The sequence below is a fragment of the Prosopis cineraria genome, unplaced genomic scaffold (genome assembly GCF_029017545.1).
Source record: "Prosopis cineraria cultivar Desert tree isolate PC_DT_omini unplaced genomic scaffold, ASM2901754v1 PC2, whole genome shotgun sequence".
In the NCBI taxonomy this organism is placed as follows: Eukaryota; Viridiplantae; Streptophyta; class Magnoliopsida; order Fabales; family Fabaceae; genus Prosopis; species Prosopis cineraria.
Window position 1 is genome coordinate 2,425,927 of NW_026555333.1, and position 72,089 is coordinate 2,498,015.

General features: G+C 32.5%; 4 protein-coding genes and 1 pseudogene across 6 annotated transcripts; 2 read left to right on the forward strand and 3 right to left on the reverse strand.

The window, feature by feature from the left end:
• The first annotated feature begins 21,208 nt into the window (after positions 1-21,208).
• Positions 21,209-24,021, forward strand: LOC129303918 (bidirectional sugar transporter SWEET1-like). 2 transcript variants are annotated; one of them, XM_054943500.1, is made up of 6 exons: positions 21,209-21,504; positions 21,591-21,670; positions 21,837-21,932; positions 22,379-22,658; positions 22,743-22,862; positions 22,962-24,021. In XM_054943500.1, exons 2-6 carry the CDS (start codon positions 21,594-21,596, stop codon positions 23,139-23,141), a joined length of 753 nt encoding a protein of 250 aa, XP_054799475.1. In that variant the 5' UTR covers positions 21,209-21,504; positions 21,591-21,593; the 3' UTR covers positions 23,142-24,021. The 2 variants fall into 2 exon arrangements, with proteins under 2 accessions (XP_054799475.1, XP_054799476.1); XM_054943501.1 differs by having other exon boundaries at positions 21,218-21,504; positions 21,591-21,627.
• A 4,955-nt stretch (positions 24,022-28,976) lies between these two features.
• On the reverse strand, positions 28,977-29,965 carry LOC129301938 (uncharacterized). The gene is made up of 3 exons (XM_054940568.1): positions 29,482-29,965; positions 29,334-29,396; positions 28,977-29,124 (listed from the first exon to the last, which is right to left on the reverse strand). The coding sequence occupies exons 1-3, from the start codon at positions 29,662-29,664 to the stop codon at positions 29,053-29,055; spliced, it is 318 nt and encodes a 105-aa protein (XP_054796543.1). The 5' UTR covers positions 29,665-29,965; the 3' UTR covers positions 28,977-29,052.
• A 5,727-nt stretch (positions 29,966-35,692) lies between these two features.
• Positions 35,693-39,183, reverse strand: LOC129302117 (uncharacterized). Its single transcript, XM_054940793.1, has 5 exons — positions 39,000-39,183; positions 38,226-38,355; positions 37,949-38,149; positions 37,358-37,525; positions 35,693-36,462 (listed from the first exon to the last, which is right to left on the reverse strand). Exons 1-5 carry the CDS (start codon positions 39,131-39,133, stop codon positions 36,019-36,021), a joined length of 1,077 nt encoding a protein of 358 aa, XP_054796768.1. The 5' UTR covers positions 39,134-39,183; the 3' UTR covers positions 35,693-36,018.
• A 2,233-nt stretch (positions 39,184-41,416) lies between these two features.
• Positions 41,417-45,605, reverse strand: LOC129303289 (scarecrow-like protein 1; annotated as a pseudogene).
• Positions 45,606-57,404: 11,799 nt separating this feature from the next.
• LOC129304027 (myb-related protein 308-like) lies at positions 57,405-58,936 on the forward strand. Of its 2 annotated transcripts, none has more exons than XM_054943647.1 (2): positions 57,405-57,761; positions 58,017-58,936. In XM_054943647.1, exons 1-2 carry the CDS (start codon positions 57,590-57,592, stop codon positions 58,784-58,786), a joined length of 942 nt encoding a protein of 313 aa, XP_054799622.1. In that variant the 5' UTR covers positions 57,405-57,589; the 3' UTR covers positions 58,787-58,936. The 2 variants fall into 2 exon arrangements, with proteins under 2 accessions (XP_054799622.1, XP_054799623.1); XM_054943648.1 differs by having other exon boundaries at positions 58,020-58,936.
• Positions 58,937-72,089: the final 13,153 nt, after the last annotated feature.

The following is a 72,089-nucleotide window of genomic DNA, read 5'->3' on the forward strand; positions in this document are numbered from 1 at the left end:
CGGATCGAGCCAGGACATTCTTTATCACGGCTTTTATTTCGGGAGAATGAAACGAAAGGACGACGAACGGAACTGATTATTTTAAATGATTATAAAATTTTAAAATATGACAGACGCATACTGCTCACGGACCGCAGTATAAATTATTTTATAAAAGTTTTGCTTCATCTTAGAGTAATTAATGAAAATATTTTGAATAAATCAAATATTATATTTATTATACTAAAAAATAAAAAAAAGCAATTTTTTTTAGAAAATGTGAAGTCATAAATTATCAGTTGCAAATCCTGACAGATTTTTGTTAAAAAAAAATCCTGAAAGATTAAATATGTGAATTTTTATTTATTTTTCTATCCTTGGCTGAAAGGCTTCATGCGGGCTTTTCCCTTGGTCCCAAAAGCTGGCTTAATTCCTATTGTAGAAACCATATAGATTTGGGCCTCATCATGGCTGCAATTCATGTTTCGCTCTTATGTCAGGCGCGATAATTGAATTTTGGTCCCGTTTGGTTTTTACATTTATCATTTTAAAAGTCCTTTCAAAATGTGATTTAAAAATAAATGTTATTTGATTTTATTTTTAATAACTTTGAAAGTAATTTTAACAAATTTAATTAGTAGTTTTGAAAGTCCTTTTTTTGAATGTAACTATGGCTTGCTTTTGCTTTTTCACGTTTCAAGTGCATTTACCAAGTAAAAGACATTTTTAACTATCCATTTTCTCCATAATTCCCTAATATGCATGGTTGCATTATTTACATTTATATTTTTATTATATTTATATTATCTAATATTTATGTTAGATATCAAAATAAGCATTATAAGTTAAATAATTAATCATATTAATATTTAGTATTAATTTATATTGAATTATCATATATATCTTATTTGAATTATGTTAATTTTCAAAATTAATGTATGTTGAACTATTTAATATATAATTTTTTTTCATTATATCAAAGTTTTTATTTTTATTTTTATTATTTTACACATCAAAATTTATATTATTTAAAATTTTTTATATTTTTTAATCATTTGAATATATTATATTTGTATAACAAAAATTATAAATCATCATAAATCAATATTCTTTATGGTAATTGTATATTCAAAAGCACGTTTTACTATCACAATTCAAATAAATTTTTATTTAATAGACTAACTTTTGAAAAAAATATATCAAAATACAAATTTTGTTATAACAACCGACTTTCACTAAACTGATTTTTGCTAAATAAATTTTTAACAAATGAATTTTTAATAAATTAAAAACTAAACACATACTTTATATGATTTTGCAGCTATAATTATTCATCGATACATTTAGAGAAGAATCAAACCTTCATAGTAGGAATGAGCAAACAACTTACAACCTTAGATCCACTCATAGTTGTGCAAAACGGGTGGGCTAAAACCCGCCCCTTATAACAAGAAGAGGTGCGGGCTAATCTAATAGCCTAGCTTGTGTTCATCATAAACAGGGTGGGATGGGCTATGACTTGTCACTTGGGTTGCTCATCCCAGCCTAGATACAAGTTGATTAATATATTTAAAAAAATTGTTTAAAGCCGAAGGTTTGGCACTACGCGCCGTTGCACAGGTTAGACAACACATGCATTGCTGACATCAGTTCTTTTTCACCTCTTCTCCGGTCTTCACTCTTGAGAAAGTCAAAACCCTTGCTTTGTCGTCTCTTGCTCATCACCATCGCCATTATTGCTTGCCTCCATCGCCCACAGATCAGGTTTTCCTATCGGCCACCCACATATCTGGTTTTCTTGTCAGCGTTCAGGTAGAGGTTTTTGTTTTCGAATTTTCGACTATAGATTTGCTACTCTAATGTGTGTAGAGTTTACGCACATTTTTCTGTGTCTCATGATTTGCTTCTTCGACAAAATCATGTAAATATGTTGGCTCTCAATTCTTTCATTTTTTTTTTTGAACAAATGTGCTAGAAAAATAGGCTAGTCCGAACTCATTCTAACCCACCCAATTTAGCTCAACCCATTTTTGAATTGGTCAAAATGAGTTTGCTATAGGTATAGGTTAGCTTTTACCCAATTTGCCTTATATGAGTGAGTTATGGGCAATCCTTCAAGTTAGCCTATCCCACGCGTTGCTTGGCCTTACTTTATAGTGTAGTTTATTTGGAGTTCTAAATAAAGACATAGACGTACATCTAGATTATAGATGTTTATTTTCAATATATTTCTACATGACAAAATGATAGAGGATAAATTTTAAAATGACTTATAGGTAACATGCATAAATTATGAAATAATTAATTTTTAGAGAGGAAATCAATATTTCGCATTTTCAACCCTATGTGGCGCAAAGCTTTTGTTTGTCGCAAATTATTCGTCGTGTTTAAACAATACGATTATTAGTTTTGGCTTTCTCTGGAAAATACCAGTCTAGGCTTTGTCAAGGACTAACACTAGTCTGAGCTTTCTTTAAAGGCTTTCACAGGGATCAACGCTACTACAGTTGCTACTACAGTTGCCAGTCTATCTATGATGTATTTTTCCCTTTGACTCGGGTCTATCTACGCAGAGGAGTGTTTTGTCATTGGCTAATGGCTGCATGCTCTATTTGTTTTGGCATGTGTTATTCAGAGCTTCACCATGAGGCCGTCCATAAAGTTTGAACTTAAGAATTATTTTTTCATACCTTGTATTTTTAAGAGTCAAACTTAAGAAAATAAAAAATTTAGTATAAAAAGACTTTTAAGTCTTATTTTTACAAGTCTTGCAAAAACAAGTTTGAGCTAACCCTTAAGTCTTCATAAATTTTTTGTAACTTTATTTATATAATTTACTTAATGTTTTGAATTAATACATGAGAATAACAAAATTTATTAAATATTTATTTTAGGTAACAAAAATAAAGTTATTGAGGCTATTGAAATAGTACCGCCTAAAAATAAACCTCCTTTGAACGGTATAATGTTTATTTTTGAATAAAAATTTATAATAATAATAATTAAAGAATATTTACATTTTTGATATTTTATTAAAGTACTTTGTAATTTACATATGTACTAGTATAATTAAAATTTTTAATTTTGAAAAAACTAAAAAAGTCACATGAATTTTTAGATTTGACCTTGAATATTGTCAATTAGGATCGAACTTGAAAAAGGTATTGATTTTAAAATAAAAGAGTTTATCAATTTGAATTTTTTAACAACTAGACTTTAATTTATCGTGATTTGGGAGTGTAAATCAGTAAATGTACTCCCCTATATGCAGCCCTTTATTATTCTTTCAATTCGGTCACTGAAAAAGCCGAGTTTGTGTTCATCTTTTAGGGAAATGAGCAAGAAAATAAGTTCCATTAATGCTTTCCTCTCATCTTTCACGGAAACCAGCAATTTCTCATCCTATAAGTCATGCTCGTCATGGGATACTAGAAATATAAAGCTCCAACAGCACCCATTTACAATGATTATGCTGAGGCAATTAATCTTATTATAACGGAAGTTGCCAACAGCACCCATTTAATATTTCAACTTTTGAATTTATGCATAGAGATTGTAATATATCTATTATTTTAGTCTTTAGAGATATCAATTTTTTGCTGACCTTCTTGCCAAGAAAGGTCATAATCATAGTTCTGTTTGTGAAATCTTTGATCATTCTCCAACTTTTGTTACTCCTTGAGATGGAGGATGATGAAAGGTCACTTTTGCTTTGTTTTGTAAGCTTTGTTATCTCTCTGTCTTCGTTTTCACAGTAGATATTCAGTTTTTCATTCAAAAAAAAGAAGCAGCAGTAGCTCCAATCTCCTCGGCACGGGCCCCTCAGCGGAAAAGCAAGAGCCTCTTTTCTTTTCTTTCAGATGCTCAAATCCCTTTTTTCTCTTTTTAAAAAAGAAATCTAATTCGGCATTTGGTAGTGGAAGCAAATTAAAGGCTAGCATTGTAATATCCAGTTAACAGGTTAGGAATCAACAACCACGACATAATATGGGAATTGCAGGTAACTCGATTGAAATTCAGCTGATGTGATGTAAGTAGAGCACATCGCCATAATGGCACGGGTCGTGGAACCCATGACTAGATGTCGATAATGTTCTGATATCTGATTTTTGGAACTTCTATCTCGATCGAGGCAGTAGTAATTCTTTTGCAGGCGGCAACCCTTTTGAAGCACAGGTTGCCTTCGAAACAGCATCCGCAGGAACATAGCCAAAAAATTCCAGAAACGTAAAGAGGGCATTAGCATAGTCATGACTCATGTGAAACAAGTTAACAGTTCTCTGTTTCCATTATAGAGTGCGTAGGCCTCTGTCTGGTAGAATGCTGCTCTATCTGGCAATTATGTCTGTTTGCGGCCCAACCTTCCCTTACGTAGGCTTCAGACTCTGAGCTGGAAGCTCTAGGAATAACGTCAAAAGCTTAATAATGGATAGCAGTTAGTATATCAGTGTTAGGTACTGACAGAGATGTCAGCTTGTGCGAGTCACAGACTGCCTGAAAAAACATAGATCATTGCACTTGCTTTCACAAGCAGCTCATTCGAAAAATAAAAAGGCACAAGACAAATGTGGGTCAGAATGATGTATGCATGGAACTAATAATGATGCTTGTGATACTTATTTGCAGATCCGTGATAGTTACGTTGTGTAATGAGATGAAGTGCATGTTTGGATTAACTTGTACAGGGAGAATTTTCATTTAGGATACGAAAAGAAATATATTTTTAGTGGGTTCTTAAAGATTTTAAAACTTCAGTTCAATTTTAGGAATTAAATTGAAAATAAGTTAAATGTAAAAAAGATAAAAATACTCTCAATTTAAATATTAAAAAAATTATTAGCTACCGTCGTCGAGGCGCCACCGCTAGGGACTTGAGCCTTGTCAGTGATAGCAGCACTGAACCTCTATCATTGAAGCTTTGGCCACGGCTAGAACATAGTCGGCAATGGCTGGAGAATTAGATTCTCTAAAGGTTGCCTAGGGACGTGTAGAATCTATGACTTCTTGGCTCATCAAAAAATTTTGGACCACCAAACCATTCAATCCATTCAATCATATAATGCACACACACGCACACGCACACGCACACACACGCGCGCACACGCACACACATGATTATTACGTTATTTGTTAATCACGTAACTTTACTTATTAATATCCTAACAGTATTTGTTAATTACTTTACTTTCTTTGTTAATTCTATCACTCTTGCAACAGTACTAAATTACTTATTAATTGCATAACTATACTTATTAATATCTTAACTGGACTTTTCAGTTGCTTAACTTTCCTTATTAAGTTTGTGATTCCACAACAAAACTATCGCGTAACTGTACTTGTTAATACTTTAATAGGACTTGTTAATTACTTAAATTTACTTGTCAAATCCATGACTTTTTCAACTGAACTGCATTACTTGTTAATCATATAACTTTACTTGTTAATTACATAAAAATACCTGTTAATTGCATAGCTTGATTTGTTAATATCATAACAAACTTGTTTAACTGTTGTTTCAAAAAAGTAACTAAATTACTTGTTAATTGTATAACTTTACTTGTTAATTTCTCAATGATGTTTGTTAATTTTCTATTGTCACTTGTTAAATGAACATATAATTTACATAAAAAATTGAGTTTGTTAGATAACAAAAGTGATAACAATTAGGTCTCCCTTATCAGTATTCATCAAACTAGATACTCAATTATATGAGCATATATATGTATATGGGGAGAGAGGGAGAGAGAGAGCAATACCCTAAAAAATAAATATAATATTAACAATTGAAATTGAAGAAATGACAAGCTATATTAAGCTTTTAACAAGTATACTTTTTGTCATAATACTCAAGAGGTTTGAAAATAAGATTTATTATACAAATGATTTTGAAGGAGTAATGGAATTAACAAGTCAAGATGCACAATTAACAAGTATTGTTGCGTAATTAATAAATAAAGTTACATGATTAATATGTTATGTAGTTCAGTTGAAGAGTCATGGATTTGACAAGTAAATTCAAGTAATTAACAAGTCTTGTTAAGGTATTAACAAGTACAGTTACATAATTAACAAGTGATATAGTTCTGTTGTAGGAGTCATGGATTTAACAAGGAAAGTTAAGTAATTGATAAGTTCTGTTAAGGTATTAACAAGTATAATTATGCAATTAACAAGTAATTTAGTTCTGTTACAGGAGTCATGGGGTTAACAAGAAAAGTTAAGTAATTAACAAGTAAAGTTACGCGATTAACAAGTAATGTAATAATTAAGTGATTTGAAAAAAAGGCTTATTATATATATATATATATATATATATATAATTTTATGTATTATATGATTGAATGGATTAGTGGTCCAAAATCTTTTGATAAGCCAAAGGGACATGGGTTCTACACCCATTCTGGCCACTTTTGAAAAATTTAATTCTCCATAATTCTCTAACCACTGCTGGCGATGGTCCAGCGACTGCTAGAGCTTCGATGATGGAGGTCCAGTTATTGCCGCTGCCAATGAGGCTCCAATCACTAACAGTGATGGTTGGTGGTTTTTTTTTCAATATTGAAATTGAGAGTATTTTTATCTTTTCTACATTCAACTTATTTTCAAGTTAATCCCTAAAAAATGAATTGAAGTTTTAGAATTTTTAAGGGCCCACCAAAAAATATGCGTCTTCCTAAGTCCTTAAATGAAATTGTCCCTAACTTTTAAGTTCTAACCTTAGTTACAATGGGCTAAACTAAGGCTAGGATATAAAAGCTTATTTTGTTTTGCTTGGATTAGCAAAAATTTTCAACCTCAGTTAGCTGTAAACAAGCATTTTTTTGAAAGCCCTTAGACTTGGCCTTTACCTCAGTGTTAACATTACTAGCCTTTGGAAGCATTAATTACATTTTAAATTTTATACTTTCTCTCTCTTCTCATCTCTACCCATGAGGCTCTGCTTTTTTAACCTTGTTGTATGTTGTTCTTTGTTCCTCTCATGACCTCTCGAGCTCTACCCTTAGATGCTTCACCTTTCATTACTTATAGGTGACGCCGTCTAGTAGTTAACTTCTACCATGTTGAAGAACCAAGATCTCCACCATGTTAAAGCACCAAGATCTTACCTTTTGTTCTTGCGTCCAATGTGTCCCTGCTCTAAAGTGGTTTTTCTCCTTATTGCCTCTCGATCTCTATCATATCCACCAAATCTACAGTTCTACTCCCCGTCAAATGTCCTTGCCAAGTAAAGTTCTTTTTATCTCCTTCCTTGTCTTCCTTGATGTCGTGCTTTTCTACTCTTTGTGTCGTCTCTGATGCTCTGTCATGCTTTTCTTCATTTTTTTTTTCTTGACTGAGCTTGGTGATGATCCTCGGTGGGAGTTTTGATGATCCTTGGATAAATGAGAAATAAAGATATCATCCAACCTTTACCTTTATCTTGTTGATTGAAGGCTTATTTTAACTTTACGTTCATCTTGGTATACAACTTTTTTCTCTTCTTTTGTGCAATTTGTTCTTATGTAATTCAAATTTTTTTAGCTTGTTTTGTTACTGCTACGCAGTCCTCAAATTCTTATACTTGTCCTTTCCTGGAACTCGAGTTTGTTTGTGCTTGAATTCTTTTTTGAAATACAGATAACATAAATAAAAATGCCTATAGAGTTTTTTAGTTTTGTAATTTTGGACATTCTTGAGAAACTTTAGTTCATTTATTTTGGATGAAGAATCAAAACTAGGATCTGATCGTTATTTCCTTGCTTTTCTTTGGATGTATCTTATGCTTGAACTCTAAGTTAAATCCATGCATAGTCCTTGATTATAATACAATTCCCTTAGTTTTTTTTGCCAATGATATGTTATTTATAGTTTTATGATTTTCTCCTTCTTTCCTGTTGATTTAAATTTTAAATTTTAAATTTTCCATAGCAAGTCTAAGAGTGTAGTAAACATTCGTCATTTATTTTCTGTGGCATAAACTTCCAATGAGATTCATATGATTCATACTTTTTTTTGTATACATAGATCATTGTCTGTAAATTTTGTGCTAAAATAACAGAGTGTTTAGTCTGATTGCTCTATAGGATTCAATTGTGCGTCCATCTATAAATGAACAGAATGTGTGTTTCCTATTTTAAGTATGATAATAAATCTCTAATTTATTTTTTTGACTCCTCTTCTTCTATCAAGGTGAAAAAGTTTAAGGTGTAAATCTCTTGGTAAGATTTCCTATACGCAAGATCCTTCTTGTCTTGCGCAAGTTAGAAAACTGGGATACTTATAATTCTATAAAACATTGGCAATGTAGGTAGTTCCTTTCTCATTTTAGGATTATTATTTTCTTTTAGTTTCTTTGTGACTCTAGGTTGACATAGTAAAGGTAAATTGATACATGTATGTAGGTATCTTTATTGATTTTGTATGTTTGTGATGGTTGGCTAGTTTATAGAAAAATGAATAGTGACAAAGGAAAAGTTATGTGGAATTCAACCTTGACAAAACTTTCATTAAGGAATGCTTGGAACAAGCTACAAGAAACAAAGAAAAGGAACTACTTTCAACAAAAATAGTTAACAAGCAATAATAGAAGAGTTTAAGAGAAAAATAAGAAAAAAGGATGAGTGAAAGCAACTGAAAAATAAGCTGGACAACATAAAAGAAAGAAGGGAACACATGGTATAAGTTATTTTCTAGTGATATCGACTTAGGATGGGACAGTGTCAAGAATATTATCGATGCTCTGGATGAGTAGTGGGAGCAAAAAATTTTGGTATGTATTAGTTATTAAGCATTTTTTTATATTAGAATTTAATTTGAGAATCTTAATTATTGGTTACTTGAGTGCTTGCAGGAAAATCCCTTATATGAAAAATTTAGATATAAAGGGCTGAGATGTGTAAGGGAATTGACCTTGGCATTTTGGGATGTCCTGGCAACTAGGGAGACACTTTTTGTACCATTTACTACCAGAACCAAATAGAGGATGATGATGATGATGAAGATGCATATCATCCTACCATTGACTATCAAGAAGGATCTAGTGATAGTGAAGAGGAGTTGAATTTATCTTACACTGCAGCACGTACGAGGGTCACTAATGAGTTATTGGGATTGAATGTGACCACAAATACTAGTAAAACTAGTGGTGACAGAAGTCAGGGTAAAAGAAAGAGGGTTGGAGGAGTTGGTAAGAGGAAAAAGTAGAAAGTCCTTGCCTCAATGAAAATAGCATATGCTATGAGTGAAATAGCTAAGGAAAATAAAGCTAGAACAGAGACAATGAACAAGATTTTGACAAATGACATAGGAGTTTTTGAGGTTCTGGCTCACCTAAATAGACTTCCAGAAGTTTTGGTAATAAAGATTTACATTGGAGATGTGTCAATCTTGTTTTGTATAAGCCTATATGGGATGCTTATCATTCTGATCACTTGGTCAATTGGTTAAGGCATCAAATCCACAATCTATCAGATTTTATTTTAAAGAATATATCTAGATGAATATTTATATTGGCTTATGATGACTTGACTTGTCTTTGACTTATAGTTTTCTATGTTTATGATGACTTGGTTTGTAGTGAATATTTAACTCTTATCTAATTTTTTATTTTTTTATGTTGTTAAATGATATTTATATACTATTTATTTTATATTCGTATGAATGATATTTACATATTATTTATTTTATATTACATATGAATGATATTTACATATAATTTTACCTCAGGTTGAAAAATCATGGAAGATTCAAATGGATATATGTTAGCTTGGACTGAAGGTTGGGATGTTGATGTGGTGTATCAACTACTTCCTTTATTACAACAAGATATAACTGAGCAAGAAGAAATATGTTAATTAGTTAGTGAATATGTGATGCCATATGTTTGTAAAAAGCCATGGAGAACTAGTAGGCAAATAGGGCAAATGTGGGTTAATGAGATTTTGCAAGGTCATCCAGATTATTGTTACGAAATGTTTTTGAATGGAAAACATTTGTTTAGGAAATTGTACATGATACTAGTTGATCTTGGTCTAAAAAAATCTAAAAAAATGAGAGTTGAAGAATGGTTGGAATGTTTTTAAATACTGTTGGATATAGAGTTGATAATAGGATGATACAGAAATAATTCAACATTTAGGAAAAACTATCCATAAAAATTTTCATAAAGTATTAGCTGCACGCCTTAACCTAGCCAAGGCAAATATAAAGCCACTTTATCCTTTGTTTTAGTGATGTCATTTAAAAATTCAAAATGATTCACGATATTGGCTATTCTTTAAGGATACTATAGGAGCAATTGATGGCACTCATGTGCCATGTGTGGTTAGTATTACTGATCAAATTAAATTTATTGAAAGAAAGGGATATGCAATATAGAATGTTATAGTTGTATGTGATTGAGACATGTGTTTTACTTGTGATTGTGGGATGGGAATGTATGACTCATGATGGCCGAGTATTTGATAATGCCATATCAACTCCTTCAATGAATTTTTCACATCCACTTCCAAGTATATTTTATTAAAGTCTCTATAATTATTATTACAGTGATTTAATGTTAGTCAACTTTACAATACTTCCTTTTATTTAATAGGTAAATATTATTTAGTTGATTCTGGTTATCCAACACTAAACAGGTATCTTGGTCCATATCGTTGTGAACATTATCATTTTCTAGACTTCAAGTGAGTTATAGGATTTACAAAAAATAATGAGGTCTTCAATTATTATCATTCAAGTTTGAGATATACTATAAAAAGAACCTTTGAAGTGTGCAAGAATAGGTTTTGAATTATATGAAAAATGCCCAAATTTAAATATAAAACACAAGTTCAAATTATTTGTGCAACAATGACAATACATAACTTTTATGAGGAAAAATTCAATTACTGATGAGCATTCATACAAGCTAAAGATGAAATGTAGATGTCCATGAGGAAGATGTCGATATTGGTGAGCCATCCTTGTCAAATTTACTTGGATCGTCAAGACAGATGCAGTGTGTTTGTGATATAATTAGAGATCAATTTGTAAATCATATCATTGATATGAATGTATTTTAGTTGTTCATATGATTGAATATTTAATATATTCTACTTATTAATTATAATTTTAAGTTTAATATTTTTTACTTATTAGTTAGTCAAAAATATATGTAAAAAATTCATGCTTATTTTTGCTATTAAATATCTTAACTGGCTTTTGAATCAAATCATCCAAACAAATTTTAATTTATTTAATTGACTTTTTTTTAAAAAAATTATCCAAATATAAATCATGTTACATTAACTAACTTTTTTTCCAACCACAGTTGAATCCTAACCTTCGTTGCAAATTTTTTAATCCAAATTGGATTACCTCTAATTGAGGTTTAGGGGATCCAAAACCTTAATTGCAAATAAAAACACTCATTATGAGATTTAAAATTTTGTTTGGATATCAAAAAAAAAAAATTAAACCAATGTTGAAAGCAAAACAAGGGTTGATGTTAAAGCCAAATGGGGGAGCTTTTTAAAGTGCATTAACAACTTTGGTTTGGCATTTATTATCATATTCCTCTCTCCTTATCGTCTCACCTCACCCGATCTCATAGTCTTCACTTCAATAAGCACCAGTCGTTGCTTTTAGCATTGTCATCCTTGATCACACTTGTGCTCATCACCATCGCTGTCCGTGGAGGTTAATGGTCACCATGTCTGCTTCTTTTTGGTTGCTTTTCTTCATCTGTTGAGGTAGAGAGAGAGAGAGATGAAGGATGTGCTATTGGGGGGAGGGAGAAGAAGGAGGGAAGGGGCAGAGAAGATTATTTGCTGTGATGAGAGGGAGATGACAAGGTGTATGAATAAGAACAAGTAGCTTCCTTTTCTTTGAATTCAGTAAAGTTCAGTCAAAAAAATTAATTGAGCAGAGTGAGGGGGCTTAGCATGACATGGAAGAGAGTGTAGATGTAAAAGGGAAGATGATAGTTTTTTATTATTTCATATTTAATTATAATTATCAATATTAATTATACATATCAATAAAATTTATTAAACAAATTTTATAATTTTATTCTCTTAAAAAAATACCCTCCATTTAATATAACCTTGCTTATTTATAAAGCACTAAAAAGAGAGAAAAAATACAATAAGAAGAGAAGGTTAATATTAAAACAATCATAAATGATAAAAAAACCAGGTTAGAATGAACTAAGATCAAATTGTAGAACATATGAATTAAATATTTTATAATTTATGAATTTATTTTAACTTGTCATAGTTGAATATTTAAATTTTATCACTTAATTCTATTGTTTTAAAAATTAAGATTTGTTACTTAGCAACGTATTTTATATTATAATCTAATTTTTTTAAAAAATATAATTGTAAGTTTAATATTTTTCTAAAATATCAAATTAGTCACAAAAATATAATTCATGTTCATTTTTGTCATTATACATCTTAACTAGCCTTTGAATTAAATCATTTAAATAAATTTTAATTTATCTAAGTCACTTCTGAAAAAAAGTATTCAAACATAAATTATATTACAATAATAGACTTTTCTCCTAATATTAATTTGCTAATCTTAGTTGATTTTTAAGTTCAGTTGCAGACTTTTTAATCCAAACACACAAAATACTTGACTAGTTAAAAAGCCAAAGAGAGTGAAACCCGTGGAAAGAACGACCGTATGTGAATCAGAATCTGCCTTCAAATCAGTTGGTGTAATACATCGATATGTATATGGTGCCGTGTAAACGGAAGGAAGCGTGTTGATGGGAAAAGCTCACTTTCGGTGGAGACGTGAAGAAGCCAAGAAGGTGATAAAAAAGGAACGCAAGAATGTTGTTGCTGGGGAAGGTTGGCAATGCTGTCTTGTTCATTAGTACTTGCGGCCAATTTGAGTAATCCACAAGTAGCGTCCCGTCGAGTATGAATCACGTCTTGATGTGTTCCTTGATTATCGGCCGGTTTGATAGAGTCTTTATATAATTAACACAAAAGGAGACCATAAGTGACTCCAAACCCAAAATCGAATGATTTAAGCTCATCTCTGCAGGATATATGACGTTGTTGGAGCAGTGTGGAAACAGAAACTAAGGGCTGCTATTGGATTTACACGGAAAAGAAGGGATAGCGACTTGTAGGCAATTAATGCTGGTCATTAAAAGTTGGGCAATTCTTTCCTCATTACTTGTATTTTACTGCCAATGGAATCTTTGTGATGAGGTGGGAACGATACTCACTTCATGCGCTGTGCTTCTATAGCTCCACCCTATGATTTCAATTCATTACAGCCTAATACCTTCATTCAACTAACCAATCCCTGCATCATTACATGATCGACTAATTATATTCGTCAGGAAATTTTCCATGGGATATATACAAGTATTTTCAAACGTCACTTTCCATATTTTCATTATAGCCACTTGATTGAAACTTGTTTTACTTTTTTTTTTTAAGGATTCATATCTTTTTGTTTAGACAATTCAGGATTAAAAAAAGGTACCATATTGCACGTGGGAGTGAAGGAGAACAGGTGACTGTCGTGAAACTGGGTGTTCCAATCCGGATCTACCCACTGCGTCGCAACCCTAAAAGGTTTTGTGGGTCCCGACTTTTCATGTCTCTCTGTTCGGCTTTCATATTATTATTGGCAAAAATCGGTTGAAATCTTTTATATTATTATTATTGATGGATCTCGACTATTTGTATTTTGCACATTTTGTTTAGTCAATAGATTCACAAAATTTATATTATTATTAATGACATTAACATTAACCTATTTTATTTATTAAATAGAGCTCAGCAAATTTAATAATATTAAATATAATTTTATGAATATTTACATATTAAAAATAATATTCTTTATAATAATTTGTACATCTAAAATTAATTTTAATTAAATCATCCAAACATCTTTAATTTTATCAAAATCAATCATAAAAAATATAATCTAAACATCATCAAGTTATAACATAATTAATTATAATTAGAATCAATTATATTAACTAATTTTTTTATAATTAATTTTATTCAATTGAAATTCAAACACACCCAAAGTCATGCAGATAGCAAAAGGTTACCAGAAACGAACACAAATATACCTTTTTTCTTTTTATACTAAAATGTACAAATATATTTTTATAATGAAAAGCCAAATTATACGCAATATTATTCTTTTTTATTTATTAAGGAAAGACAAATATATTATAGATAAACGATTACAAGACATAAAAGAGCATTTCCCTGCCCCAACAAAAATTACACAAGTACAGGAAACAAATAGAAAATGAATAAACAAGACAACTAATTGCCCTTTTGGTAATAAGGAATTGAGAGGATGGAAATGGAAGTGGAAGTGAAATCCACAAATTAGTGTGTTTGCTGTGCATGAACTAGATTACCTAAAAAAATGAGTTCCATTAAATTTGATGAAATTGAGTTCTTGGATAGACCATGGAATTGAGTTCTCATAACATCCCAAAATTTAATTTAAGAATTAATCAAATTAATTGAGAAAATAAGAGTACTTAAGTATTTAAGTGTGTTTAAGGATTTAACAAAGGAGATATGTATATTGAGAATTTAATTTAAAAATTTTGTGAATTGGAGAAGTTAATTGAGAAATCAAGTATGGTTGAGTCAATTAATTGTTTAGGCACTTATTTGTAGTTAAAATTAGGCCTAGATCATGTGTAAGAGTTATTTAGGGTCCAAATCAGGTATTGTATAACATCCTGGAGAATTTAACCCCAAATTAGTTGAGTAAATGAGATTAATTAAGTGAATTGATGTGGTATATAGTTACAAAGAGTTAATGAATGTTTTAGGTGGTAATTTCAGCCCTTGGATTAAGTTCGGAGCAAAGTTAGGCTACCCAAATATCAAAACAATGAGGAAGACAAAGGGGAAGGGCTTTATGTAACATGCTACGGTGCACAAGCCACCAGAAAGTAAGGAACAGTTCTCTGTATCACATGCTGTAGCATGTGATGCAAGTGTCACAGCGTGTGGTCGCGTTTTAGAGAAATAAGAGCATAAAACATATAGAACATAGAAGAGAAGCAAAAGAGGAAACAAGGAGCTCATGAAAACCTCTACTAGGACTTGAGATTTAAAAGCTTTAGGAGCATTTTGAAACTTCTACATACTATAGATAAGTTCTCTATACTTAAATCTCTCTTCTTCTTGCATTTTCTTGATGTTGATAGTTAGGGTCTGTTTGAAAAGGATGATCTTTGGTTCATAGAGGCTATATGTCTGAAACCATTGACTTAAATAGAGTTAAGGGCAATTGTTTAAGGCATTTAAGTCCTCTAAAGATCAATAAATGTGTCTTGGCAGTTGGGGGATCATTAATACCTGAAATTGCCATAAATGAGAGTAGTTGGAGGTGTTTGATGGCTATTAATGGTGGTATAGTGATTTATTAGTGATAATGGGAGTCAAAGGAAACTAATAAACCCTATAGGTACTTTTATATCTACAGAGAGTGAATTTTGAGAGTGTTGAAATGTTAAATTAAATGTTAAAAATTATCCTAAATGAGGAAATTGACAATTGTGATATGATTTATTGTATACTAATTACCTATTGACACCATTCAAGTTTTATGAAGCTTTGGTGGTGTGAATTTGAGAGGTAAATCTTCAACCCCTTAAAGCTTTGAAGTAATCAGAGATAAATATTTCTTGTGCTTTTGTGTGTTTTAATTGATTTATTGATTTAAATGTTATAATTAAAGTATGTGAAATTATTTGAAATGCAATTGTGGCAAAAAATATTTAAAAATTAAAAATTATGTTTTTATGGAGTTTAATGACTTGATTCATGTGAAGTTCAATGAAATATTGTTTGCGAAGTTCAATGACATGCTTTATGTGAAGTTCTATGAAATAAAATTTATAGAGTTCAATGATATGTTGTTTGAGGAGTTTAATGAATGTGTATAGTGAAGAGCTTGATAATAAAAAGTAAAGTAAAGTAAAGTTCAATGACTTGATTATGTGTGTTTATGTATTGTTCATTTATGACTCGAGTATAATAATGATATTATGTATACCTGTACATTGAGTATTTACATGCCATGAAATATTACATCTTTATGCATCTCATGGTCATGAGAGGTAGAAATTTGCCTAAGAAGAAGAGTAGTAGTTTTAAAATTTACATCATAAGACTACCATTAGAGCTTGATAGTTTTTCTAGATTTATTTATATTTATCATCCTACTTGTTCGATGAGGGATTACCCAATTGTGTAAGAAAAGACTTGAACCTACTCTAGTTTTTACTTGTTTGATGAGGAAGCCAATTTAAGCAGAACGACACCCTATTATGTGAGATTTCAGAGAAACAGTGACTCACGAGTGAGTTAAGTAACTTTAACCAAGTAACTTCTCATGTGTGAATAGTTAGGGTAGTTTTGTCACATGAATGATCCTAATGAGTAATAGCTCACGATTTTATGTCAGAGGCATAAGGAGAATATAAGAAAAGTGTGATCATGCACATTGTGATAAAAAGGGCATGTGGTTGTCTATATTGTTATTCTAGTGATAAAAATCATGTGATTAGCTTTATATCCATGTCAAATTGAATTATCACGTTGTTATCTCATGAATATATGCTAATATGGATGTGAAATGTGAATGTGTTTTGAACATGTTAAAATGATGTGAATATGATAATAGATTTTCACTGGTATTTAAATTGATTGACGTTCATTAGCATAAGTTGAGATAGACCTTGATTACTGAGTGGATTGTGCTCACTCTCTTTATTCAATATTAAAGGAGCTAGCTTATCGGGTTAAGATTGGGGGAAACAATGTGAGGCATATATAGGATTACTATCCTATCTGTAGGCCTCATTTTCATTTTGATTATTATGTGTATAATTTGCTTGATATTGACTATTAAGAAAGCATATGCTATTGGTTTACTTGCACTATATGATTGTGGAATTTAGTTGTGTATTTTGGATTCTAAATGTATATGTATTAATTGTGAATTCCATAAAAGGGCTAAAATACTAGTTCCAATAAGGAGTGAGAAAAATGTGATTGTTGTGAAATGATTATAATGATTATGAATTAGAGGCTTCCCCTTCTTTTTTTTTATGATTAAGGAGTTGAGTATTGAAAATATATTTTATGTGTTAAATTTGTGACATGGTAGATTGCATAAGTCCGTTATTGTCTATTGCATTGTACCGTTAACGTGGGGCTTGTCACGATGAATAATGATTATGGTCATGGTGAGTTTGTAAGAGAGGGTTGGCTGTGGTGAGTAGGGTCGTAGGCCACTGCAAGTTGGCATTTGTGCCTTATGCCCTGATGAGTGAGTCAGTGTGTAGTTGGCCACAGTGAAAGTACCCTTGGTTGTGGTGAATATAGTGCAATTATTCTAAAATGACTATTCTATTCTTCTTGTCCCTTTTCTCAATGTTAAGTAGAGTATTCCATTTTTTCATATTACATTTCACTCTGATTCATGAAAGATAGAAAGGTTATTATTATCAAGTTATGTTATTTCATGTTAAATGATAATGGGATCCCAACTTCTAGATCTTCTTTTTGAATTAAAAATATTAGTTAGCCAAGATTGATCCTTATTGATTAAGTGTGGTCTAGTTTAATTGTAATTAATCTAAGTTAATGATGAAAGTCATTACAGTTCTTGTCTCATTTCAACTCTCATTTTATCACTTTTACCCTTTGCCTGTCTCCCATCATGTTCTGGCTTTCAATGAATGACTCACTCCTCCCTCTCCTCCCGAACAATGTGATGCCCACCTTTGTTCTAACTTTTACCGCACTTACACCTTTGTCACCAAGCTTGATCTCTCTGATTTTAGTATTATCAATCCATTCCCCAATCCCATTCTTTACAATCTCGCTTACATCGCATCTGTGCAAATATAATATTATGTTATGTTTAGATAGCTATGAATTTAGATTTGGATTATTTAAGCCAAATCTTTTGTTTGGGCATTTAAAAATATGTGGATTTGGATTTCGATCAAATCCAAATCAAATTTTATCATAATTCCCTCATTATTTGAAATCTCTTCTAAACCCACGTTATTTCAAATTTCTCTTGCATGTTCTCTATCCAATCATTGCTCAACCTAGCAAAATTTTAGATGACATTCCCCACTAATTATCTACCATGCAAGTGATAGCGCAGTATGTTAAAGCAATGACTCGTCCATATTTCAGGTTTGCAATGTATGTATGTAGGTATAATTGCACACGTCTCCCTTTGTGTGTGTATTAATTTGATTTATAATGCAAATATCTTTCTTATTTGTGCACTGAAATGAAAATCTACTAGGCTTGATGCAAAGATTATATTCCTTTGGGTAAAGTCTAGCGTGGCATATCAATGACCCTTTCATTTTCTGTTTTTCTTTTTTTTCTTTTTTCTTTTCTGCTCTCTCAAAAATGAATAATATTACTCCTTCTAGTCTTATATATAAAGGGGAGGGAGAATGGTATGGGTCTTATTTACAAGTCCCAAAGAATTTCGGAGTAACTGTTTTACTTTGTGGTACTTTTCTATTATTTGTTCAATAAGATTCATTTTATCATTTCCTTGGAAAAATATATACCAAATATTATTATTTTTTCATTTTAAAATTTTTATTGGCCTATAGGTAAATATAAACAATAAAAAATTAAAAAGAGAATTTGATTATGGTAATTTGAAATTTAAAGAATTTTAATATTAGAATTTTAAAATTTTTTAAACTATCCAAATAAAGCAATTGAAATACAAGGATTTGAAATATAAGATTTAAAATGTGAAATTTTAAATCCAAACACTACCCTAAATAAAATTAGTGGAGGCGTGAATCTTCATTGGGGAGGAACGCCGCGGCAACAGAGTGCATGTGTGCTATTTTCCTTGTAGATGTTATTGTTGAAGATCTCATATATTTGTAAATCTAGTTATTGCTCTAAGGGTATATATGGGTGTGTAAAATTTGGGCATGAAGGGCCCAGAAGCTGAGGGTTATCAATGGAAAGGAAGCTTTGGTGTCGATAGTAGATGCTTCTTGCGGGTCGACGGAGGGCCTGCGTGGTGAATGGGTGGTGGTGACGCTTGCTTTGCTTCAATCGTCTTTTAATATTTCTAAGTCTTTTCAAAATATAAATATATCTATTGAATAAAATTTATAACTCACATTCATATGCATACTAGACTTTCATTTTATCTCACTTTTTCACTTTTAATTCCACTTCCATTTTTATTTCTATCAAAAGCTTTTCCATATTACCAAATCAGGCGTAACGAAGAATAAGTTGAAGGAGCACACATTTGATGTGCTAATTTAAATGCCCATACAAAGCACACAAGAGACCAGAAATCAAGACATTTAAAAGTTTAAGCTATGTGCATATAATATTCATGGCATTTAAAATTTTAGAGCGAACCCTCTTAATTTTTACATGCGTGCAAATAGTTCTCATATATCATATCATTTAATTTATCTGTTATTTTAGTAAAATAATAGAATAGTATGATAGAATATTTATTTGCATATAAATAAAGTACAAGGGATTGTCTACAAATAGCTCAGAGTGTATGGGATTGTTTGGGAAAATAAAACATTAATTTAAGTTGTATTTGTTATTGGGTTAAAAGGCGAAATTGTTCAGAAAGTTCTCTAAAAGAAACATTATGTACCCTTAACTTTTCATTAAAGTAATATCATCCCAAAACTTAAAAAAAGGTGTAATTTTACTCTGCCATCAAGGTTGATCGTTTGACACCTGGCATTTAAAAAAAAAAACCGAAACAGCTCTTCTTCTTCCACAACAAAGCCAGCTGTCCTTCAAGTCAGGCACTGACCATTCTTGTTTTGAATTATCCTGCGTCCTTGAACAACCAATCTCATAAGCAATGGCCTCTTCCGAGAATGATACTCTTCCTCAGAAATACATTTCACATGAAGAAACTCCTATAACCAGAAATACACAAATGGGTATCTAATTCAAGATCTGACCCACTGCATAAAGAAGTTTGAGTCTAAACACCTAAAATATAATATTTAATCATTCAACCGCTTTTTAATCAATTAATATTTGAAATTGTTAAAAATTCAAATAATATACACGGTTCATTATCATTGAAAATAATTAAAATCTCTCTATTCTTTAATTTTATAACCTATGATCAAGTATGCTTATCCATGACATATTTTTAAATTAACTCTTAGTGAATAAAATATTATTATGTTAAAATTTTATTTCATCTGCTGTATGATTTTTTACCTACTCTTAACATAAATGTTTGACATTTTATTTATTATAATTAATCTTGTAATCTGAATTGATTGGTACTTGAATTAATACATTATGGATGATCTAGCAGATGATTCAAGTTATACTTTTTTTTCTGTTAATTCTTATTAAAATAAAAATTGATATATATATATATCTAAACAAAACTTTATTTTGTCCAATAAGACAACATTATTTTTTTTAAATTAAAATTTTTTAGAAGTTATTACCTCTATTACTTCTTTTGATTTTCTTAAATTAAACCTGATCAACGCACGGGATCTAATCTAGTTCAAATAATGACCTAGCTAAAATCAAAATATAAAAATATATAGTTAGTCTAAATATCTCATTTTATTTAATATAATACTTCAAAATATAATAAAATCCTAGATACTAAATTCCAAATATAATCGATTTTCTGAGTTAAAAGTTTGGAAGAGTTTTGTTTAATTCAGTATAATCAATATATATAGATATATAATAAATTTAAGAATACTGGAACGAAATGAAAAAGGTCTTAGATTAGGGCAAATTGGCCCTAGATGAATTAAATGGCCAACATTTAATGGGAGATATGATATTTTGATCATATATTCATAGGTGAAAAGTCGGGTCTTTTCTCTTTTGGGACCCTTATGCAGTTGGCGAGGATCGAATCGGGAGGCTGATACTGATACTGATACAGATGCTCGAGCCCTCTGCATTGATTTCGTTTTGCGTGATTGAGATATGATATTTTGATCATACATTTTTTTGCCATCCATCCTCTTTTTCACTTTTACAACACATATTCCTCCCCCATCCAAATCTCTCAGCTTGTTATAATAAATAACTAGATTGATATACTTATTTGAGTTGCCTCGTCACTCAATTAACTTCACATAAATAGATCTATAATATCCAGGCAGAAAAATCTTGTGCAAACAGATCTCAATCCAAAAGAAAAATTAGCTGTCATTCCTGCTAAAAACATTGTGACCTACCCATACCCATACCCACCCGTCCATTTGTTGCCCAGAGCGTCTACAGGAAACGATTCTCGTTATCGAATTCCGCGGATAAGATCAAACACCACTCTGATCTACTACCATTTGCACCCACCAAGTATCCTCTCGTGATTCCTTCTTTTCCTATATATATAAGCGCACCCTCTTACTCTAATCTCCTCCCGTTTCCAAACAAGCAAGCATTCTTTCTTCGCCTTCACCCCTTTTTCAAAACACGAGGTCCAGGATCATGAATATTGCACATTTCTTGTTCGGCATATTTGGTGGGTTTTTCCTCATTTACTCTTTTCCGATTTTTACTTCCCTCTCGCTTCTCCTCTCATTCTTCTTGTTTGATTATTTGTTCCAGGAAATGCTTCTGCACTTTTCCTCTTCTTGGCTCCAGTGTAGGCATCCCACGACTCTCCTTCTCCCTCCCTCTCTATACATGTGTGTGTGTGTCCCTGCTACCATGTGAAGCTTTTCCGTTCTTTAATTATGCGTCTGAACACAACTGGCGATGTTTATATTCTCTTCTTTCTGCTTTCTTTCTGTGGATGTACATAAAATTACCATTTGTGGGTGAAAGTTTAGTGAGAAATCTTGGTTTTCTCAGGATTACATTCAAGAGAATCGTAAAGAACAAATCCACGGAGAAGTTCTCGGGAATTCCTTACGTCATGACTCTGTTGAACAACCTACTTTCTGCTTGGTAACCTTCTCGCTCCTTCTACTGCTTCCTTCCTTTCTTTCTCCTTTCCAGCCCCAAAATCCCCACTTAAATTAAATCACGCGTACTCTCTTTAATCTTTAAGATGGCATTATCGTCAATTTGGCATTATCGTCAATTTGCCTTCGTTCACGGAGACTAATTAACTTGTTAAAAGTCGAGATACGATATCAATCTTGTCATTAAGAAGTAATGACACGAAGTTTGAAAGTAGTTGATCTCTCTCTTTATCTCTCTGTCTATTTCTCAATCTTGGCCAACAAAACAAACATCCTTATCTTTTCTCGTGCATCTTTTCTATATCTTTTCAACCAGATGAAAAGCGGGAAAAAAGAAAGAAAATGGGTTGACTCTTGCTATAAGCCTACAAGCTAAAGTTAGAATTTTGAAGTTCTTTAACCCCTGCTGATACGCTCACAAAATCTCAGGTATGGCCTACCGTTTGTGTCGCCTCACAACATACTGGTCACAACCATCAACGGCACCGGGGCCGTGATAGAAAGCACATACGTTTTGATCTTCATCATTTTCGCACCCAAGAAAGAGAAGGCTAAGATTCTTGGGCTATTCGCGCTGGTCCTCGCAGTCTTTTCTGCCGTGGTGTTCGTCTCCCTCTTTGCCCTTCACGGCGGCCCCAGAAAGCTGTTTTGCGGCTTAGCCGCCACCATATTTTCCATTATCATGTACGGATCACCCCTCTCCATCATGGTAAGCTAATTAATAAGCTCTTTAATTTCCGGATGGAATCAAATTGAACCCCACGTGACAGTTGCTCAGTGGCATTGAATGCAGAGGCTAGTGATCAGAACAAAGAGCGTGGAGTTCATGCCTTTCTTCTTGTCGTTGTTTGTGTTCCTGTGCGGCACTTCCTGGTTCACCTACGGGCTGCTGGGCCGAGACCCATTTGTGGCGGTAAGTATCAATGACAGTGTAATTTTTATAATGGCTAAGAGACAAAGCAACTTTCACAGGGGAGATAGGGGCAGAGACTCAGAGATTTGTTGTTTGCAGGTACCGAACGGTGTGGGTTCGGCGCTGGGGGCCACGCAGCTGGTACTGTACATGATCTACCGTGACAGGAAAAGCAGCTCCAAGAAGGACACCACAGCGATTGAAGATGAGAACGAATCTATGGAGATGGGCGCCGCAAAACCCCCTCCTACTACTGAAGAAGCAATTATTGCTCAATAATAATAATGGACCTTAACAAGGGCACGTGTTCACCTGGGACGCGTGTTAGCTCTACGTACGCAGTCTCTTCTTATAGTTGCTGTAGTTTCATTCTAAATGTTGGCTATCGTAATGTAGTTTACTGGACCCCTGAGGGTGAATTCTCGTTTACTTCTTTATTCCTCGCTGTGGTTGAAACGCCATGAGAAAGGATGTTCCCTTGACTGATGACTGCCAAAGTCACTGAAAGTGTAATGCCATCCGTAATCATAATTAAATTCTGCAAAAAGGTAAGGAGAAAAAGGCGTCCTCTGCTACTAGCTATTTGCATAATATAATCTGGGTGGACAGAGTTTTAGGGGGTCCATAATGAGGGGGGAAAATGCTTTCTCAATTTACATCACGTAGCATTTGTACGTTATATATGGGACGTGGATTGTTTACGTTAGATGGCAAGTACAGCATATCCGAGTTTGGAAACATAACGAAATTATTAATTATATAACACAGGGTATCAATTAAACCAGCTTTCTGCCGGTCTGCGATGCCTTTTCACAGACGCTGATGCTTCCATTGGTTCTCCTGTTTACCCCGTTGATCTTTTCATTTGGTGGAGTGGCAAGGGCATGGATCAAGGAGCAAAACAGAATTTTGTTTAAAGGAAATATTAATCCATCGGTCATTTTGGTATTTGATTAGGGATCGTGAGCTCTGCAACTTTTTCTATATCTATCATATATGCCAAACTCCAAGTTGAAAATTTAGCAGCTACATCTCTAATTAGTAGGGTCATTTTGGTTTTATTTATTTTCATTGCTTTCCTTATTTCATTTACATGTATGCACTAAACATTAATTATTTGGAGATCAGGTAAATACCAAACAACGTTGCTTAGTACCTATTCCCATTCCGTTCCTTTTTTCCTTTTTTATTTCACTTTCCATTATATATCCCTTTAACAATGTTTTCAAACAATTCTTTAATCTTTGTTAGCCAAGTATTATTGAAACTTTTGGTTGAAAGGCTGATGTTTTGACTTGATCGATCACTTTCCTTAAGGGACCAAAATATGTTTTTACGTGTATTACATAGTATAAAATTAGTTGTACTTTGTGTTTTTAGGAAAAATGTAACTTTAAATTTCTACACTTTACTTAGAGCTGGAAAAACGAGCTGAGCCTGTCGGGCTAGCCCGTTTAAGCTCGTATAAGAGTAGGATTGGGCTTGAAAATAAGACTCAAAATGATAAATCGGGCTTAAAAGAGCTGGCCCGTTTAATCTAGGGCTTAAAAGGGCCAGCCTGCAGGGCCGAGGGCCAACCCGTTTAAGCCCGTATATGCATTTGTTTTAATTAATTCTCATAATTTTTACTCTTTTTAGATTTGAAAAAAAATTAAACTAAATCTTACTCCACATCACATATTAGCTCATATTTACTGAGGATGGAAGGCAAAAAAAAAAGAAGAAAAAATAGCAATGAAGAATCACTGATCAAAAATTATATCAGTCAAGGATTACTTGTTGTCAAAATTTGAGTAGACACTAGTGAATTCGAGTTAGCCTTTATCAATAAGTATTCATTTAGGTTTTAATAACAACTCATTTTAAATTAATAATAGTTTATTGTAGCTTGTTTTTCATTCAGGTTTTGACAACAATTGATTATTAATTGATATAAATTTCATACAGAAATTCTTGGCTACTATTTTCTAAAAAAAAATACAATCTTAAATTCCCTAATTCATCTAGATTCATGATAATGATTCATTCAATTCAACATTAATTCTTTTAATTTTGATTGGGTGTTTGTCGGCTTAGCCGATCCATTACTTATTGTATTACTATTATTTTATTTGTGTTTTTAGTTCATTTAGATGTTATTTAGTTAGTTTTTTTGTACCTTTCTTGATTAAGTATTATATTAGCATGAAGTAATTTTTTATTTGATTAAAAAATTTAAAAAAATTAAAAATAGTTAAAAGGGCCTAAAGCCCGCAGGGCCGGCCTTGAACTCGCTATGTCAAGGACCGAGCTTCAAATATCAGGGTCCTAAAGAAAACTTGGGCTTAAAAGGGCTGGCTCTTTTAGGCCTAAGCTCTTGAAGGGTCGGCCCTACAGGGCCGGGCCAGCCTTTTTACCAGCTCTAACTTTACTTTTTTGATATATGTCCATGTTTTTTTTTTTTGATATTTTAGATCCTCCTATAATACCTGCACTTCCCTTCATGAGCTGTGTTATAGGACCTAAGGTGTAGATAAAAAAAATTAGGGACTTGAAACATTGAAAAATTAAAAAGTAACTTATAGTAAAATTTGAGCAAAATGCAATAACCTAAAATTGTGTTTTCTCGTATATTCATATAAGGAGTGAGATTTTTCACTCTTTTCACCATGTAAATTTTGTGATAATAAATACTTCCTCCATTAAAAAATAGAAGGTATTTTTTAAAAAGTTGAATGTTAAAAAATAAGGCATTTTAAGTTTTTTATGTATAATCATTACTTTTTTTTTAAATTGCACATATTAAATAAATAGGATGTAGATGCCAAGACAAGAGCAATGGTCGGATGGATTTTCTTTTCGAGCCATGGTATCTTGTTTGTTCTGCATATTTGGGTCGTTGTCAATAGACACGCGATTAATGATAGATCTTTTAAAGATTTGGTTCGGAGCATAAATAGGCGTCTCTTCTTTCATGTATGTGTGTATGTCTAATTAAAGTGGGCTCGTTATTTCTTATTTATCCAGCGGTTTATGCCTTCTTTTTTTTTTTTTTTTTTTTTTTGACAAAAAGGGATGGTTTGTGCATTTTTCATTCAACATTCCAGTGATCCATAACGAAATTTAACAACTCCAAATATATACATCATGCAAAATATGGGAGAGTCCAAAACTGCTGCTAACTCGTGCCTCTGCCCTTCTCGCATCTGTTACATTTTCTCAAATTTCAACGTTTCGGTCATTTAACGGAAGGAATTTTGGAATCGGTGCAGAATGAAAATTAAATTTTGAAATGGTGTGAGTCGCCGTATAATTAAACTGAGAAGTTAGAAGATAGAAAGAAATGCGATAGGAGGCGGCATTGAAGATTTCATCCCTTAAAATGACATTAGAAAGATCAGAAATGAAAATTGAGGATGAAATAGAAAGAGGCGGAAGCGCTGTGTCGACGAGCGTAGAGCGTGAGAAAGCAGTATATTTGGTTGCGTTGGACATGCAAAGGGTGTCTCGCTGCTCGAATTAAAACATTCTGGTAATTAATACTAGAAGATCAAGTGCATGCATAGATAAGTACTTTATAATAACGCAGACGCTGATCAATTTGATGAATCTAGACTAATTGTTTTTCCATGACCCAGACACGGGCGCTTCATTTTTCCTGTGCTTTGGCCATTTCAACGGCAGCCTCGGCAAGTAGCTTCACTCCATACTCTGGATCTGCTCCCTCCACCCGTTCCTGTGAAACCAAATATTCCCATTCTCGAGTTTAACAATATTTCATTCAATTCTTCATTACCAACTTTTGTCCCTAATCGTCATTCTGCGCGTTTGCTCTATTGTACACCCTATTGCTTAATTACGTACGTACCATGGAGTGCTCGCTGGGCTTTTCCTCGTCATTGATGTATACTCTTGCAGCTGCGGCCTGCCTATATAGACAGATATATAAAATAAGTAGCGCGCGCGCACATTTAGATATAAGCATAACGTAGAATGAAAGCTATATGAGCCAGATCATAATATATATATATATATATATATGAGATGAACATGACGACAAGCAAACCCTTAGCGTGTCGAGCTTCTCCTGGGTGATGGTTCTAGCGCTGGATTGCAATGAATGACGGCTTTGAAACCTTGCCTGTCGCCTGCTGAGCGCCATGAGATTTTTCTCAACACGGGAAAGGCAGAAGGACGACGTCTTTAACCAGAAAGTTATTCGAGTCGGGAAGAGGAAGCCAACAGGCAACAGTACTAGACAAGAGTGCGAGGAATGTGGATGCAAGTATATAGAGATAAGAGTAGATGTAGTATGTAAATCTGGGTACATTGGGAAAGAACTTGAGTTTGTGTGAATTGCTGACTCTAAAGTGCAACCTTGTTGAAGCTGGAGGACCCGGCACACAACATGCACGTGAAGCGGCCGGCTTTGGATATGATAAAAATTGTGAGCATGAGAATTGATACGGAAGAGGAAGGAATAGCGCAAAGGAACTGAAATGTAACGGTGGAGAATACTGGTGTAGTGAAGGAATCAAAGGATGCCTCACGTTGCTGGCACGCTCACCTGCCCGCCTTCGATTCCTACACAGACAGAAACTTTCGACTTTTGTAGGTCCCGCTCATCTGCTCTCTTTCCCCTAATTCCTGTCCCTTTGTACTCTCCTCCTATATATGTACGTTTCTTCATCATTCTGAACCCAAACTCCCAGTGCTCCCCTCGCGCTTTCCACCACCAGGCACATCATCTCTATATCTATTATATGCTTCATCAATTCTTATCTGTCCGCTTATTCATTAATCTTGCCTTTTAAAAAACTCACAAAATTAGTGCCGTCTCGTATAGTATCAGAAGGCTAATTAAGCATTAGCACTGTGTTAGATTTAATTTCCTTTTAATTTCTTCATAGCATGCATATACATGACTAGTTTTAAAAGCAGATTTTATGGAGTTTGCTGTTTTGTATTGGATTGATTTCCATGCCTGGCCATATTTTTAGTGGAAACTAATTCATCGGTCACTCCTACGTTTTTAATATTGATCCTCTGACTCACCCTCACCCCCGCCCATTCTATCCTTTTAAACTCATCACCCTTCATCCTCCGCCGCCTATATATGATTCATTTTTATTCCTTCTCATTGTATCATCATCTTCCCATTTCATGCGAACAACAACTACACGTCCGTCTCCTGAGACCTTGTTTGTCACAATCCAATAACCTCAAAATTGATGATAGCATTCCATATATTTATGAATATTTAATTTACCTTATAGAAATATACCACCAGCGACAATTTGATTCAACGAGTCATCGTAAATCATGTACAAGGTGGTGACAACTGAAAATACATGTTTAGCAAGGCAGTTACTCGACAACATTTTTTTTGGCCATCCTAGTCAACAATATTGATACCAACACATTGGACACTATTAAAAATATACTATTATTTACTTTCACACAAATTTTATAAAATAATTTATAAGTAAAAATATTAAAATAATTTTTATTTATAATTCACTTCCAACATATTTTACTAGACTCAAGAAAAATTTTAAAACTAATTAACTCCATCTAAAATTCAATAAATTCTTAATTTTATCTTTATTAAATATACACATATTTTAATAATATATTTTCTCTCGCCAAAATTTATTAGAAGTGTAATAATATGATTTATAAATAAAATTAAAAAAAATCTTCTTTATCCACTCTGTTCAGGCTGGATGGAATATAAAATAATCACAACTCACAAGTCAACATTCTTGAGTTTGGACGCTGGTTAGACTACAGGAGCGTCTTTCTCGGAAATGTTAATTTATGATTAACGTATTGTCAGAAAAGAATTTGAGAAATGTTTTCCAAGTAGGCGCTGCGCCCAGAGCACCTTCAATTAATTACATTTATAGTGCTCGTCGAAGTCAAGGAAGAGAAGATACGTCAACACATTTTATTTTCAATTAAGCAAACGAGGATGGGATTTGTAAATGAGCAGCAAGGATGTAGGTCATGTTAAAAGTAAACACAGGTTCAACAACAACATTCAACAGTTGCAGGTCCTACTGATGGACTGTTTCATATAAAATATGGGGCAAAAAAGCCAGTTCGATTAAAACACCCACACACACACAAACGCGCGCCCACTGAACGAGCTTGTTGTATTTGTAATCCCTCACGTTCACGCTGCCCAGCAATCTGATCCAACCCAATTCTAAGATTCATCGCCGTCGGACGCGACAACATCCTCCTCCGCTTGCTTCGGGATTTTAACGGGGACCAAACCCTACAACCAACAGGCATTATCTGATAAGTGCGTGAACATTTCATAAATTGACCGAGAAATAATTAATGAGATTTCGTTGTGGTTCATGCTTGGGACAATATGGGAGACGCTGCGTGAAAGTGTCATGTTGGAAAATGGCCAAAGCAGTAGATCTGGTAGCGGAGAAAGAGGGAGGCATTGGGATGAAGAATAAAAGACAGAGTAATTACCGCGAGGAATATTTTGAGGGCCTCCTCTCTGCTGTGAGTAGTCATGATTTTGAGAGCCGCCTCCTGCGAGAAGGAGAGAGACAAGTGAAGGACAAGCAAAGGGAAAAGAAAAGAAGGAAGGAAGGAGGGGGGGGGGAGAGAGAGAGACCCTGGCAAGCTTCATTTCATGGTGGAGCAAGGTCTTGGGTTCGGAATCAATGGAAGGCTTCCTTTCGAGAGGGGGCTGGGGGAAGGAAGGGGCGTCCATGAGAAAGATGATGGGGAGAGTGGAAGGAGCTGAATTGATGGGCAGAGAAATTAAATAGAGGGAGGGACGGAGGGACGGAGGCATCTTTGACTCTCATAATGAGGAGGGAACAGCTGTGCTTTCAACTCAACAGTGAACGTGGCAGCCATGGCGGAGAAGAAACAGAAGCTCTCATACAAATGGCAGTCCAACAGATCAATACTTTCCCCTCTCTTCTTCTACAACCTTAACGCATGCGCCCCTTCTTTTCCTTCTTATTTTCACACCCTTTCTTCTATCGATTTGCGTGACTCCCATTTTACGAGTTCTAAAAATGAGATGCACGTTTCATGATTCGTGAATTCTATAATTTGTATGATTTTTCATATTTTACGTATATCCTTGTGTTATTGTATGCTCTTAGACTCGATTTAACGTAAAAAATTTCACATCAATTAAAATCAAGTTTAATATATTAAGACTTTCAATTAAAACACTCCCATCCAAAATATAAGCAATTTTAATATAATTTGTAAAAATAGTGACTTGTTTTTATTAACTTTAATAAATAAGGGAAAAAGATTTATCAAAATCTATTAAAGAATAAAATAATAACAGAGAGTAAAATAGTTGTAACACCTCACAAGCTAAAGAATGTATTTCACACATGTGCTGCTTAGACAAGAGATCATTGAAGGACAAGTCCCAAGAGGCTGGCTGTGGATGTCAACAACTTGATCATTTGAGTGGATGGGAAGCAAATGGATGATGTCAACTGGAAACTTACCGTGAACAAGATGATGATCCAACTCGTCAACTAGATATGCTTAGTGCTCTCATGAAAAGTAAGATTGGAAGCACTATGAAGAGTAGATTGATTATCATAGAAGATTAGTACAGGAGAAAGATAAAAGATATAAAGGTCATGTAACAAAAATAGAAACTATCATAACTCACAAGTCACATAACCAAAGCTTGATATTCAGCCTCAAAAGAGAAATGAAAAATGGTGGATTGTTTCTTCGAGCGTTAAGAAACCAAAGCTTTGTCAAGAAAAACACAAAAGCCAATAATGTAGTGGCAAGAATCAACACAACCACCCAATTATAGTCAGAGAAAGCCTTCAATTTAAGATCAACATGAAAAAATAAGCTCTTACCTAATGAAGACTTAAAATAACAAAGAACATGATAAGTAGCTTGCAGATGAATACTACGTGAATCAGACATAAACGAAGACAACTATTGGACAACAAAAGCAATGCCGAGGCAAGTAGTTGTCAACTAGAGGAGACGACTAATAAGACACTGATGAGCAAATGGATCATTAATAGGAGTATCATTATCTTTAGAGAGCTTGACAAACCTGTCCATAGGAGTATAAGCTAATTTACAAGCAAGATAACCATAGTCAAAAAGAATGTTTAAAGCAAATTTTCTAGGCAAAAAAATATACTAGATGATAAGCAAACCCAAATCCTTAATTCTAAAAGACTAATCAAGAAGACCTCTAATATTGACAATTTCAACAAAATCATTACTAGCCAAGATAATGTTGTCAATATACACCAATAACACTATAAATGAGAAGAATCAATCTTATTGATAAATAAAGAATAATCTGCTTCAGACTGGAGATAATCATATGAGTAAGAGCAATTGTAAGCTTAGCAAATTATTAGCAGCTAGCTTGCTTCAAACTATAAAAAGACTGCTGAAGTTTACAAACAATGTTGGGTGATCGAGAATTAAAACCAGGAGGAAGAATCATATAGACCTTTTCATCCAAATCACAATGAAGGAAAGCGTTATTGATATCTAACTGCTTTAAAAGCTAAGAGTTGGCAGTTGCCAAAGCCAAAACTAAGCAAATTGTGGTTATTTTAGCTACAAGGCAAAAAGTATTAAAGCAATCAGTTCCCTCAATTTATGTATAACCTTTAGTGACCAAATGAGCTTTTATAACTGTCAAAAGAACCATTAACCTTAAACTTCTTTTTAAATACACATTTACAACCAATAGGACATTTGCCTACAGAAAGTTCAACCAGGATCCATGTATTAGTTTGCTCAAGAGTAGAAATTTTAGCTTGCATAACTTCCCTCTATTCAGGATATTTCACTACCTAATTATATGTCTTAGGCTTAAAGGAAGCAGAAACAGAGAGAATAAAGTGGTTGTGGGAAGGAGAAAGATGATTATAAGAAAGAACAGGAGATAAAAAATAATAGACACTTAGACTAAAGGAAGAAGATGATGTTGAGGTGAGGAGTGAACAATGATAATGATCCTCAAATCCTGAACCGATCTTACCTAGGATCGTAAATTCCATGTTTATCTATGAAGAGTGGATCCAATTAGATTAGTGTCTATAATTGTTTTCTTTTCTATAACACTAATCAATAGGGCCTTATTGGTAAGTGCTACAAGATCTCATCATGGCACCATTAATTAGTTGTGTTGAGTTAAAAAAAATCAAAAATAAAATATTTTTCTACATTAAATTTTTAGGAAAAAATAGCATACCAATAAAATTCTCATTCTCATAAAAATATTTTTTTTTATTTTTTACCCTTAAATCTAATTATCAATGCACTTTATGATAAGTGAGAGACAATTTTACACAAATATCTAGGTTAATAAATATAAAGGATACAACAACAAACACAACAAGCCTTTATCCCACTAAGTGGGGTTGGCTACATGGATTGCAAGACGTCATTGTGCTCTATCATTTATCAAGCTTTTAGGAATATTATTAATTAAGAGATCGCGTTCAACAACTTCCAAAAGTGTTCTCTTAGGCCTTCCTCTACCCCTCTTAATCGGACTCAAAGTTATATGTTCCACTCTTCTCACTGGTGCCTCCCTTAGTCTTCTTTGTACATGCCCAAACCATCTCAACCGATTTTCTACCATTTTTTTCTCAATAGGTGCTACCCTCACTTTTTCACGTACATGCTCATTTTGAATTTTATCTTTTGTGTATGTCCGCACATCCATCGTAACATTCTCATCTCTGCTACTCCAACTTTATGCTCTTGCTGTCTCGTTAGAGCCCAGCATTCACTACTATATAACATTACCGGTCTGATAGCAGTGTGATAAAACTTTTCTTTAAGTTTATTAGACACCTTACGGTCGCAAATAACTCCTTTAGCTTTTTTCCAATTAAACCACCCAACTTGAATCTTATGTGAAATATCTCCACTGATTTCGCCATCATTTTGAATAATGGCTCCCAAATATTTAAACTTTTTCACTTGAGGTATAATTTGATCTCCCAATTTCACTTCCAAATTATTGTCGAATAGTCTCTTACCAAATTTATAATATAAATATTCTGTCTTACTCCTACTCAGATGGAAACCTTTCGACTCCAATGTCCTCCTCCATAACTCAAGTTTGCAATTAACCTCTTCTCTTGTCTCTGCTATAAGAATTATATCATCTGCGAAGAGCATACATTTAGAAATTTCCCCTTGAATATGTTCCGTCAAAACATTTAAGATCAAGTTGAACAGATAAGGACTCAGAGATGATCCCTGATGTATCCAATCTTTATAGGAAAATTCTTTGTTCGATCACTAGGTGTTCTTATACTAGTTTTTGCCCCCTCATACATATCTTGTATGGCTTTAATATAAGCAATCCGTACTCTCTTTTTTCCAACACTTTCCAAAGCACTTCTCTTGGTATACGGTCATAAGCTTTTTTCAAATCAATAAAAACTATGTGTAAATCTTTATTTTTACAACGATACTTTTCCATTAATCCCCTCAGTAGATAAATTACCTCTGTAGTTGATCTACCTGACATAAAACCAAACTGATTCTCAGAAATACTTGTCTCCAATCTCAACCTGTGCTCAATTACTTTCTCTCACAATTTCATTGTGTGGCTCATGAGTTTAATCCCTCTATAGTTAGTACAATTTTGAATATCTCCTTTATTTTTATAAATAGGAATTAATGTACTTCTCCACTCATTAGGCATTTTCTTAGACCATAAGATCACATTAAATAACTTAGTTAACCATCTCACCCCTTCTTCACCTAAACATTTCCACGCTTCAATAGATATACAATCTGGTCCGTTGGCTCTACCATTTGTCATTTTCTTAAGAGCTTCCTTTATCTCCTTATCACGTATTATTCGATAGAATGATAAATTTTGTTCTCCTTCACCAATTACTAAATCCTCCAAGTTACTAGATGAACCCTCTCCATCATTGAAAAGTTTGGAAAAGTAAGTCTCCCATCTATTTTTAATTTCATCATTTGTAACTAAAATTCTTCCCTCTTCATCCTTAATACACCTTACCTGTTCTAGATCTCTTGATTTTCTTTCTCTACTCTTGGCAATCTTATAAATGTTTCGTTCTCCTTCCTTCGTTTCAAGGCTCTTATAAAATTCTTCAAAAGCTTTAGAACAAGCTTCACCCACAGCTCTCTTAGTTTTCTTCTTAGCCATACGGTACTTCTCCCAATTTTTCTCATTGTTACACAAATGTATGGCTTTAAAACAGTTCTTTTTATACTTGATTTTGTCCTGTACACTATTATTCCACCACCAAGACTCTTTATCTCTCAAATCAGAACCTTTTGATTCTCCCAAAACTACTTTTGCAACCTCCCGTATTTTTTTAGCTTACATTTTAAACTAAAAAAAAATGCTTATATTTTAAACTGGAGGAGTATGGTGCTGGATTTCAATATCTTTCACTCTTGTATTATCTCGTTTTAGTCCACTCAGTTTCCTTTCCTTACAATTTGTTTATCTCTTGATTCTCCTCACATCTATTGTTTTGTTGGAAGGAGTGGATTGACTCTTCAGTTAATTATTTTTTTCATATTATTGGGCTATCTTTTTGGATGCAAATTGCGTTATCTAACTAAATGGTTTGGGATTTGAACAGTGCTTTTAATAATAGGAAGAATGACAAAGAGATTTCAAAAAAATTAATTAATTTAAATTAGGCCTCAAATGTTAAATTTTAAAAATTTACAACTCAATCTCTCAATTTTGCAACCATATTGTGATGAATTTGTAACTTATTTTTTTAAATTTTAATATAATTAGAGAATTAAAAAAATTGTTAAAATTTAAAATACAAATTATAAATTTATCATAACAAAATTATAAAATTAAAAGATTGAGTTGCAAATTTTTAAAATTTAATATTTAAAATCTAACTTAAATTAATTGATCATCTTGAAACATCTATGTGATTCTTCCATTGGAAACAGTCTCCATGACATTGAGGCCTTTGCTGTTCAGGTGCTTGTGCTGCGCTAGCAATGGGAGCACTGCCTTCGGCCCCTAGCGATGGCAGTGGTGAAAATCAATCGGATGGTTGTAGGGCTTAAGCCCCCTTCTTTAACCAATGACGTCCTTGTCAATTCAAATATACGTTTTTTTTTTCTGGGGGCACAAGACCTTGGACGCTTTCTTACACCTTGCCCTCAACACACACCCTGTTGGTGAGCTTCTGGCAACAAGCAGCAGCAGCATGTCAAACGAAATATAATTATATGCTACTAAGAGTGCTGCGGCCATTTTCCTTATGAGCCAAGGCCTGTATATGCGTTCGATTCTATACTTGAGATAATTTCAAAAACAGACTGAATCAAACCGAATGATCAGATTCATTGGAACATTGGCCAGTCACACTAACCATTCAGTTTGAATCATCTAACCGATTTAACCATTGAACCGCTCTCGACAAGCGGTTGAACCACAAACCATAAACTAAAGCTGTTGAACCAGACAGCCAAAATTTCATACTTTCAAATTATGTAGCAATTTCAATTTTTCTTATATTTATATTAATATATACATAAACAATTTTTTAAATTTAATTATTATATCATCAAATGAACCATGTAAACCATAAACCACCGACTCTTTTTGTTCAACGTCCAATCTGATTTTAAAAACATTGATTTGAGATAAAAAGTTTGGAATCAAGTTCAAGACTATAGAACCAAGAAATGCAGTGAAAGAAGCACGCGCACCTTTTTTTTTTTTTTTTTGGAGGGGGGAGGGGTTGTGCCTCCACCATTCATGCAACGTACTGATACGTGTTATGTATGGAATCTAATTGTTCTGAAACAATGAAAGACAGCCATGGTTCTCATCATAATTTAATGCATGTGTCATTTTCTTTTGAGAGAGAGAAGGCGGGTGGGACGGCATAAGGGTGAAACAGAATGACACATCTTTTATCTTTTCCTCATTTCCCGTCCTTTCATTCTCGCCACACCAGTTCTCAGTTCATTAAAACCATGGGCCAAAAGGGTTGTTAAGAGTTCTATGTTACAATGACCCTTGTAAGGGGTGTTCACAACTTCCCGTCAAAGTTCGCCTTAGTGTAAGCAACTCACCATTTATTTGGGTTAAGAAGAAGAAAAACTATGTATTTTGAATACCTGGAACGGTCATACCAATAGAGAACACTCAAAAAGAATAATCCTTCAAATCAGATTTCGAGTCACCCAGATCCATGTCTGCCATGCAGTCTTCCTCACTAAGGGGAGGAAGTTGCCTGGTCTTGCGCTTCATATTGTGCTTGTGCCACTCGCTCTTGTGGTGTTCCCTATACAGCATAGGATTTTCAAAAGAAGCATTACATGTGTTGCACTTGTTTTGCTTTTGTTGTCCCTCACTAGGTCCGCTCTTAGTAGAAATTGTCTGCTTCTGAAGTTTTTCATTCAGTTCAAGCACAGAATCATGAGTTTCTTTGGGCAACGGAGCAGGCAAGTCCTCGTGATCATTGTATTGTTCCACATGGGTATCACCATCTACATAAAGAGAGTGTGCAAGAACTTCAAATCTTCCATGCATGTTGTTCGTAACAAAGTCGTGGCACTCTTTATATAGATTAGGTTCCAATTCAAACACCTGCAACCCAGTCAAAGATACAGAGAAATTCGTATCCAATCAGTAACGATGCAGAGATATTCATGCATGCATAGTTATATGCATGTACATGCACCCAAGCACACGCTTAGCAAAGATATTACATTTCTACAATCAATGTCAAAATGCTTAGCAGCCGAAAAAGATACAAACATTTTTCAACAATCGATCAATTAGGGTGGGCGAGTCATATAGATGCAGATCAAATGTAGAAATTCCTAAGTCGTCATAGATTGATGATAGGTCATAAAATTAACATCTAGTACAACTATATCATTAAATCTGTATCTTCATATTCTCCCTTGGTTTACACATTAAAGAAGGCTGTATGCAACAGCAGTCACATCACATGCCAGATTTCAACAAAATAAGCTAAATCTTATAGACTACTTATTTGTGTTGTTTCTAAATGGGAAAACACAACCATCAGTCCCTGAAGTTTTATCAGTTTTTGCCTTTAGCCCTGTATTTTTTTTTTTTTTTAGTGCTTTCAGTTCGTACGGTTTTAGCAAGTTTGGGTGATGGCTATTACTCGGGTCCCTATATTTTCAGTATTTTCAATGTTTTTAATCCCTATAAAGACTAAAAATATCGAAAAAACTACAAAGACTAAAAGTAAAATCCAATAAAACTATAAAGATCAATGATTGTGTTTTACCTTTCTAAATTTTCAGGTGAAATAAGGTTTGTGCATGGCTCCAATAACACTTCTATTCACAAATTTAAAGTTTGAACCATTAAACATGATAGCGCCTTGAAATTTAACAAGCACAAAGCTAAGAGTTAGCTAGCCAAAAAAGCATTACAGTTGAAATGAAAAGTGGATTCAAATCATGTACAGAACTTCCACGCAAAAACAAGAGGAATTTGAACTTACAACAGACAACTGACTAGTAGATGCTTCTTTGGAAATGATGCTGGCCTTCCAAGCATTCAGCTGATCTAGCAGTGAATGCACTTCGTCCTCTGGAGCAGCAACTCGTACTCTCAATGGACAGCGTTTAATTGGAAAGTGCTTTTGAAGCTCTTGAATAACCTCCAGGGCCTTTATAATAATTTTTAAGAGTAACACTTTAGTCAAAACAGAAAAAAAACAAGGACTTAAATGTAAATGAATAGAACTCAAATTTAATAAACAGATTAGATCTTATAATAGGATGGGAAAGAATGATATCAAAATGGTGTTTATGATTTAAAAACTCTGGCCACGTAAACTGTTCTTTCATAGAATACTCATTATTTGTGGCGGGATCAACTTAGAACGCTCTCACAATCCACATTATTATAGAATGACTTGACAATTGATGTCTGGCCACCTAAAGTAAACTGTTCTTTCATAGAATAATCATTATTTGTGACAAGATCAACTTAGAATGCTTTCACAATTCACATTACTATAGAACATCTTGACAATTGATGTCCACATATGCCTTTAAAAAAATTAAGAAAAAATAAAAAGCAAATTGACCTGCTTCTTTGAACTGCTATTTGGGTCAATAGCAAAATGCATTTCACGCATCAGTCTTTCAATCATATTGATTGTGTAAGGGCGTTGAGTTTCAGGATTGTATGTCTTTTGCATAACAATGGTTGCAATATCTCTGAACTGATTTGAAAGAATAGATTCCCTCTCTTTCCCAGCAACCTGAAGCTCTCCTTTCTTTAAAATCTGTCAAATGAAGAGGAAAAAATTATGTAATAACCATAGGTAAACTAAATGTATTTTCAAGTAGAATTTTGCAAACCTCCAAACATATCTTTGATTGATCATCAGTCCCAAAGGCAGCAATCAATTCCTTTGACTTCGCTAGAATTCCTTTTGAAACATTTGAATAAACAGTATGCGACTGCAATACTTCATCCAGATCTTTCTCCCTGTTCCAAAGTCATTTCAGTTGAATGATGTCCAAAACACAAATCAAATTAACTAAAATTATGAAAATACATCACAACTTTTTTGAATTTCGACAGTGAAACGCTGTCTCCAAATTAACAACAACACCGTTTATATGTTTAATAATAGACACAAGCATGCTTGGTAATGCAGGGAAATTGAACTCTTAAAGAAGCAACATGGATGGACTAAAATATTCCTGATGAGGCAGGTCTCAAAAGGAAGAGAATGATTAGCTAGAAACAGAAAATATCATCGAAAGACAATTAATGCAACTATATAATGCATTCCTTGAACCCGCCACAATGAGAAGTAAATACCCTCAGATTCGATCAAAACAGATTTCAAATACTGACAAAATTAATTCGACCATAGAGATTATTAAGGTCATCGTATGGCAGAAAGACAGTGGAGAGCATAGGGGCTCAAAGTGTGATGTAAACAAAGAAACGCCCTAATGATTGTTCCCGAAAGATATTAAGTCAAAAACCATTTGCAATTTCTAAAGATTATTTTGCTTGTTTACTTTTTTGAGGACAAGACGGAGCATAGGTCAGAACCACAGAATCTAGCTAATTCCAATTCAAGGAAAGGGTTCAGAGAGCGGAGAGTGAGGGCAGCTTACACGCCAGAACGCCAGGAAAGAACCGTGTTTGGATAGCAGGCAATCTCAAAGCGCGTTCCATGCTTCTTCAGACGAACCACCGCCACGTTCGTCAGCCTCTTCTGGCCTATTGGCTGCACCAGCGTCCGCGACATCTCTCTTTCCCTCTCCTTCCACAGCCTTCTTCCCGATTTCACAATTAGTCAATTACTTCTAATTTCGATTTTAATTTTAATTCAGGAATCCCTTTTTGTACTCTCCCGACCTTCCTTGCCAGTTGATTCCTAGCAGCACGTGCCCTTGCTTGGGCTCAAGCCCATTCTCACCCCCTCCCCAGAAACGATACAAAGTAATAACACTCATCTGTTAGGTCCGTTTTGTCTTTTGGGCTTTAAGCTTTCAGCTAAGTCAGCTCCGATCCACTTATCCATGCTACTCTTTTTTCCTCTTTCATTCTTAAGAAATAATAATATTGTATCAAAAAAAACCTACAACAACAATCCAGATACAAGAACCTGACTAAATGGGACTCGGTTTCGGGAGCACCGTGGTGCTCAGCACCAAAACACTGCCGTTTGGCAGTGTTTTTTTTTTTTTTTCTTTTCCTTTTTTAAAACCACAAATTTATTATAATAATAAATAATTATTATGAAATTATTATTTTAATATTTAATAAATTAATAAATATTAAGAAAATTGAATCTAAATAGTTTGAATAAAAATTTTGGTCTGAGCATTGAGAACTGTACTAAAAAAATAAAAAATGATCTGAATAATTTAAAATAAGAGTTGAATCTAGCAAAATGAGCTAATTTCTTACACTGTAATAAATCAATGTTTAAATTTTTATTAAGAGAAGTACCTATATTTAATATCTGACTATGCTTTGAATGATATTATTTCTCATAGATAAACAACTGTGTAAAATTAATAAAATAAAAAAATATTTTTTATTTATAATTTTAATATTTTCAATACAATTCTAAACTGTTCAGATCAAAATTTATATATGAACTGTTCAAATCATATTTTAATGAATTAATCTGTTCATATTCAATTTTAACATCTTAATATTTATTTGTTTATTAAATATTAAAATAATAATTTTATAATATTTATTTATTATTATAATAAATTTATAATTAAAAAAACACTGCCAAACGGCAGTGTTTTAGTGCTGAGCACTGTGGTGCTCATCTTAAGATGAGCACGAAACTGATTCCGACTAAATGACACCAGTCCCAATGGACTGTGCATCTTGTTTTCAGGGGGCTGATTCAACTGAAAATCTCTCGGTTCTTTCAGCTACATAGGCAGCTATGTTGTGACACGAGATTTGGATGAATTAACTCGTGATTAGGGTTTGTGTTTCAGAATTGCACGTCTTATGCACGTAACCCAGAAAGTTTCATTTTACTGCTGCAACTGCTCTACGGGCCCTTGCCAAGAAACCTCTCCTGGGAGATGCAGCAATTAGGGAGTAGAAATGCCCGAGCCCAGAGCAACGACTTTGGCACCGAATTTTCAATGATTAACTTGGCCAGTAGTTGTAAATGCGTTATCAGTCTTGTGCTCTTTGCCATTGAAAATTTAAAATTTTATTATTGTTTTGATGACAAATGCATCTTCATTGTCTCACCATGACCGTCGTGTAATTATTAAAATCTTGATTCAGCGGGTACACCAAATAATCGATCTTCCAAGTGATCTTGCACTCAGCTGTTTTTTAATTGGCTTTTCATTCCCATTTGATTAGCAGAAAGATATTGAACGAAATGAATTAAAAAAACTAATAAAAAGTGAATTAAATCACAATTTTCTCATGGTAAGCATGATGAAATTTAATCTTATATGTTACAAGTATAAAAATCATCATACCTTTCAAAAACTTAATCAATTATTACTCTCAATTTCATAAAACAAATTACTCTTTTCTCTTATAAATATGATTAACATATTTCTCTTCATATTTTTTTTTTTATTTTTATTTTTATTTTTTCAATCCATTTTATTCTATTCTAGCAATCAAACAGAACCGCAATCGTCTTTGTTGGGACTAATTATGTTAGCTATATCTAATTTCTACATCTAAGATGAAAGGGAACTCCATATATATAACATGAAAGGGATCGTAACTTTCCTTAACAGCGACCCTCAATGTGGCGCTTTTACAAAAGCAATTATCGTGACAGCAGAAATTTCACGATGGGTTGTTGTGCTTCGTCTTTTCTTTCGGCTAAACAAACAACCTGTATGATAGTCACTCGTCTGACATTTAAAGAGCAATTTTTTTTAACTAATAGTTTTGGACTTTGGTTCTGTAGCATTAGTGAAACAGCAACAGAAGACGATCAATTTCAGCGTATATTGTCCCTGTAAATTTGATTGTCGGCTAAAGTGAAAGCAGTAGTCGGAAACGGAAATTACGCTAACACAGAAACCAGGGATAACAGTTTTATGTTGTCAGATCACTCCTCATGAAGAAGTCCCGCGTTCATATATAACATAAATTTCCATATTAGCTCTAAGATTCAACATCAGTGACTCAAATTTACATATAGACAAACCATTAACATCCAGAATAAAAAAGCAAACGCTACATTCTCGTCACCAGAGTCTCTCCGAGCAACGGAACAATCAGCTCCGTCACCTCCATGCTGAAGCAACAATCAAGTTCTTGTCTTCCCACCCAAAATGAAGTGCACCCATCACATCCTTCATCTTGTACCTGTCACAATACTGCTTAATGAGTTTCTTAATTGCGTCAGTCACATTGGCACTCATTGGAGATGTAGTGAAGCCGGCCATTTTCATCCTTGCCCTCCATTTTCCAGCAACTTCATAACGTTCAATCCTATCCTCACCTTCGCATGCAACAATATTGACAATGTCTCTTGCTAGACACTGCCTTTCAACATTCATCCTGTCCTGACTATCTCTAGGAAGAGTTGCGTCCAGCGACTCAAACACAGCTGAGTAGTAATTGTAGGCTTCAACAAATCTTGGGAAAAATGAAAGGGTATTGGTGGTCATATCTTGTTCAACAACGGTGACAAGTTTTGGATCCAGGCTCTTAACCATGCGAAGAAGTTGTTGAAACGCTCTCATCTAGCATGTGATGAAGCTGGAATGCAAAATTCACCACAAGTGCTTCCCCAGGACGACAATCAAGCATCGATGGAGTGACAAGGGAAGACCTTGATGCCACTGCTCGAAATTCAAATGGCAATCCAAGGATTTCTGCAAGTTTTTCAAGTCTTTGTCCTATGATTTTTAGGCCTCCAACAGATCGTTGGACAGACTCGGGATCATCAACCCCAGTCAATCTCACATGTGGTGGCTTACCTGGTCTTGTAGCCAGCGCTTGTATCAGGGTTATGTATTGGTGGCTTACCTGGTCTTGTAGCCAGCGCTTGTATCAGGGTTATGTATTGATTTCCTTGATTGACGTCAAAATCTATTATATGAACCTTCTTTTCATCTTGAACTGCCTCCATAATTGCACCATTTGCAGCAATAAATCCAAATTTAAAACATGGGCACACCTCAAACAATATTTGCATAGCAGCCAGTCGATCTGATGAAGGAGGTTCCTTGCACTTCAGTGCTTTATAAATACTGCTGCCAGATTCAGCAATTCGAGCTGCAAGTCCTTCTACCATATAGGCTGCAGTCCTCTGGGGAGGATCTCCCTGAATTGATACCATCTGCCGGAGTTCATTTATCATGGACGATGCTTCCTCTACATTTCCTTCTGAAATTGCACCAGCACACTCTAACAGCAATTGCTTTGGGGTCCGAGGAGGGATACTGCCAATGCTACTATGGTTAGAATCTGAGGATGAGGACTCTTTCGGTGAGCCATGATGCAGCATATTCTGAACGGGTTCGACCCACTCAGCATCAATATCCATGCTTTGAAAAGTCCCAAGTATGTACTCATCATCATCATCATTGTTATCATCAAGCAGTGTCCTCTCTAATTCTTGGAGTTTTAATTTCATTTGATTATCAAAATCAAGTGGATCTGGGCTTCCATTTTCCAAGAAATCTGATCCAAAGTTGGACTGACAGGCATCGCCATGTCTCATGGACCCGAAAGAAATATCAAATGGGTTGTTAGTAACCACAGAAGTTCCAGAACTAGCATCATCAAGCAGTGTCCTCTCTAATTCTTGGAGTTTTAATTTCATTTGATTATCAAATCAAGTGGATCTGGGCTTCCATTTTCCAAGAAATCTGATCCAAAGTTGGACTGACAGGCATCGCCATGTCTCATGGACCCGAAAGAAATATCAAATGGGTTGTTAGTAACCACAGAAGTTCCAGAACTAGCTCTAACCGGATAGGAAGAGCCATCAGGCAGGGAGTTTCCTGAGATGCTGGAAAGTGGAAGTTTCTATCAGTTCTTCGGTTGGTGAATCATGAAAGTACTTCTCATAGCTCTCACTGGAGTAAGAATCTGTTATATACATGGTTCTGTGCTTATCAGGACCAAAAACTTTGGGAGGGAAAGCCAGGCCTGACATCAGTTCCCTTGATTGAGTAGAGTTTGGCATTTCTATAAGGTGTAGCAGGCAGCTCCGCAGATCTAACTAGCGACATGGTTCACCTTTTGTTCAATCAGCTCATATAGAATTTCAGCCTGTATCCAAGCTATTACATAAATCAGCCAATAAATTGCTATTACATTCTGTAATCCTTTAAAAGTATTGAAATTTATCTACCTTTTCTCACCTTAGGAAAATGTGAGCAAGCCAAACCACTCACCAACAAGGGTCTTTTTCAACCTTCAAGAAAGCCTGCATTCAAAATGGTCGACACAAAAGAAGGGAAGAAAAAAAATTAGAAGACATTTCATTCAGAAATAAACTATGTACACAAGACACTACCAGATACACACTAGTGAGTTTATCAATTTAAGCAACAGGTAAATGCCACTTCATATATCAGCTGGCTTACAGGTCGTCATGCATCAACTGAAAAAAGTTTTCATCAAAAGTTACGAGCAAGTTTTTATTCAATGGCTTTCTCAATTCTTTTTCAATTGTCCAAAATGATAAGAATCTTCTCAACTTCACTCTCAGAAGACTCACTATGTACTTAGATCTCCAGTGACATCTCACTTGGCCAGCCAAAATATGAATTTTAAACTTCCACTTCCACTTATTATTTCAGTCAAACAGGAATTGAAAACATCTGCTAAAGTTTCAAGGAAAAGAACTTGATAGCATTCTATTTTTTCTAAACGAGAGCTCCACTATAACTGGCAGACCAAGAAGAACATAGAGACATTTGTGTTTCACAGTATAAACCCTTATCCAAAAGAAGCCTCTACTTACAGACACATCGTAGAATAGAAAGACAACAAAATGCTCCAGAGGTCAAATTCCCAGTTGAATCTACGAATCTTAAGAGATTCAACTGAAATCTGAGCATCAGCTATTTGTCTTAAGATGGTTGAACCCATGGGCTGTCTAGCTAAAAAATTGAGGATCTATGACGCTGACAAACCATTTGCTCGTCTCATAAATGAATCGGCCCAAGACAAAAGGCACGTTAACATGAAATTCCCACTCGGAAAATCAAATTGGGAAGTTGAGGATTAGGGCTCTAGCAAAAGCAGAGGTCTGGTATGGATTACTTAGTTCTAGAAAAAAGTGATCCTGAACAAGATACTCTAGTGTTTGGATAAGATCTGTTGTGTTTGTTTGTCCATAGCCGGGAGCATCAACGACATAAAATCCACTACGAAGAAGTGGTATTAAATTTGGTACAAGCTACTCCCTGCCAAAAAAAAACCTTTCTTGTTTGAAACTCCAACCCAAAGAAGAGTAGACACACACACACACACACACACACACAAACAACAATTGAAGAAACAGAAAATGTCAAACAAATCCCTTTGGAAGGAACACTTTCTTGAGACAACGAATTCTAGCAAACACCGAGAAGGCAGAAGGAGAAATCAAAGTTTCATTTATCTGCTCTTCCTTTTGTCTCTATAATCACTGGAATGATTGGCATCTTTGTATGACTGACGATCAATCACTAAGAAATAGGAATATCCGAAATATCTGTAACAGAACTTAGGGCATAAAAAGTTTAAAATGGATTTTTCTCGAACACAATATCTGCAAGACAACTGTACCTGATGCGATTAGAAGCAAGAAGACGATAGACAATATCAAACGTCATATTCTGCGAGTGAGGGACACGAGAAAATGAAGATGGAGCTCAGAATTGTCACCGGAAAGATGAAAGCTTAGGTTTTGACCCAAGAGGCAGAGAGGTTATCACCAACCCAGAAGATAAGAATCCTTCTCTCACGGTGACTCCTTATATATTTAAAAATGTTTCGATTATGAAACCGGGTAGGCTTGGAAGCAACGATTTAGAGGATAATAACAAACTCAGGGGATCAGGAATGAGAACGAACTCTGAGATTGATACAGAAGCTAGTAAATGCAAGAATCTCTAAGCTTAAAAAAAATAACAAAAGATTATTTAAGAAAGATTCAAAATTCAATGATAGAATATGAACAGATTGATATTCCGAAGACCATCTGTTAAAAGCAATCATGACAGAAATTCCAACTTCTGGAATCCGATAAGCGGGAGAAAGTGGGGGAAACTCACCAAAGACTTGCTAGCCAGATTTAAAAAACTTCTCAACAAGCACCACAATCAATAGTTTTATCATATCTCCGTGCATTTAACTTTACTTCCCCCTTTCTTTTTAATGTTCAATTGTTCGTCCATACCAACTCGTTTGACTAAACGAGACATCATCGCATTATCGCAGCCGCGTTAAGTTCACGCATTCCATCCGAGTATTTATTATATAAATATATATACCTCCCTTTAGTTAAAATATTTTTCATCATTTAGATATGTTAAAAAAAATAATATAATTATATTAAATATTTTATATATAATTAAAAATAAATTTAAAAAGTAGTTTAACTATTATAAATATTAATGTTTTGGACTAAAATTATTTTTTAAAATATTCTACAAATACAACCGCGGAAAATTATTATTATTTTTATTTATTTATTTCATGCATTAAATCTTAACTTTATGCAGTTTTAACTAAATAAATAAATAATAATTTGTCTTTAAAACTATGTCGTGGTATTTCAATTTCAATTACAATGGCAAGTTATGACATATTTTTCTCGGCTAGGAGAAAAAAGCATGCCTAGTTTGTACCACGTTAAAGTCAACATGACCATGGAATGTGTTAAAATACTGAACGAAACAGGTAATCACAGGAGAAATGGCTGTATGGAACGTCGAACTGTACAGCATATGCGACGTATGATCAACATCACGCAGGGGAATGAACGGAAGGCTGTGGGCGTAAGATAGTGGGTGGGGTTGCAAAAAATCAAAAAGGTTAAAATAAATTATAAAAATGCGGAGGAAGAGGAAGTACTTTTAGACAGAGTCAAAGTTGCATATCATGGTTCAGACCTCGCTTCGCTTGGTACGCCAATATTTGGTAGGCAATGGTGGAGGATTTTCTCCAGACGCGTTAGAAGTCAAACAGGACCTTCGAAAAGAGTGAAATGACGCGCGTGCCCCGCCCTCTATCATTCTTCTTCTCGGAAAACGACCACATTCCCTGTTATTCGGCAAAGGTGAAAACTGCTTGTTGCTCCAAGCTCTACCCGCAATGTTTAGAAATAACGTGGTGTGGTCGTTTGGACAAGTGTATCCAATGTTCATGCAATTCCCTGTGTGAAATGAATCCAACGTGTCGTTGGTGGTGGAAATTGGAGGCTGGTCCGAGAGGTTGAAATCCACACAACTCTTCATTTCTTTCGTAATTCACGTTCCTTATCCAAAACGATTCAAGTCCATCAGCTTTGGAATATGGCACCATCAAACTGTTTGACAATCTTGAAACCCCTTCCACTCATTATGAGATCTCCCCCTAGTTTTTTTTTTTTTTTTTTGCCCCCATAAAAAACTCATGAAGCACTTAACCACGCAGTGATCTACTTTCTCGTTTTGTCCATTTTGCTTGCTCATCCTTGTTAATAATCACGTCGGTTATTTCATAAAATGATGAAGTGCGTAATATACCAATAGTAGAAAAGTGTCGAGACGAATTGTCTGCATGTCCGGGCATTCACGTCAACTAGGCAGTTATAAGGCAAGGGAGAAGCTGAGGCGCCGTGTGTAGGAAGACGGCAGGAAAATTCCAAGGAGATGGAAAGAGATGGTCGATCGTGGCGAATCAATCCGATACGCCTCCCTGTGTATAAACTATGGAACAAATGGCTTCATGAAAAAAATGACGTGGCTGCCAACTAATTATATTTATAGGATAGAATAATTATAATGTAAAATAATGTATCTGGGGGAGGGGCTGGTAGCGGAGTTTGGTTTGGAAGGTATGATGAATGTTTAATTAATGAATCCATTGGAAAGGGGACGACCACAGAGAACTATACGTGGAGACACGGTTTTGGGCAAAGTTAACCCCCCGGGCTATGAAAAACAATTTAGTGGTCAGAGTGGACTGTATCCGACAACGCAGAAATTGAATCCGGCTTCCCATGATGAGAGACGCAAACTTTGAGCGAGATATGTACAACAATGGTACCTTGGCCCCAAAAAAAAAAAACACAATAACACAAATTAACGTTATAAAAATCAGACTAATTATTAAACTAAATAAAGTTTTGGTTTAAATTTCAATAATAGAAGCATAATTCATTAATCATAAATAAATTAATATATTTTAAATAATATATATTTAAAAAGTGTGAATGATAATTTGGATTTAAAACTATAATTTAAGAGTGACTTTAACCCTAGACTCATATTTAATATATTTTAAAAAATAAATAATTAAACTTAGAGCAAGCTAACACCTACTATTAATTTAAAGGAAACATCCGTCACCTTGAGAAAGAGAGAGTGGTGACAAATGAGGACTTCAAAAAACTTCTCCGCCTTCTCTCTTTCTTTATGATTCAATCCACTCACATTCCTTATATATAGCTATAGCCAACATTAACACCATTCTTCATGGTAGATGGCTTCACAATTCAAGGTCTCAATGATGCTAAGAACAATATTAGGAAGAAGAAGTCGGGTGGTGGTAGTAAGAAGATGACTACTAAGCAAACTCCACCACCTTCGTTGTCCTCATTGACAATGCTACTCGAGCCAATTGCTACAGCAGTCAAAGTTGAACTACTCTGCTTATTGAACAACCATGGTGTTTAGGGCTACAAATTGAACCAGGAGGTAAGCCCACTTACACGTATAGCCCAAATCATCATGACCGACCACTTGAAATTAGTTCATGCCTTGACAACGAAGTTGTCATTCTTGTCCCCCATGCCATCCCTATAAGTTTGGGATCACATTAAGACATAGTGGAAAGGGCAAAGCAAAAGCATGAAGAGTTGAAGATAGGTAGAGCTTAGTAATTGGAACTTGAAAGCTTATTCTCACCATGCTTTGTGTTCAAACCAATAAAACATGACTTTCTTTGATGTACTTGGAGAGCCTAAACAATGTTTAAGTTATTGGATTGGCAACTCATTATGCAATATTGTACCTTTCTCTATTATTACACGTAGAATACGTAGAAGAATGGAGGGAGAGACAATGGTATAAAATGGAATGGTTCATGGTATCGTTCTAGAAGATGCACATGCATGCTGCGATGGTTAATGTAAAAGTTGATTTTTGATCTTTTGCTTTTCAATGACCTTTGGCACTTATAAATCTAATTTCGGAATATTGCATGCAATTATAACAAAAGTCGACTACCAACATGAGTCCTTCTCAATTTCATCCAAAGGAAAATGCTCTTAAATCATTTTCAATTTGTCATCATGTTCTTTCTTTTCCACATATGATATAATCGCCATGAATTACTTTACAAACCATACAAACCATCCTCCATTTGGTGAGATCTTCTTATTTGAATTCAAATCAAGTTACATTAGGTTTTAATTGACGAGAAATGATTATGCTAGTTTTCTTAAAAATTTTACAAGCTTGAATTATTAGTCTTACTAATTGAAGATCAATAAGATATTGTCACTCAGACACCGTGGTTCTTCCATGTATGGCGAATGAGATTATTGAGACACACACACATACACAAAAAGAGAGAGAGGGTGTCGGGAGGGAGGAGGGGGAGAAGAGAGGAAGGGAGGAAGTAAAGAGAGAGTACGAGCAAAAATGATGGGCCCCATAGTGAGTAAAGTGACAGAGTTAACTTAGACTTAATGATAAGGGTGAGATTGACTTAAATTTAATTGTTCAGAATTTAAAATGTATCAAATATGAGTTTATTTAGGGTTTAAATTGCATTTGAACTCATAATTTAGAGTTCAAATTGTCTCTTTAACCATAATAAAAATGCATTTTCAAATCTCAAATAAAATAATATGAAATAGAAAAGGTAATATTCATCAATGTTCCATCATCTTAATTCAAAAAATATTTACTCATTTCATAATTAATGACTCATAGCTTTAAAATATATACATTTATGCATATTCAATACATATTTCTTGCATTTTTATTCATTTACCAATGCTTATTAGGTATAAACATGCATATTTAGTTCAAAAATAAGAACTAAAATTTTAAACAATAAAACATTTAAAAATAGCAAGATTGGTTCAACTAGTCTGTCCACTGGTTTTGATCAGTTCGATATCAGTTCAATCTGTCATTGACCAGTTCACAAAATGAGCAATTTTCTACTGTAACTCTCCTAGACCTATGATTCATCCCCAGTTTGACTATTCAAACTAGCCAATCTGATCTAATTCTGATAAAACTAATAAATTGGCACAAGCATGATACTAGTATATGGAAACGAGGTATTTTAATAAATAGACTATATCGCATATACTTTTACTTTTAAGGGTGATAACAACAAAAAGCATTATTTGCTAGATGCACTTAGAGTAGTCAATCTAGACTTTTAAACTTGAAAAAATTTAGAGTTTAGCCATTGCTTTGGCTCATAAAATGATAAATCAAGCTTAAAAGGCTGTCCTTTTTAAGCCCTAGAATAAAAGAGCTTGCCCTTATATATATATATATATATATATATTTTAATATAAAAAAATTAAATACCATTAAAACTAAAAGTATAAAACCCTAACTTCATTTCATTTGGCCGTCAAGTATGTTCTCATTCCTTCTCCTTCAAATGATCCTCCAGGCTTCCATTAAAACTAAAAGTATAAAACCCTAATTTCATTTCATTCAGCCGTCAAGTATGTTATCATTCCTTCTCCTTCAATTGATCCTCCAGGCTCCAACCTAAGGAGCAAGATTAAATTATATTGATATTGATAACAATAAAGATCATCAAGATTAGTTGATGATGCTAGCAAAATTTAATTATTATCGGTGCTAATCTTGTGATGTTGATATTTTTTATTGGACTTAAATTTATTATTGTGTGGATTGTCTTAATATATTTTTCTTAATTTAATGTTATATGTAATAATTTTTTGTGATTTTAAATGTGTTTTTTAAATTTTTAAATTAAACAATGAAAAAAATGGGGTCAAGACCCTCAAGGCTAGCCCTTCAGTCTTGAGAGTTGGAGTTGGGCTAGCTAAAATGGAGCCCTAAAACGTAAGAAGGCTTAATAGGGTTAACCCATTTAAGTAATAACTCATTAAGGGCTGGCTTTAATTAACAGTTATAGGTGCAACTAATTATATAGATCACATAAGAATTGTGCATCCATCAAAATTACATAAATAATCAGAGAGAGAAATTAAAATTAAAAAAATCTTACAATGAAATAATTTTATTGAAAAAGAGAGAGATGAGTATTTAATTTTGCCTAAAAAAAAAGAGAGACAAATGAATTTGACAATCGAAGGAGTGAGTGCGCCGCCTCTTTGATTGTTGGTTCGGGATGGGCCGGTGATTAACTAGCCCAAATCTGACCTTTCTGTAAAAGCTGGGGCATCTAATGGAAGTCTATAGCCCAAAAGTCCAAAACAACTAAGCCCAGCAGGCCACCACCACTAAAACCGTTGTCTCTTGCCAGACGCAGAGACTTGCGGTACCCACAAAAAAAAAAAAAAACCACTGCCTCGCCCATTTACTCCCTTGCTCCGGCCAGTCACATCAAGTCATTAACTCCGCCTAAACAGTTATTTCCATCCTCCCAAATAAAACATTCCCAACAGTTTAGGTTCTAAAAAGGTTTCATCAATGGATTTTCTAGACAAAGCAAACGGGCATTACATGCACGTATAGGGATGCCCCATATGAAGAGATGGTAAGCGAAAATAATTATATATATTTATACACCTATGATCTTACTAAACATTAGACAAATACAATACAAGAGAAAAGTTGAAGTTAATTTTCTACAGATAATTAAACATGATAACATTAATACAATATTTGTTATATATTAACATGAATAATCAATAAACTTTAAATTGAAATGTAAATATATGAATACATTCGCTGAACTATTTATATGTGGTTAGAATGCTAAATATGGGTGGGTGTATGGTTGAGGTTTGTACCAAACATCAGATTTAAAGGAATGAACAAATAAAATGAGGACGCGGCCCCATGGAGATGGGAGGGGTGATCTGATGTAGATGCTCACAGAAAGTTCTAGGAATATATGATCAACACTGGTTATTGATTTGATTTGGTGTAGTTCATAATGATTAGAGATCGATGAAAACACTTGGCAGATACATCAAATCATGGGAAGGTTGCAGCAGTTTTTTAGGGGTACAATTCAACGAAGAAATAAGGTGGATTATGGCTCTTAATTAAACGCGCAAGCAGTCTTTGGTTATAATCATCATCAAATTAACCAAGCTCTATCCATGGTCTGAGTATCAATGATATTCATGCGCAGGTAAATATGTCATTGTGATGCCAGGACCCAGGATGGTAGAATGTCATTCTATTCTATTGTTATGTAATAAAAGCGTCGTCCCAATTCCTTCAGGGGGAAACTGACAAACATCAAAACAAACAAAATTGCAAGCATGCATGACTCACGAAAGCCCTCATGCTACGTAGAACTGACGTCCATATATCCTATCCTAATAATCATAAAGGCAATTATCCCTAAGCTCAACTTAACTGATGGACAATGTTCACTGGTTCGGGTTCGGTTGTTGGGCCTCTTAATTTGTGCTAATAATCAAAGCCCATAATCATGAATCGAACTACAAATTGACAAGAACTCTCTGAATTTTACAATTTAGTGGAAAGAATTTAACCGTTAATAAGGGTGCAGTGGGTGAGGTGTCGTTATCTCGGGCCACCTTCTAGTAACACTGGGAGACATATCACCGCGTAACTTTCGGTTGAGACTACGAGACAATAAAGAAAGCCACTAGAATCCCCAACGAACTGTACTTGGCCCTAAAAATTAAACACAACGAAGGGCGTGCAAAATTAGACACAATATGGATGTTTTCCAAGACGAAAAAGATAAACGCAATATTTTACTCGGGTTTATTGATGTTAGTTTTGTGAGCTGACGAGAGCACGAAATTGCGAGTCCAAATTCACAAATTTATCCTTCTGGGTTACTTCACCGCTTGTCGGATTTTACACGTCAAGTCTTGCATATTTGAACTTTTATATGTTCTTCATTCTTTTTCCGTCGCAAGGCTGCTGGAAAAAATGGGAATTTAAAAAAAAAAAGGTATCTCTTTGAATAACCCCCGCTAGTAAGCAAGTGAAAAACAGGATGGTCAACACAAAGGGAATTTGCAGAGAACATTCAGACGTCGTCTTCATGCATTTTCAGGCTCTCAGCCACCGACATGATCAAGTGGCATGTGCATGTGATAACTAAGAAAGGATAAATTTGTAGGTAAATATCCCTTGCACAGTCAAGCTACATGCTAAATATCTAGAAGAGTTTATTAAAGCGATTTGGCTAGAGCTGCTTAACCAAGTACAATATGCTTATAAAAAATTTACATCAAGGCCGCAGCATATAATATAAGGTGTAACAATATGCAATGTTGGTTGAAAATGACGAAATTAAAGAAGGGTTGTAATTTTGTATAGAGAAGAAAGAGTCAAAGTAGTTTGTTGAGGAATTTGAGAAGCTGTTGATGTCAAATTACGGTGTGGGTTATGATGATGAAAGTGGCAGGTTGCTTAGGTTACGTGGGAAGGTGTGAGAAAGAGGTACATTATGGTTTTCATATAAAGACAGCTGAAGGAGAGAAATGGATGTTTGTCTGTGCAAGTAACTGAAATGCTCTTGCAACTTTGAAAGCTATTTCAAACCCTACTGTTTATGCTTCTTCTTCACACACGCAAGCAGAGGCAAAACTCATGGAGAAAGAGAGGCATCATTTTTTAAACTGTCTACTTCTTCCTTGTCCTTGGCATATACTTATATTTAGCTTCAAATTAAACCATATATAAAATGACACACTTCGTGGCTGATATAATATAACAACGTTACTTGTTAAGGCCACTTCCTAAACATCTCTACTGAAAATAGATTTCTACCTTATAGAATCACCTTCTTTCTTTACCCACAGTGAACGGTGGCATGTTCTACCTTGTTTAAAAATTTTACAGAGCCTAAAACTCTAGGACAGAGTATTGACTACACCGTAACTCTGATGCAAATTGAGGTCAGGTCCATCTCCTCAAGTTGCTTAAAACACTCCCATATGTATAGGGACCCCACTTGAAGAAAGGGTTTGGGCTGTTAGCGAGCCTTAGTATCGATCTTCTTTAATCATACTAAAAGTGGTACAGGAAAACTACATTTCAAGGAAGTGAAAATTTGTCGCCTTTTGATAGCGCCCCTTCCTATTGATAGGTTTAATTAAGATTCCATTTCATCCATATATCAGAATTGAACTTCAGGGTTTAGTTGAAGTCATTGTCAAATTTGAGAGACCACCTCAACTTGGCCTATTTCCTCTATTGCAACTTTACTTCGTTAAGCAATATTGCTCCTTGCACCATTAATTATTTGGACAGTTCATCTTATTTCTTCATCCGTAATCAGTTTGATAATCCTCGGTCACCAGACCAATCAACCTTTGATGTCTCCAAGGATTGATTAATTTTTCCTTTTTTTTTTCTCTTTCAATTTATAATGCAATTAAGATTGCATGTACCAAAAGCAATGGTTAAGAATTGATGGTATATATAGTCGGCAGCCTATTTAATTTCAGGTGTGGTATGCAAGAATGATATTGGTTAGCAGGCCGTGCGATGGGTCAGAGTGGAAATTTGAAGACCTGCATGGAAATTTGGGTGTGTATAGGACTTCAATTAAAGGGGATTATTTATGATTATGCAGCTATAACTCGTTGCAACTAATTTGCTTGCAATTGTGACTGGACTGAGTCTTCCTGACCTGGCCAGGTCAGGGTGCTATTGATTACCAGCTGTAAGCAGTTCAGCATATAAGTAGTTTCAATTTCAATTCAAATAATGACAAGAGGAAGACCATAATTAAAATCCACTCTTAAAAAAATTCTAGAAATGAATTAATACGTGTAGTAGTTCTTTCGGTTTTTTGACCACAAAACTACCAGTACGTTTGAAGATCAATTTTATTTCCTTGGACGATTATGTACTTTAATTTTTATCCAACCAAGAAATAGTTGCTTGGATGAATAGTGAGATTGTTAGTTATGCTGAGAGTTTATCAACACCAATACGAAATAAAATAGGATTTTACATTAACAAAACCATGTTTTCTCTAGTCTTTATGCTTCTAATTAAAATTTTTAATCAAAACTTCCATATTTATTTATATTGAAATTAAGCCTGCCTTCCCATTGATAATGGGGTTGTGGGTTTTGTCTCCTGCAGGCCCAAAATTAGGTGGAGGATTTAGGTGAGGTTTGTGGGTGTGAGTTAGTCAAATGTTGTGTGTCCTATGCTCCATGCTGTGTACTGGATGGGTAAGTGATGCCCGTGTGTGAGGTTTGATTTAATTTACTCTAGTAATATGCACAAATCCAAGCCATGTGAAACACGTGTGGTTTGAAGTTTTTTTGGCCCAGAATGTGTTTTGAAGTTCAAACATACTCAAAATGCAATGTTGAAATATAATATAATCGCACTAAAACCGACTGTAGACCAAAATATAATACTATGGACGTCGTTAGATGATACAAAAATCAAATTGGATGAATGCGCAAAAGTGAAAGAAACCGTCGGCACGTTATATCAAATTAAGTTTATCCACGTGTCCACATTCGTGGTATACGGTCTAGCGGTTTAATTCGATGTTAATTCGCGCAAACTTTTATGATTTAGAAGGAAAGCCAAGTACCTGATTTCGTGGAATATGAAATCTCAATCGGCGAAGCAGCACATTATAATAACATTTACTTCATTATGTGTGTTTTACGGGTGAGGATTCTCTCCTCTTTCCCTCCCATCCTCTTTCCATTCTTTTCCTTTTCTAACCATAAGATTAAAATTTGAAGGGTATGGATTTGATCTCTTATAAAATTATTATTATAAAATTTTAAATTATAAAAAAATAAATAATTAAATTTAAAAACTGTTAAAATTTAATTTGAAAAGTTTAAAAGTATAGTAAATACAAATTAAAAAGAAATAATTGAAAAAAGATCAAATCTCAACCTTCCAAAACATTAATCTTATGATTAAAAAAAGAAGAGGAGGAGAAGAGGATGGAAAGGGGAGAGGAGAGGATCTCTTCCCGTGCTTTACTGTTCTATTTGACTTGCCATCTGCATGGAATTGAAACATGGAAATCAAAGGCAGACGGTTTGGAAGTGCTTTTCCTGATATTATATTATACTTCCACGTCATTTGAATTAAACCTTAAGATTAACTGATCATGACACTTCTTTCAGTTCCTTCCCATCAAAATTAAATAAAACAAAAAATCCTATTAGTTTAACCTTGTACATATCACGTACGTGCAAATATCGCATGGCTTATCAAATTTAGTTACAATTATATCATAAAACAAAATCAGAAATTTTTTTCCCGATATTCAGATATCACATGTTTAAATTTTTGAAAAATATAATTAATCTTGTATTCCTCACAATTTCACTCAATATCAGGTTCCTTATAGTTAGTAGATGTTTTTAATCAAATCCCAGGAAATTTAACCGTTAAAATAGTTGACCTCTAGCCAACAACACAGTTTATTTTCTCAACATATGTATATGGAGGACAGAAGGAGTACATGTTCTGTTGATAATGAAGATGAAGATAAAAATAGCAATATGTGTTCGAGCACAACGCTTGGCAATTATGGGAATTATAGGTGGCAAGGCCAAAGTCAGTTCTCTCGGTGGACCTGAAAGCCAGGTAAATTAAACTTCAAATAGGACATGCTTTTGTCAGAGTGGTGCTTGTTGTTCCATGCATTTATGACGTGGGTTGAACTCTCTAAGAACATTTGGAAGCTTTTGAAGCGCATCAATGTTAGCATTAACTGTTAACATATGTACATGTACACGCTTATGAGTTTCATCTACCGCACATGTTTCATCTAGACGTCAATGATCATATGTTACTAAAAGAAAAAAAAGGTCAACTCATGGTGAATTGATTGCGTTGATATATACTCTCCATGTTTAATCTGTGATATCATGAAGAATTATAGTAAATAATTGTTAATCTTCTACGTACCAATATACATGGGCAGAAATAGATGCATGCGACGCACACCATATATTCATGTTATGGACCAATAATTATGAATATATTTTTAGAAAATAACAGGATTATTATTAAATTAAACATGACTAAAAATTGGCAATTATGCAACAACCATCGTATTGCTTAATTAATGAAGGTCACCATGATAATTCGTGTGCCCTAATGTTGGAGGGATTGGGTGTATGTGACTAACTAATTAATGAAAGATGTTGGAATATTGAAATAATTGACGAGTCTTAGATCAAAGGAGAGACGTCCCTTTAGTAAAAACTATACGGTAACCAAACAAATGGATTTGATATAACGTGGTACCGTGGTCTTCATTAGAATAGTTGGGGAGTTGAAAACGAACAGAATAAGTAAAGCGAGGAATCTGATAAGGAAGTTGCAGGGACCTATGATGACATAACAAGATGGTCATTGTAGTTAAAATATTTATTTCATTCTTTTTATAAGTGATTTCTATTAATTTCATTAATATTAATATAAAAAAAATAACAGAAATATAAATGTGTAAAATTTTAAATATGCCTTTATGTGACATATTTTAAAAATGATATTATATTATTTTTTTATTTCTTATAAAGAATAATTTTAAAAATATTTTTTAAATATTATTTAAAAAATCACAACTTAAAAATAAAAGTAAATGAATCTTTTGGAACGCACTTTATAAATAAAATCAGAAGAGTACTCAATTTATACGAATAGATTTATGGGGGCAATATATATCGTGTAAAGCCAACAAAAGTGACTTCCCATCTCACAACCCTAGTTAACCAACCCCTTCGTTTCCTTCCATCTCCTGGTCCTGATCTCTTCCACTTTCTTATATATCTTCTCCACTTCTCTCCCCGGCGTGCTTGACCGTACCCTCGAGATTGCAGCAAATTTGGAGCCCTCCACAATAGCCAACGCTATCTGCCATGGAAGATTCTAATTTTGTAGCAGCTGCTTCATCAGCCGGTGATCAGGACTCCAAGACTTGTCCTCGCGGTCACTGGAGGCCAGCCGAGGATGAAAAACTCCGGCAGCTTGTAGAACAATACGGTGCCCAGAACTGGAATTCAATTGCTGAGAAGCTCCAAGGAAGATCAGGTAATTGATTGACTTGGATTGAATTTCTTCAATTTCTCCCTTGACATGAAAAACCAACCAACAAAGTCATATTTTTCTTCAAAGGCTTTTGTTTTGATTGAATATTATTGCACCAGCTACCCTGAGCATGATATTATTGAGGATGTACTGTATGTGGGTAGCATATACATGTGAAAGTTATGTCTATTAATCTACATATAAAAATCCCGAGATCATATTAATCAATCAATCTTGTTTTGGGATATTCCCCGATAGCAGGGAAAAGTTGCAGATTAAGGTGGTTTAATCAGCTTGATCCGAGGATTAACAGGAGGCCGTTTACAGAAGAAGAGGAAGAAAGATTGCTGGCAGCTCACCGCATTCACGGGAACAAGTGGGCACTGATAGCGAGGCTTTTTCCTGGTCGAACTGATAACGCTGTGAAGAATCACTGGCACGTTATTATGGCACGAAAGCAAAGAGAACAATCCAAGCAGCAGCTGAGTGGGAAGAGAGTCTTCCAAGATGTTTACAATGATTCTTCCAGTAACAGTTCCTCTTGTAATAAAAGATCAAAATCTCAAGATATCTTTAGTTCCCAAACGTTCTTTGACTTCCGGAACATGGATAAAAGCAGAATCATTGCAGAATATTCTCCCTCCGTGTCTTTGGCTTCTTGGAATTTTGCATCCATGGCGAAACAAGGAAAGGACAATAGTTACTTCAACCCCTGCTTTAATATTTACTTCTCAGAATGTTCCAAAAGTTCAGATAGATATCTTTACAGAATTTATCCAAATTCTGCATCATCGTATGGCAGCATTCTACCAAACTACAGGAGGGTTATTCCAGGTCCCTACGCAGCAGTCTTTGGTTGTGATGGTGGTGATGAGAGAAATAGGACAGTAAATAAGGACTTGACGAATGTATGCGACACTTCATCTGCATTTGCAAACACGAGAGCTTCTATGGAACAAGAGGAAGCAGATACACACACAGAAGTTCCTTTCATTGATTTTCTGGGCGTGGGTGTGCCATCGTCATGACAGCCAGCAGTGAAGTATTTATTGAATTTCATTCATACTATACGTATGACTAGTTAAGCTCACTAGCTAGCTTTTCGTATCTCCTATATGGAGTAATTAGCATCAGGAGTTCTTAATATATATATATATATGGGTAATTAACCTTGCGCATTTATTCGTGTTGGCTTTTCAACTAAGTATGGCAGGTTGCTCATTATAGTTTCCTATCGGTTTTGTCATTAGAGTAAGCGAGAATCGAGCTTTTTTGCCCTTATGAAATATGCAGGGATATATTGATCTTTTATACGTTCCATTTTAAGGAAAACAAATGGGTATGGAATATATAGCATTTTGGCTTTGACTCGCATATCCATTGTGCGTCGTTTATAACTCTCTATATAGGAAGAGATAAGATAGTGAAGGTTTGTAGCAAATTGAATCCATCAATATACTAATTTAAGAGTTAATAATTAAAATTGTGGTCCAATTATGATTAGACCTGTTGTAAACAGAATATTTTATTAAATCAATCAATATATTAATTTAATTAATATTCTTTCCATCTTAAATTATAAGACATTTTAAAAAAAATTCCATCCTAAAATATAAGATATTTTGAGTAGATTAAGTTTTCATTAAATGCATCAATTTTAACTTACCCTTTCTCTCTCTATAACTAATTTTTATCTCTTCTCTTTTTAATATATTAAATGGTAGATATTTTTGAAAGTTTATATTTTTATTTTGAAAGATAAGGTTATTAAGTGTATTTAATGATGTTTATTAGTAAGTGAAATGTTGTCTAAAAGTGTCTTATAATTTAAAACTGAGGGAATAATTTACCGATTCAATTAGGTTTGTCAACCTAAATTTTCATAATGGCTTTGTTAGAAATGAGGAGCGATTGCCCGAGAACGGTAAGAGAAGAGAGATGGGCAAAAGTAACGAAAGAACATCACATCTTAACTCAAAACTTCAAGGCTCAAGTTTATGAGTCTTTTTTTTTTATTATATATTTGTTAAGTCCCATTTTATCCGATGTGAGAATTCTTAAATCATTTTATGTTCACTCACACTTGAACAATCTAACAAGTTTGTATATTAAAATTTTGACCGAATGCTTTTGCTTTTCTTCAGAGTGCCAGGTTATTGCCAGGTGCATCAATCTCTTCTGCGGTTCTGCCACGTTAATGTTCTCATATACAGCACTTCGTTAAACCTTGAGACATTGTTGCCGACAGTCTCTCAAACAAAGTTACACCGTGTAAACAAATTTACAAAAACATTTATGATGTTTGATATCAGCAAGATTTTAGAATCTTTAGCTTCTCTTCATAAATATATTTAGACTAATTAAATGGAACGCCGCCAATAGTGATGGGTAGTGTATAATACATTAGTTAAAACTATAATAATTAGTTTAATATCATGCATGTGCATTATTCTTTCCATGAGCTCCACAAAACGCAAGGCTGATCATGCCTCTAGGTTATATAATACTAGGATTTAAATTAAATTTAAATGATGCTTCCTTTTCTGTCAGTGCGCGCGTGAAGTGAATAATTTAACAAACAATTACTCTCTCTAATCCTATTTATAAATGATTTTTAATATTTTTTCAAGAACCAAAAAAAAAAACTCAAATCTCATTAACTTTCTTTAAAAATTTAACAAGTTTTCAACTTTACCTTATTAAATATACCTACTTTAAAATGAAATAATCTAGCATTTTAATAAATTTTCCTACATTTAATAGGGGTAAAATGATAAAGATAAATATAAATAGGATAAAAAACACCCCTCTGCCTTGTAAATAACGAGTATATGATACCTAAACTAGTATTACTCCCTTTTGCCCTTATTAAAGGGTATCTTTTACAATCATTATTTAATTTTTAATATAAGGCACACTATGGAACACTCCCTCTAAACCATAATATAGAGCATCTTTTAAAAGTTTTTTTTTTATCTAGAATATAGGGAATTATATTTTTTTGTAATTATTTTTTCAACTACATCCTAGTTCATTTATTATCCTTTTAAAAAATTGATGTGTTAGAATTTTAACTATAATTATCAAAGTACTTATATAGTATATTTAATGAGAATAAAATTAAAAAACGTCAATTTTTTTAAAATATTAGCTTGTAAATCATGAATTAACTATCAACTAGATTTTAACCCCATGCGATGCACAGGAAATTAACATTTGATTATATTTGAAGACAATGAAAAGAAAGCAAGAAGAATATTTTAATAACATTGAAAATAAAAATAAATAACAATATATTGCACCATAATTTTTAAGATTATTTTTTGATTAAATAATAATTAAAGTTATTTTTTGTCAATATTAAGAGTTAGATTGTACCGTTTTTAAAAGTTAAAGGAAAATATTATACAAAAGATAAGTTTACCTGAGAATTTTTTTTTGTAATTTATATTTTTTATAATTTCTGTCCATATAAAAAATTTAGTGATTATTTTATTTTAAAACTTATTATATAAGTATATATTAAATTTTAAAATTTAAATTTAAGTAGAATATTTTATTTTAAAATTTATAACCCATGCAATGTATGGGAATAAAATATAAATCATTTTAATTAAACCTCATCTCATAATTAAATAGTTATCTATTTTTAAATTAACATTATCTTTTTATATTTACTATTTAATTGGGTGTTTAACTCTAAAATAGCTACACATTTAAACATTAAAAATATATTATACTTTTTAACATCCAAACCCTGAGAAATAATTCTTAAAAAATATCTTATATTTTTTAACAAATAGAGTAAGTTTACTAAAATAATATTTCAAACATGTATGTGAAAAAAAATTTAATGAAATAAGAGGTAAATTACTTAGTATAATTTGTGTTTATGTTTATTTAAATTTTATTACATATCTAACACCTATTATTTTTACTTAGAATCTTATATTCACATATAATTTTTACTATGAATCCTAAATAAATTATAGGTTCTACAATCATTTTTTTACCATTGGTAATTTTTTGCAAATCAAACACCTATTATTTCTATTAAAAATCTTATATTCACCATCAATTTTTACCATAAATTCTACGTGATCTTTTAAAATATTAAAATTTTTATATTTTTTATGCATTATCTAAATTTTTAACTTGTATAAATGTTGGTTGCACACCCATGTTTTCTAATGGGAGATCACACATTCACTTTTTTACCGATTGCAACTATACTATTAATTATTTTTAACAAAATCATCTATTAACTAATTTTAAAAAATTATTTTTTAAAATAATTACTAATTTAATTTTATTAATTAAATTATAGGTACCATGCCTACTTTCATATCATTAGAAATTTTTTTTATATATCTAACTCCTATTACTTTTACCATGATCTTTCAAAATATAAAAATATTATTATATTTCACACCTTCTCTAAATTTTTAAAATTTATAAATATATGCCCCCATTCACATTATTTAACTGTAGGTCCACACATCATTTCTTTAAACTATACTACTTTAATTTTTAAGAAAATTAAGTTTATTAAAATCTTACATTCTTTCCATTCCATTAGATCCTCAATTCATATCTATTTTAAAATATATAAATATAAAAAAATTTATACTTGAGCCCAGCTCTTGTACCTCTAGCTTTCAGATTTATTTAGCTAGTTTAATTATTTCAAATTTTTTAAATTTATTTTATTTTATTTTTTCTCTTTATTGAGTCCATAAATAAACTATGTGTGTGTTTTATTTTCAATTCATCAAAAGTTAGTTTGCTATTTATTTAGTAAAAGTTAATTTAATAAAAGTTGGTTGTTATAATGAAATTTGTGTTTGGATATATTTTTTCAAAAGTTAATTGACAAACTAAAAATATTTAAATTAATGATGATTTGTGCTTTTGAAATGTACTTTTAAGTATATAATGACAAAAAAGGATATTGATTTATGATAACTTATAATTTTTATTATATAAATAAAATATATTAGAAATGTTTAAAAAAAATTAAAAAAAATAAAAGGACATAAAATTTAATATGTTAAATTTGCATGTTTATTTACATGGGATTCTTTTTATTTACGTGATCATAATATTATAGAACCAGGTAAGTTTAATTTAAATTTAAAAGAGAAATTAACATGATTAAATGTTTGATTTAAAACTTAACAATAATAATACAAAACAAAACACTTTAAGAGAAGAGTTACAAAGAATAACAGCCATATATTGTGTTGGAGCATCTGATCGTGGCCTCTTAATATGGAAGAAGAGAGGCAGAGTATACCAAAAAAAAGAACAAAGTCAAAAGAGTGGTGAGGTAAAATAAATATTTACATTCTAAATGTGAGTTCTAAAAGCTATCAAAAGTTATATCTTTCAAAATCACATTTAATCACATTTGAAACGTACCTTATGACATACATTCATTTTACATTTTTAATTCAAACATCCTTTAACTTTTGAAAGTGTCAAAGTACTTTCAAAAAGTCAAATGTAATATTCTCAAATAGACTTTATGTTTTTAAAATATTTTGGCTAATTTATATATTTAACTTTTTAAAAAAGTTACAAAATTAAGCTTTTGGTAATTTAAACGTTTTTAGGCAATATTTATATCTAAATAGGAGCATTTTAGTTTAATACATATGATTTAATAATCAATTAATAGTTAGATGAATGAACATAAAATCTTAAAAATAGAATGGAGGTTTGTATTTTATAACTATTTATATTAAAAAAATGATCATATAGGTTTCAAAAAATATAAGATATATATCATTAATTAAGATAAAACAAAAGGAATGTCAAAATAATTTACTCATTTTTAATTGTAAGTTTAATATTAACAATTTAATTTTTTTGCATGTTCCACATTACCTCTTTTATTACAAGGCCAACATATTTTTTTATGTTTTTTATTTTTACCATATCATATCTAAAAAAAAGTAACAATTTTTTTTTAAAAAACGAAGACAAAGTCGAATTGGCATTGTACGTAGATGGATCTTGATCTGACAACTATCATTTTTTTTTAACCAGCAACGACTACCCCACTAAAAAGTTAAAAAAAAAACAGAAAGAGAGATAAAGTTGGAAGGGGTATTGTAAATCTACAGTACCCCAATCAACGGCTTTTTTATAAGATATTATAGATGTTCTATATTTTAGTTCAAATGGAATAATAATTATATTTTTTTAATATTATTTTTATTTGAATTCATTAATTAAGGTTACAATTAAAATCTTATTTTATTTTTAAACAAAATTAATAATTATATTGTTACATATTAAAATAATTAAAAATATTTTATAATAAAAATGAAGGAAACTCGGGGGAGGGGAACAAGATTTGGTGCAAAAGCGCCCTAGTAGTTGTCACTTGTCCCGAGCTCGTGAACCTTTTGTCCTTCAGCCAGCACAACAATATGTTAGATTAAATTTATTGAATTTATCCAATCAAAAAAATAATACTACTTTTATCTCAAATTATAAGATAATTTTAAATAAAATTTTACATATCAATAAATTTTATTAAATATATTTAATAATTCTATCTTTAAAATAAAAATATAAAATTTTAAAAATATCCATCATTTAATATATATTGAAAAAAAAGGGATATAAATTAATTATAAAGAGAGAAAGGATAAAATTAAAATTGATATTTAATGAAATCTTAATATGCTAAAAATATTTTATATTTTAAAATAAAAAAATTTATTTAAAAGTTCCTTGCAATTTAGGACAGAGGGAATAATAGATTTAATGTGAACTAAGCATTAATTAATTAATTAATTAATGAGGATTTAAACGTACATTCTGATGTAAATGACCGTGGCTGCAGGAATCAAACCATGATGTCATAACTATCAATTCGGACGTATGCTTAATTTCCAATAAGTTGTGAGAGAAGGGTGTGAAAACATTGTCGAGGAGGACGACGAAATATAAACAACCACTTTGATTTTTCACATTCCCTGGAAAGTGTACAGCAAGAGATTCATAGATTTTGAAACTTCTTTTAAAACTTAATTTCTGCAGAATGAGAAGCCGTATCGTCCGCTTATAAATCATGAGATATCTTTATTTCTATTATATTTCAACCATTTTAAACATGTATGCAATCCAAACTCAAAATATTCAGACCAACAAAAAAAAAAAATCCAAACTCAAAATAACAGGCCAATATGTTCTCTGGGCGACATGAGACCGTGCAAATGCATTGTAATTGAGATAGGCTCTCAAAAGCCCATAAAAAGGAGCCAGGAAGGAATCGAATAGTCGCTAGTGGCTATGATTAAGATTTGAGAACTTGGAGGAGAATATGGCATTAATAGAGTCAAAATATTGTTGAGCTATTCAATTATACTTCCTCCAACTATTTTATTTACAAGGCAGAAAGAAATTTTGTGTCCATGTAAATAATATTATTAAATTTTTATCATAAACCCTTTCTTATACTTTCCATTAAATATTATTAGTGAAAGAAAGTAATAATACGTTATTAAATCATGTATATATAATAGGAGTAAAATTAAAAATTTACTAACTTTTTAGATATAGTTAATGAGTTTTAATGTTTTTTATAATTTTGTTAAAATATATTAAAAATGATTTATAAAATAATTAGTCGCCCAGGTGAGTTTCTAGGTGGGAATGAAACAAGAATCAAGTATGTTGGGCACTTTCATAGCCTCGTCCTAACAATTCCTCAGTACCCACAGCATTGACGTAATAATATTGCATAATTTAGATTTAGATATTGGGACGTATCTGAATGGGAATATATAGCGGCATTCATTGGTCATTGCGCCGCGGGTCTGCATACTCACCCGCCATTTTTGACGTCCCAGGATTGCAAATAGATCACGTATCCAAGTTAGACACGCGCACACCTTTGACTCGCTATACTCTCTTCGTTTTTATTTATAAAAAAAAAAAAACAACTATTATTTTTTTATATAAATAAAATCACATTTTTTAATATACATTTATTACAAGTTTTTTAAATTATCCTTATAATTTTATCAATAATAAAAATTTAATTAATACAATTAGTAAAGAGTATTGAAGTTTAATTCTTTTTATTTTCAGACATAATTAATTAATTTTCTCAAGTTGTATTATACAGTTTTTTCGCTTACAAATAAAAATAGAGATAGTATATCATTTTTTGCATCCAACAATTTGGAAACATCATCAAATCTTATTCTTGCATACTTAAAATAAAATTATGCATATTAACAAAATTAATAATAACACTTTACAAACATGTTTTTAAAATAAAAATATATTTTTAAAAAATACTATTGATTTAATATTGCTTTAAATTTACTATAAATTCAATTCATTATCCACTTAAAAGATGATATTAAAAAAGTATAATTAATAAAATTTTATTTTTATCAAATTATCTTATATTTTAAGATAATAATTTTTTTTAATATTATTTTATAATTCAAGATGAATGAAGTATATCACAAACCTTTCAATGTCCGCACGTTACATATCATGCACAATATCATATATACTTTCCCTTATTGTATTTTTTTTTTTTGTTAGACTCTGTAGCTCGATATTATAAAACCTAAAAATATTGTCACATCCCATTCAAACTAATCAGAACCCTGCTATGTGAGATTGTTACTACTTTCTCTTTATTGTATACTTACTCCGATCCAAAATATAAACAGATTTTGGGGGCGGGGGGAATCTACATGCCTATGCTCATCCCCATGAAATATATTTTTTCTTTTTTATCTTCAGTCCTAATTATCAATGCACTCCATAATGAATGAGAGATACATTTATACAAATATCTATGTTAATAAATACAAGAGGTAAATTTGGGAGGATTTTTTATATATATTAAGTTGCTTTTATTTTAAACCAAAATTAACTAAGAGGGAATGCTTAGATTTTGGACTGGAGGGAGTATATCGATTGCCTTTTAAAAGAACTGTATAACTCTAAGTAAAAATTACTTTACAATAGCTGTGTAACATTAATTATTTTTTTAAATTTATATTTCTTCTCAATTTTCAATAAAAAATAGAGCATTCTTGTTTTTAAAATTTATGGTATTTATTAGGATTAAAGACAAAAACATGTATCAAAAAAGTTAACAACAAAAATCAAAACTATTTTATATAATTTTAATAATATAACTAATATTTCTTGATCTGGGTTTGCTTAAATGATTGTAGGGAGGAGTATAAGTACTCTCTTGAGAGTTGTGAGCCGGGTACTTATAATTATACGCGCCGTTATTGTCGTGTCCAGCAAAACCCCTTTTTTCATATGTTAAAGTTGGCGTGCCTTCGTTTTTTGTGTAAAAACATATGCTGCACCTCTTTTAATCCCATTTACAGGGCAGGCAAAAAAATTTTTAATCCTATTTATAAGTTATTTTATTAAATTATTGGTATCAATTTTTTTTTATTTTTAAGACAAAATTAATAAATTTTAAAGTCATCTTTATGTTTGGATCTAAAATGAACCATTGAACCCAAAATAACAGAGAAAAAGGAAAATGAAATGACAGGCCAAATACTCGAATAAAAATAAGGCCTAGTTCATTTTTAAATAAAGTTTCATGATGAGCATGTATTAAGATAAGAAGTGTGACCTTTAAGACTTAGAAGGATTGGGAGTGAAAAGTCATTAAAAGGACATGGGATCATTATCCAGTGTGCCTTGAATCTCACTGAACCATGTCTAACACAGATATTTCACAAATGGACTTTTGATTCTTCAGCTACCATAATCTCAAGCATTCAAGCATTAAAAAGGGACCAACTGATGAAATCAATGACATAATCTACACGAAAAACAAACTCACTGCTTAGTTTCAATTTCAATTTACTTTATATTTTGTAATTAAACTTAGATTTTTTTAGCTTCACATTTGTAGTTACTGTAACTTTGTACTTTATTTTTATTAATCAAAAGAACTTTATATAATCATTTTTGCATCTTTAAAACTCCACACCTTTTGCATACTTGACACTTTTGTTGCTCAAACACAATGAATGATTTGTGACAAACAATTTGTGGCACACTTTATCAGACCATTGTGATTAATTAAAGATGCCCAGAACATGCAAAGACAAAAAGATTAATAAAAAATATACTAGTTCTCGTGAACTAAAAGGTGGCTTTGCATACGCAAGGTTGTAAGGAACCATTAGTACATGAAGCTAGGGTGAGTACACATCATGAGTCCATAGTGCCAATGATCATAAAGTAGCAATAGTAGTGTGAGTCCTAATTCAAAGGCAGGTAACAGAACTATAAGTCCTCTGATTGTGTCTAATGAGCGCTGGACCCTTGATTTAAATAAAACACATATTTTCCAAAACAACACTTACTTAAATAAAACAAACACAATTAACCACACAACACACACCACAATATAGCGGTAAATGTTATATTTGCTTCTAACAATTAAATTTCTTCGTACGCGTCGCTCTTTACAATAATGATAATTAATTTTACAATCTACATGCATAATAATACCAAACATAATTAATATGTGCAAGCATCCATTGATTTTAAGGACAAGTTAATCAATCTCGTTAACCTAACACTCTTTCATACATTTTAAATCTTAAAATTTAATCATCTCTATTATTAATTCACTTCTAATACACTCATTTAATCTACCATTAACATAATTAATCTCTTGGAAATTTAATAAATTTCAAAAATTTAGAGCTTGTCTCAAGTCATAAATCATCATCACAATACCTTACACATATTTTTTATAAACCCAAATAAATTCACAATCATTGCAAAGAAATCTCAATTTTTTCTAAATGTTAATTTTATTCAATCTTTATTTTCTTTAAAATCTCTGATTCACTACCACAAAATAAGTTTCTCCGTCCCAAATATATTATTCTAATTCGATAACCCCATTCCATTTGTTAGAGCCATTAACCAACAATAATTTACTCAAATAATCTCAAATCTCGAAAACCCAACGTTTAAAATTTCCTCCAAACTCATTAATATTCATATTTTATCATCAATATCAAAACCAATCCATTTAATAATCAAGACAGCCCTCATTAGCCCAAAATAAGTTATTATATTCAAAACACATCACTATCAAAATCATAAATCACCAAGTTCCAACAAAACCCTCACTTTAATTTTTTAGATCAACTAATTGGGCAAAAATTTAAATTATACAAATTATTGTTTTTATATCATTAACTCTATTAAAATCTAAATTTAAGTAGTCGGTATTTTTAAAAAAATGTGAAAGTAGGCCAAGACCCACGTGCTCAGCACCATGCATTTTTTATTTTTTTAATCTACTTCTTGTTTTTTGAACAACAATACTTAAAAATTACTATATACATATATTAGTTTTTTTTAGACTCAGGGATCTAAAAGACTAAATTGAGTTTATGGATTTTGTTCAAACACAGTTCATTTAATAATTATATAATTATAATTTATAATTTCTTAAATGGAAACAATTTACACGTTTTTATTTAATTTCACTTAATATATAACCCCCTTGGAGTAAATTTTTTTATTCAAATAATTACAATAGCTATGAAATAAATCCATTAAATTTAAATCAATGCTAATAAATATTTACTAAAAAAATAATGATTTGGTACTTTAAGAATATAATTATAATTAGTGTATCTTCACTACTAAAAAAATTAAATTTAATCACAGATAATTTTGTAAAAGTTTAAACCCATCACTAATTATAATTATTCGTGATAAATCAGTGACAAATTTTGAAATTCATCATTTTTATTTCAATATTCACAATTTTAGCGAAGAATATCATCCTATCACTAAGTAGTCACGAATAAAAAAAATCTTATATAAAATAAAATCAATAATCATATAGAAATGTAATAATAGACAAATGTGTGTGTCTACACAAATTTTTAGTATAATTTTTTTAATATTTTTGAAAAATATAATTCTAATAATAAAAATTGTATCATACTTAAAAAGAAATAAAACACCTAATTTTATTATACAATTTAATTATTAATTTATATATATATTATAAATAAAAAGTACTCTTTCATTTAAAAATATAAGATATTTTTAGCTGAATTTTACTGCTCAATAAAGTAGTTGGCTACTTTTAAACTAATCCTATCTTTTTATATTTATTTCTATTAAATACTCTATAATAAATATAAAGTCATTATCAATAGGGATACTTTAAAAAAAATAATAATTATACCTTAAAATATTAAAAATATTTTATATTTTTTAATATTTAACTTTTTAAAAAATATTTTATATTTTTAAATGAAAAAAATATAATATTTAATTCGGCGACAGCATAATAGTCATGGTTGTAGAATGACTGATAGTGTGTATAAATGCGCGCGCGTATTTTTATCAAAAGTTGAGCTTTAAACTAAAGGTTGCTTGTCGTGGTCAAGAAATTTTTTTTTTTTTTAAAAAAAAAACCCCTAAAGGTTGCTTGTAGCTGAATGGGCAAAAAGTAAATGTTATAAGTTTGAAGCGCTAAAAGTTGTTGGTTCAGATCAAAGGGGGCATCTTCTATGATCCATATCATAAAGCACGAGGTCATAGGTTTAAGTTGTGGGTGGCTAAGGAAGGCAAGAAGAATTTCAATAATTTTTTCCATCCTAAAAAAAAGACTAAAAGTTATCGATAGACAGTTAATTATGGGTAATTCCATTACAAAATTAATGACGGACACACAATTATACATGAATTATTGATGCTATATTTTTCATGAATTTAATGATGAAAATTTTTATTACTGAATCAAAAATTAGTGACACAATTTGCTGTTTAGTGATGAATTTGGCCGTCATTAACATCATTTTTTTCTATCAGTGCTTGATCAAGATTTTCACCGATTTTATATTCTATTTCGTTAGATCATAACCATACATGCCTTTATGCCTTAACAACCATACAATCATATTTTAATATCACCCTATATTTTATGTGTCAAAATTGAAATATTACAAATAGAGCTATTAATTAAGGTTGATCTCACTTTTAAACTTTGGCCACTATTTTATGATATAAAATAATAATTCAGATTTAAAACAGCCGATTCTTTTAAGGCTAAAAATAAAAAAATCTAGCCCTTTCAAACCTTTTTATTTTATTTAATTTCAATATAAAAAATAAAAGATTAAGTGTCTAACTAAAAGAAATAAAAATCATAAATTCATTAATCCCTTTCTCATTCATTTGTAAAGATTTAGTGAATAATTGATATTGTTATTTAGTATTAAACTTTGATGTTAAAGTTTTATATATTTATTGTGGTGTGAATTGTCTTAAATTTATTTTTTAAATTTAATCTTACATGTAATAATAGCTTTTTTTAATATTATAAATTTAGGTTTGTAAATTGAAAAAGGAAGAACATACGCTACTCATTTAGGCCTGCTAACCTTCAAAAGTCAACCCTTTAGGTTTGGATTAGCCATAATTGACCGTTCTCGTTATAAATGATACATTTAACATAATTAATTAATACTGCACAAACCCTTGCAAGGTATAATTATATCCACGGCCAACATTTAAAAAAAAAAACTAACTTATATATAGGACATTATTCCCTCTAAACCACAAGGTAAATTAATTTTTAAAAATTTTACTTAATTTAAAATATACGGTATTGAATATGTGTTATACATACATGTATTTTTTTCAATTATATCTTTACTTTATTGAATAATTAAAAAAAGTGTTTTGAACAAGCCCAATGTTACATTTAAATATTCATTACACTAAAAAACATAATTAAAAATATGTGAGAAATTTTAAAAAATTAATATTTTGTCATTATTTTTTCATAAATGTAAATTAGTTAACAATCACTTACATTGAGGTCGGAGAGGAGTATTTTATAACACCAAGTATAAATAGCATTAAATTCTTATTTTACACAAATTCCCTTATTAAATGTATTTAGAGATAAATTATATAAAAAGAGAGATTGACGGTGATTAAGATAAAATAATTTTTATAATTAGTGATTTACTTTGGTGAAAAGTGACAGTTTTTTTATTTTTTTTACTATTTTAGCTATACAACCACTTTTAATTTCTTTTCTTAGTCCTTGTAAAATAATAAAAAGTGTCATATATTCGATTTTAAATTGGAGGGAGTATGAAAAAATTAACTGTTCCACACTCATTTAAAAAATTTAGTTAATTTTTATAATCACGCCTGATGTTAGGAGTAGCTTTTTTTCCTGAATATCCCTATTATTACTTTTAATTCCGTGGTCGAGGGAAAGATATATTTGCCTCGCGAAAACACAGCAGCCAGCGGGGGATT

Bases quoted from the DNA above. Each gene is read 5' to 3' on its own strand.
- LOC129303918 (XM_054943500.1), top strand. From the start codon at position 21,594: ATGCTTCTGCACTTTTCCTCTTCTTGGCTCCAGTGTAGGCATCCCACG. The intron at 21,933-22,378 runs GTAACCTTCTCG...ACAAAATCTCAG, and splicing joins AACAACCTACTTTCTGCTTG to GTATGGCCTACCGTTTGTGT. The intron at 22,863-22,961 runs GTAAGTATCAAT...TGTTGTTTGCAG, and splicing joins GCCGAGACCCATTTGTGGCG to GTACCGAACGGTGTGGGTTC.
- LOC129301938 (XM_054940568.1), bottom strand. From the start codon at position 29,664: ATGCCTCCGTCCCTCCGTCCCTCCCTCTATTTAATTTCTCTGCCCATC. The intron at 29,397-29,481 runs GTCTCTCTCTCT...TCCTTCTCGCAG, and splicing joins ATGAAATGAAGCTTGCCAGG to GAGGCGGCTCTCAAAATCAT. The intron at 29,125-29,333 runs GTAATTACTCTG...TGTTGGTTGTAG, and splicing joins CCCTCAAAATATTCCTCGCG to GGTTTGGTCCCCGTTAAAAT.
- LOC129302117 (XM_054940793.1), bottom strand. From the start codon at position 39,133: ATGTCGCGGACGCTGGTGCAGCCAATAGGCCAGAAGAGGCTGACGAAC. The intron at 38,356-38,999 runs GTAAGCTGCCCT...ACTTTGGAACAG, and splicing joins CTTTCCTGGCGTTCTGGCGT to GGAGAAAGATCTGGATGAAG. The intron at 38,150-38,225 runs GTTTGCAAAATT...TTCATTTGACAG, and splicing joins AATCAAAGATATGTTTGGAG to ATTTTAAAGAAAGGAGAGCT.
- LOC129304027 (XM_054943647.1), top strand. From the start codon at position 57,590: ATGGAAGATTCTAATTTTGTAGCAGCTGCTTCATCAGCCGGTGATCAG. The intron at 57,762-58,016 runs GTAATTGATTGA...ATTCCCCGATAG, and splicing joins GAAGCTCCAAGGAAGATCAG to CAGGGAAAAGTTGCAGATTA.